The following is a 67,348-nucleotide window of genomic DNA, read 5'->3' on the forward strand; positions in this document are numbered from 1 at the left end:
CCGGCTGCCCATGCAGAGCACACCGAGGCGCAGCGTGCGGCCCTGTGACGCCTTTATTAAGGCAGCGGCCATCTCATGATGCTTCACAGGGATTCCATTCACTTCCATGACATAATCACCAGCCCGCAAACCACTACGCCCAGCAGGAGAGCAGGGGGAGCAGTCCTCCACCAGCAGGGGGCAGTCTCCCACGATTGTAAAGCCAAAACGGCCGTCAGGGCCTGGGGTAATATCCATCTGCAGAGAAAAAAGAAAGATCTTGGAGATGAACTTGTCTCTGACATTTGAGTTAGTTAGAAGAATGATTTATTAGAAAGGAAGTAAGAAATAAAGATAAAATGAAAGGTAAATAAACGTTAGAACATCCTAGCCATATAGATGAATAGAGCGTGATGTATATGATATGTCTCTAGGAGCAAGGTGAAGCATACCTAATACAGAAGCTCAGAGTGTAAAAAGTATAAAAAGTGTGAGATAGTATGATAGTATGATTGTGTAATTGAGAAAGATTGAGGTTTTCCAGGGCAGACCATGGCTTCAACTAAATGGGCGAGAAATTCCTATAATAAAAGGTGGGCAATATTTTGAGAACTTGGCTGGAAGCTCAGTCAAAAGCAAATGGGAGGAAGTGGAAGTAATAGAAAGTTTACTATGATGGCATAGCTTCAAACATGTTCCTCAGTTATTTCTCAAACCTGCTGTATTCTGGAGACCACACCAATGCTGGGTGGGATGTTCTTTTGTGCCTGTGCCAGGGCAATGACAGCCTGAGCTCCCAAATTGGACACATCCTGCCCTTCAATCTCCAGCACCTGGTCTCCGGGCTGCAAGCCAGATAGGTGAGCACTGCTACCCTCCTCCACTGTAAGTATATAGCTGGGCCCAGTGCCCCCAAGCTGGAAGCCGAACTCCTCTGGCCAGCCCTGGTTAGATGTTGGCATGGTGAGAACTGTAAGAGAGGAAGGAGACCAGCTTACCTTTCATTTTCTTGAACACATGTTTACCTGTGTGATGATGCCATTACTGGAACTGAACCAAAGTTTTAATGAACCCTAAACCTGTTCTCAAATCTCTAGCTGCTATTTTCTCTGCAGGAAGGTTGACAATTTGACAAGCAGCCATGAAAGCAGGCCAGATTGCTCTGTAAATGACAATACCCACATATTCAGCCAAAGCAGTGGAGCTGAGAATATGATGCAAGCTCACAGCCAGCAAGTCTCAGCTGACTCCTCAAACCTTCTGTCGTCATTGACCTCATTGAGAATACACAGCTGAGGAATATAAATTCACCTGTGCTTAGAGGACAGACCATTTTTACTCAGCTGCATGCCAAAACCATGTACGGCACGGTGCTTACTTTCAAATGTATGTAAGAAAAACCTTCATGCTACAAGAAAAGAATAGATTTATAAAATATATATATATATATTTTGGGAATGCATATATATAGAACTAAATCTAACACCATTTACCAGTTGTGGGCAACTAAGGAATCCCTGATTCTGCTCAGATCTGCTAAGAGGCTTTACATTTTAACAGGATTATACAGTCTTTTAGGCTTGATAATCATATTCTGCTGTATCCTCACAAGCAATTTAAAACACTAAGATAGACTTACAGAAATCTTTAGGTGGATAGCGTGGGCCAGACTTCTGGTTTTGGCGCAAGGAGTACCTCCCTCTCTTATTTTGCAGGAATCTCTTCATTTTGCCCGAGTCAACAAGTGTCGATGGTTATAGCCATAAGAAAAAAATTTATCCAGTGTGCTTCTCCCAGCTCGGTGACATCCTCAAGTCAAACATTAGCAGGCAAGGAGCAAAACCTTTCCATGCCCTCCATCATTAAAGTCAACCATGCAGAGTACTGACACACAAAAAGGTGAGAGGCACACAGTGCCGAAATCCTTCCCACCGTCACGTTGACTCTGCATCTCTGGCAAGTCTGTCTAGTCTTGCCTGCAGAGCTAACACTGTGAATCTGGGACAGTGTAGCACAGATCCTTAATAATTCTCTCTCCAAAAAGGGTAAAGTGAGGCCCCATTTTGCTATAAATATCTTCCTCCCATACTCTGACAGCTAGCACCCTCTCCAAGGGATGGAAAGTGGCCCAGTATCAGCATGGGGATGTAGCAGGATGGTGGAGGCTAATTAGAACGTCTGTGAGAGGATCACAGTCACACCAGTGCAATTAAATCCCTTGCTCTGGATTAGACAGATTAAATGATACACGCCAAGATCCCCCAACCACATGACAGAAACGCACTTGGACAGTGTATCCTGGGGAAAGACATGTGAAGGAAGATTGATTTCCTCAGAAATACGGATTGAGTGACCATATCCTGTACCCCAGGCAGAACGCAGTAATGCACATTGGTAACTCCAAAACATTACCTTATGTAAACATTACATTTTTTATTACATCTAATTAATACAGTAATACAAAGGGCTAGCTAAAAAGGCAAGTGACTCAGGGCTAACTGAATTATTTAGCGCCGGTGCCAAACAGACACTCTTCCTCAATCAATGTCTCATCTTACCAGCTCAAAGGCTCTGGAGCATAAAGCAGTGAAACAGTTTGGTATTTCAAAGAAAGCGCAAACAATTCCATGACTGTGTACTTATTTAAATCATTTTGGTCTGTACTAACTTTAAATGGTGATTAGCTCTGGTCCTGGAGGGACAGGGTGCAGTGCAGGTTGGTGATTTCCCTGAACAAGAACAATTGATTTACCTCACCAATTAATTACCAGGTTGAGTAGATGCTTTAATGGTGGAAAATTACCCGTGTTGGACGCTGATCCTTCAGGACTGGATTGAATGACCCCTGTTTTAAAGGAATCCATCCAATTTAACACGAATTGCACTGAAATACAATAACCTTCTTTCCTTAACAGGGTACTGGAAATTAAAAATACTATTGGTAAGAAGCCAATTCTTGTTACAGATCTGAGAGAAACACGAATGCAATGTTAGCCTACCCCAACAGACTGTTCTCCTTCAGTCTACGAGAAATAGCTAGAAGCCTAAAAGACACAGATAGAGATGCTTACATACCTTTTTACAACTGCTGTATCCGTGGCAAGACATTAAGTCCTTGAAGTTTTTTTTCTCTGTGCTACCAGGTCCAGAAGGCATCACCTGTGTTGTGCTGTAATCTGAGAAGTGTTTGCAGCTCCAGCCAGGTTTCAGCCACAGCAACCTGATCCTGTAGTTGTCCATCTAGAACTGCTCTGATACAGTAAAAAGCACAAAGCATCTAAATAGTGCAACAGTAATATTTGACATCTATAAAATCTGCAGAACAGAAACATCTACAACACATATGTTAGTGAATATGGATTGGATAATGAAAACACATTTCATTTTACATGTTTCATGTATATGTGTGTTGTTGATTTGAATTAAATCATTTTTGTCAAGGATGGAGAGATGCCTTTCATATAGCCTGGCAACAGATCTCCTTGCATCAGCTGAGTAGGTCTCAATAAGTTTCCAGACCATGTAAACTCCCGCAACACTCTGTCTTGATATGGTCACCTTACCATTGATCATGGCAGCGACCTGCTCAGGATCTGCTCAACAATGACCTGATTAGAGGAAGCATGTACAATGACGTGCCCAAGTACCAGGAGTTGGTGAGGCAATACAAAACCCATTTTTGGAATACCATATATATGCAGGCTGGTTCCTCCACAACAAACTCTTTCATCCATGTCTTTATGGACCTTGCTTTGTGCACTGGTGCACATTCATATTGGAACAGGAAGGGGTCATCCCCCAAACTGTTCCCACAAAGTTTGAAATTGTCCAAAAATGTCTTGGTATGCTGAAGCATTAAAGAGTTCCTTTCACTGGAACTAAGGGGCCGAGCCCAACCCCTGAAAAACAACACTTGAATTCAATGATTTGGAGGAGTGTCCCAAAACCTTTGGCAATATAGTGTATGTTATTGCTGCCACATGGTCTACTGAAGCTGAGACCCAGGCTAGGGACTGATCAGTCCTGGCCAGGTCACCGGGGCAAGGGTATCTTGTGCTGAAAGAGCCGAAACAGCTACAGACGGTGAGGATCCCAGCATGCATCCGTAGGCTGTATGTAATAATTTAATTTTTTTAAGGGACCTGAAAATGTCTGATATAGTGTCAGTGTATACAATCAATGTCAATGGTTTACCCTAGTGTAATATTAAATATAACATTTCATTACTTATATTACATTATATTTAAAAATACATTTACGGTATTTAGCAGTAATCTAATTATCCAAAGTGACTTATAGAGGAGCTTGTATTCTCGGTTAAAAACTAAATAATAGAGAGAGAGAAAAACCTGGTAGAGAGACGCTAGAAAACACTGTGAATCTTTTAACAGAAATGAATCACTTCCAAGTCATTTATTAATTAAGCAAACACTTAGTTTCCTGGGGACTTTTACATTGAAGCTCAGTTGTTTCGCCTCGCTTCACGCTGCTGGTTACCTGTGGCGAATGAAAGGAGGGAGCTATGAGGAAATAAATTGCTGGAACAAATGTGGAAGAATGTCTTGTAAATGAGGAAAGGTAGTTTTTTATTCATATTCTTTTTTTTTTTCTAGTTACTAAATAGTTTTGCCTGTGGTCAGTTCAACGAAATGAATTAGTTTCACAGTCGTTATGTATAGGTCGTTGATCTGAAATTAAAGTAAAACTAACCTCGGCTGGTTGACGCAAAGTTCGTTAAATAAGTTCAAAACTCCTGCTACCAATAATTTTAATAATAATAATAATAATAATAATAATAATATAGTGAGATATGTACTCAATGTGTGATAAATCGTGTTTGTTGTACAGCACAGAGCCCAGGGAAATGGACTTTCTGACTCTTTTCGGGATCTATGTGGCGGTGGTGCTCACCTGCATCGCCCTGGTGTGTAGATACTCAGGCCAGCAGCACACTCCCTTCAGCCGGGTCTCTAACACTCTCTCTCAGGTACACACTCTGCAGCAGAGACACAGTGGAGCTGTCCTCTCATACATTAATAAATAGAGTTTTATTTTATTTCACAGCACAGTGAAATTCTTTCTTCGCATATCCCATTTGGGCGCGAAGAAAGAGTGCAGGGTCATCAGTGATGCAGGGCGGGTTGGGGGCCTTGCTTTAGGGCCCCGACAGTGGCAGCTTGGCGGTGCTGGGGCTTGAACCTTGATCTTCTGATCAACGACCCAGTGCCTTAACCACTTGAGTTACGTCCATGCCCAACACGTCAAATAAAAAAAAAAAAAAACATAAGACAATCATTTGAACAGTATCTCAAAATAATAACCCCCACTCTTAGTAGCTTAGTGGTTAAGGAGTTGGAATACAGATCAGAAGGTTGTGAGTTTGAGTTCCATGTCCACTGAGCTGACCCTTAACCCTCAATTGTATAAAAAATGAGAGAAATTTTAAGTCACTCTGGATTAGGGCGTCTACCCAATGATGGAAATGTATCATTAAATATCAGGACAAGAATTTCTAGGACAAAACAAAGTATATCACGGTCATAAGATGAGGTCATTAACAAATGGTATCACACAGCCAGCCAAGGGTCAGAGCCAGCCCAGGGTAGAGCGTGCTGAGAGATATTCAGAATATATCAATGCCCTCTTAGGTCCCAATGGGACCTGTGCATGCTCTTAACGAGCATCAAAGACAGTCTCACTGTCCGCTGGTCCAGTGAAGTGTAGTTTGTGGACCAGACAGAGACAGAGTTGTCCACGATTCTTCCTATTATGAAGTCATGCAGTGTGTAACCTCCTGTCACTGATCCATCGTGCAATGTGTACACAGCAGCAACTGAATGCTCCCCCAGATAGTCATGCAGTGTGAAAACAATGGTGACCCCACGACTTTGAAAATCTTGCATTGTGAACTCGGCATTAGTGTAACAGTTCATCCCAAAGCTGTTCAGTAGGGTTGAGGTCAGGGCTCTATGCAGGCCACTCAAATTCTTCCACTTGCATTGGGCATTTTCATATCAGAGCAGGTTTGGACCTCGGGTTACAGTGAAAGGAAAATTGTAATGCAGTAAAAAAAAAAAAAAAAAAAGACTTTCTGTACAAATGTGTGCTTCCAACTTTGGCAAAAGTCTGGGGAAGGGCTACATTATAGGCATCATGGTCAGGTGTTCACATACTTTTTGCCCTATAGGGTATGTACTAAAGTTGTAATACAAGAACATAGTTTGCTGTACAAGAATAGACAACATGTTGACTTAAAACTTTAACACAAAGTCTCAGGATGAAATTAGAGAATACTTTTATTGAGTGTGTTATCAGGGTTGTCAGGATCCCAGTGTATTTGGAGCCTGTCCCAGGAACAGTGGGCGTGAGGCAGTGTTCTACACACACACACGTATTCACACCTTAGGACACTTTAGCATAGACAGTCTGCCGGTTTGTTATTGGGAGACAATTTGAGAAAGCCATGTGGACACCAGGAGAATGTGTGAAACTCCACACAAACTGAAACCAAGCTCAGAACTAAACTAGAACTAAAATAGCTCTTTATGCAGCATCAAGGTGAGATAGTCTGAGATGTCTATGATGATAAACACAAATTATGTGTGTATTGTATAGATTTAGTGCTTAATTTATAAATACCATTGACTGAGCAATTTATGTAAACATTTATTTACTGCCCTTACAGCTGCCCCAGATGTTTAGTATAAGTACGTTTCAAGTGAACTGGTTTTAAAATCTTTTTCTGCTTACAGGGAAACATTTCAAAATGATTGTCTGGGGCAATCACATACACTAAAGATGTGGTATATAGAATGTACTAAAAAATGATGAAGTAAGCTCAGAAAGACTTACCTGTATGGTGTAATAATGGTAGCATACTATTATTTACAAAACAAGCCTGGTGCACAGCCTAAAAGCGTCCACCATTTTAGACACCAAGTCACTTGATTTATGTATTTAAATCCCTAAATACAGACATTATCCATGTACAACATATATTATATACATTACATAATGTTAGGTCATTACACTACATTGCCCAAAGCTTTGGGACACCCAGTAAAAGGAACTCTTAATGCTTAATGCTCCCAACTTTCTAGGAACAGTTTGGGGATGGCCCCTTCCTGTTCCAACATGACTGTACACCAGAAACTTCAGAGTCCTGCCCTCAACCTGATAGAACACCTTTGGGATGAATTAGAGCAGAGGCTGCGAGCCAGAACTTCTCCTCCAACATCAGTGCTTGACCTCACAAATGTGCTTCTAGAGGAATGGTCATAAATTCCCATAAACACACTCCTAAACCTTGTGGAAAGCCTTCCCAGAAGAGATGAAACCGTTATAGCTGCAAAGGGTGGGCCAACTCCATATTAAATTCATGTGCATGTGAATGCAGACATCCCAGTTTTGGTCTGGCTCTCAGTCTCCACTCTAATTCATCCCAAAGGTGTTCTATCAGGTTGAGGTCAGGACTCGGTGCAGGCCAGTCAAGTTCCTCCACACCAAACTCACTCATCCATGTCTTTATGGACCTTGCTTTGTTCACTGGTGAGCAGTCATGTTGGAACAGGAAGGGGTCATCCCCAAACAAAGTTGGGAGCATGAAATTGTCCAAAATGTCTTGGTATGCTGAAGCATTAAGAGTTCCTTTCACTGGAACTAAGGGGCTGAGCCCAACCCCTGAAAAACAACACCTGAATTCAATGATTTGGAGGGGTGTCCCAAAACTTTTGGCAATATAGTGAATATGTTTAAAAAATAAAAACCAAAAAAAGAAGCTTAAATTACAAATAATTTTGTCATTAAACATTTTCAACTACAATGATTTGTAATGGAGGAATATTTTTCAGACTCCATGCAGCTTACACTACCCTTTTAGCCCGCTGAACACTAAATCAACAGATCCACCTCAAACCACTGAAATTTTACATTAACATTGGACAACAACCTCCTTATTGACTTACATAACATTATACACATGCTGTATCGGCATCACACAATTGTCACCCAAATGAGGATGGGTTCCCTTTTGAGTCTGGTTCCTCTCAAGGTTTCTTCCTCTTACCATCTAAGGGAGTTTTTCCTCAGTCACCTCAGGCTTGCTCACTTGGGATAACATCTAGGACTGTCTGTCTGTTTATATGTTGTTGTTTTCGTATGTCATTTCTCATGTAAAGCTGCTTTGAGACAATGCTCTTTGTTAAAAGTGCTATACAAATAAAATTGAATTAAAATGTACCTGTTTTTGTTACCCAGGTTGTTTCTCCTTGGATTCCACAATGCATTCGAAATATCTGTTACAGGAGTATGCACAGACTCTTCCACCAGAGGTGAGAATTTCAACCACATCCAACATTATCTTCATTAGTATTAATAAAATATTGAAAGTTTATACACTTAAAAAAAAAAATGCATTGAATACACAGGAACTGCACTTTAAGGAAACCTAATGTATTTTTTCAAGTTTGTATTACACAATAGGTGAGCTACAGTGTCTCTTGCAACATGCTAGATTACTGACCACTTTAAGGGAACTTGTTAAATTGTGCTTGTTGACTAACTGCTTGGTGATTAATCTTTAAATTATGGCTTTTTCTCTTCTGCAACAGAAACAGCTTCTTCATTTACTTGCATTTTATTCTCGAAGCTGCTGTGTATGGAGAGTTCTCCTATGAGATCTTCGGGTTCTGTTTAGAAATGGACACCACTTTATTCAACGTGTGTCTTCCGTATGCCTTCCTGGCAGTTAAGTCCTACGTCTTTTACCTGTGCTGTAGGAAGGATCCAGGTAAGCAACGTGCATAAGTTCTGCTAATAGGTTCTAGTAACAGCTCAGACAGTCTGGCTAAATTTGCTTTCTTTTCAGGTACACTGACAAAGGAAAACCATGCAGTTCAGCTGAAGGTGTACAAGTATGATGAGAAATTGTTTCAAAAGGGAATCATTTGCCAAACGTGTCAGCTGGTGAAACCTGCCAGGTCTAAACACTGTAGTGAGTATTAATTCATTCAGGAAAGTGTGGTTTAAGTTTAAATCTCATCATGCAAATTGTCAGTTCCATGCCAAAGATCAGCTTGTTGGCACACTGACATTGCTATCCTGGAAAATTGTTGTTAAAATCACTGTTAATTATGATTTGTGTCATATTTAGGTGTATGTAACCGATGTGTCCAGAGATTTGACCACCACTGTGTGTGGGTGAATAACTGCATTGGTGCTCAGAACACTAGATTCTTCCTGCTCTACCTACTGAGTGTATGTGCCATGGCAGGAGATATTGCAATTCTCACAGCAGACATGTTGTTTCATACTGTTGTGCGATCTGGAATCATGCATGCACATTACGCTGATGCAGAGGGTCAACAGCAGCCTGTAGGATTTCTGTTTGTTATACAGGTAGGTCATTAAAGAACAGGTCCATTAATACATGAATAATATTCTAATCATCTTCTAATAAACCATAAGGCATCATGGAAAGAAAGACGGAAAATACAGCATGAACAAGAATGTCTCCATAGTCTTTCGACAGAGCGACTTCACTGATGTTCCTCTAAGTAGCTTTAACCATTTTGCAACAAGTGCCCTAAAAACAGTATTAGGACACTTGCCTAGTTACATACATATTTATTTATGCAGACATTTTTATAATAACAGAATTAATTGTTAATTCTGTGTTTGCTGAAAAAAAAAAAAGAGTCATATTTCACAGTATTGCTAAGCTTGGCTAAAGCTGACATTTCCAAGGCTAAATGATTCAAACCTCTCTCCACAGCACCTCTTCATGACCTTCCCCAGGATAGTCTTCATGCTTGGCTTCGTGGTATTTGTATTTTTCCTTGTGGCGGGATACACCTTGTTTCACTGTTACCTGGCTTTAGTGAATCAGACATCTAATGAATGGTTCAAGCGGAAAGGCCATGGCTGCCAGCACTGCAATCCTGTCTCTGGACTTCACTGCCATACTTCCTACAACCCAGTGCGTGGTTTTTATTACAGAGGAATCCTAAAAAATCTTGGGGAAATAATTTGGCCTTTATGTCCTACACAGAAGAAAGACAATTAGACTCTGGTTAAAGGCCAAAAATGAAATGTTTATAATTTTGTGATACAGAACTACAGTGTTGGCTCAACAAGTAAATGAAGCTTAAAGCCACTGGTTTAACATTTGTTCAAAGTACATGCCTAAATCTGTGCACATTTGCATGGGGTTAATTAACCTCAAAACACTAGCTTATGCGGTTTCTGACTTTGTATACCACATTCATTTATAAAATGCTCATCACAGAGCTGAAAACAGCAGCCGCAGACAACATAAATCTAGCCACCATCTTCGTTATTTCGTTTTGTATGACAATAATAGTCATTTAAATAAAATAGATTAGATTTGATGTTTAATTGTTTTTATTTTATGAAACGGTTTACATGCATATATCTAAAATGCTAAACATGTTTTCTCAGGCAATTTGTGACACAGTTTGCGGAATGTTTTGTCTTTACGCAATCGTTGTCCAGCTCCTGTATAACAGGGAAAGAACAGATTTTCTTCTTTAGTCACTTCTACTGTCTGTAAATTTCCCTTTTGTCTGGATGTTTCCTGTTTAATGTGATGGTTTAATCCGGCTGTTTTTAATACACTGTGTTTTATATGGTTTTGTTGAGGTGAGGTTGTTGAAATAAATGTTTTTTTATCTGATGTTTGTTAGAGAAAGTGGCTGAAGATCAGCTGTGTGTCTGGTGTACATTTCAGCTACTCTAGCCAGGTCTAGGCCATTTTGGATGTTACTGTCCCTTTAAGCCGGTGCGGAAGTACTGCATGTGCGACTAATGCAATAAGGTCATGTCGGGATGCCTTAGACAAGAGAGTACATTACTTCACACCAGACTTCTGTTGCGGCAACAGTTTTTTTTTTTTTCAGCACAACTGTGTCAGTGTTTGCTTCCTACAGTCGACAGGTACAGTCTTGAAGATAAATAACCAAGCGGTTAAGGTTTCAGCAGTGTGTCCTGTAGGACGTGAATAACCGGCGAGTGACAGCGGCGGATTTCTCAATGGCTGTGTCTAAATGTACCCGACTCACTGGCCCATTGACCAGTCAGATACTGGACTCAGTGGATAGTGTGCTGTTTGATTGCGACGGAGTGATATGGAGAGGAGATCAAGCTATTCCCGGTGCCCCAGAAGTCATCAACTCGCTGAAAAAGGCCGGTAAGCGCGTGTTTTTCGTCACCAACAACAGCACAAAAACGCGCAAAATGTACGCGGAAAAGTTGACCAAGCTGGGCTTCGAGGCCAGTGAGGACGAGGTGTTCGGTACAGCTTACTGTTCTGCTGTGTATCTCAAAACCGTGTGCAACCTCGAGGGCAAAGTGTACTTGATAGGAAGCAATGCCATGAGGCAAGAGCTCGAGGCGCTGGGGATCGAGCCGGTCGGTGTGGGACCTGATCCAGTGTCAGGAGGACAGAAAGACTGGGCCAGTGTTCCTCTTGACCCGGAGGTCAAGGCCGTGCTGGTGGGTTTTGACGAACATTTCAGTTACATGAAGCTGAACAGAGCATTACAGTACCTCTGCAATGCTGAGTGTCAGTTTGTGGGCACCAATACAGACACCAGGCTTCCACTGGAGGGGGGCAAAGCAGTCCCAGGTGAGATTTAACTCCCCTATAGTGAAATAATATAACAAATAGAATGAAGTGTTTGCTGATCTGGTGTGCTTTTTTTTCCCCCCTTAGGTACTGGTTGCATTTTGAAGGCCGTGGAGACCGCAGCACAGCGCCATGCCCAAGTGGTGGGGAAGCCCAGTAGCTTTATGTTCAAATGCATGTCTAACCAGTTCGGGCTTGACCCAAGCAAATGTCTTATGGTTGGGGACAGACTGGACACCGACATCATGTTAGGTTCCACCTGTGGTCTGAAGACCCTGCTGACCCTAACTGGTGTCTCAACAATTGCAGATGCAGAGGAGCACCAAAGAAGCGGATGCCCCAAGCGTCAGGAGATGGTGCCGGATTACTATGTTGATAGCATTGCAGAAATTTTACCAGCCCTCCAAGCATAGTGGGCCAGTATTGATGAGGATGTAACATGTATCCTAAGTTATGCAGGTTCAGCAGATTTGATAGTTTTTAATATTATTTACAAAATAGGAATCGAACCAAAATGATCATTTGTCATTGTTAAAATAGTTCTTAATTTAGTCACCTGGACCTCCACCCACTTGTTCCGGGTAATCATAGGTGAATTTCTGGGTTAGGTGTCTTTGGAATAAAACACTTGAGACACTTGAATGTCTTGTGGACTGGATCGAGACCCACTGCAACAGAGGATTCTAAAATAGCTAGATATTTCAAAGTGATATTTATATTTGTGGTTTCTTATCTCCAGTCCTTATGACCCACAGCCCTGCACCAGTTTCCCCTACTTCAAGTGTTTGAGGGTAGGAAAAACTAGAATTGGATCCCCATGAGTGGATTTCACATCCAGTATCCAGCATTTCGTATTAGAAACTGATCGGAATATGCACTGCCAATTATAAAGCCACAAAATCAAAATGTTCTCTATTAATAATCTGCTCCATCAGCAGGGTCTACCTCTGCTATTTCACAGTAATGTCCATGTATATCATTGTGCTTTTCCCCCCCAAGTACGGTGTTCTATTTGTTTTATCCATTGTTCGAAGATATCTGCAGACATATAGATACATACCTATATACTATATGTACTGAATAGAGAATTAACATGTGCTTTTGTTTGTTCTGCTGTACATTTTCAACCTCAGGTACTGGTAAATTGACAGGCAAGATGGCTTATTGGTTGATAATACAACCAATGTTACGATTTGCGCAGACGAGCACCACTACACATAACTAAACACAATGTTCTTTATTGAGGTGCTTGTTGTTGGGTTTTTTTGTCATTATTGAAGTTAGACCTGCTTGAAGCATAACAGCTATTGTAACCCTCTTCAGTTTTCTGATCACTAATGTTTTCCATTCTTTTTTTGTCTTACCTTGAACAAAGTGCTCACTGCACAAAGATCAAATAAATAAGCATCCATTCAGACTGAAAGATGTGACTGGTGTATTGTGTGCAAGCTATTACATCTAATTATGTGATGTTTTCATGATCAATTACAGTAGTTAAAGTCACCTTGGCCAGTCAGCAGCTACAGTAGCTAATCCAAGGCAAGAGCAATGCATTTCTAAAATAACTGCCTCTTTGTGATGACAAGCCCTGTTCACAGAAAAAAAAAAAACTACCTCTCCCCTTTGTCTATTGTCTGGTGTGGGGTGGCAGCCAATGGGTTGGTCTATGTTTTGTGTGGAGTGTGTGTTGGGTGGGTTAAAGACTAGCAGTGAGGACCTGAGCAGGTATACAGCAAAATCTCTTGCTCAGTCTCAGTCATGAGCACAGCTTGATACAGACAAGCAAAGGCCAGGGACTGAGGAGAAGCAACTAGATGCAGAATGATGAGGTGGTGGAAATTCTCAGAAACCAGTCTGGAGGAGTCACAGTGCATGGTGAGTTTCCATGATTTTTTTTTTAATTTCCATTTATCTCCAAAATGATGATTCACATTGCCAAGTATAATCAGCATAGAACATATTAAAGTGTATTTTAATAAATTTCAAAGAATAAATCTGATTTTCTAAAACAGATTAGGATTCATTTTTGAAACTAAGGGGATAATTGTTCTGCAGAATTTTCACCTGAATCCAAACTCAAATGCAGTAGCGTTATAATAGGATGATATTTATGTATTTCTTCTTGTCACAGCATTGTGGCCCTATAGGCTCCTCCAGGTTTCCACAGCGTGTGTTATGGGGCAGCCTCACTGTCACATTGCTCATTGTTATCATTGCCCTTATTGCCCTCATCCTCACTGGGAAGTTCACACTCCAACCAGACACGCAGGTGAGAGATATGGTGTCTGCTTTAAAGTCATTTATTATCTTTACAAATCACCAACAATAGAACTAAATGTTTTTAAAATCGAAATGCTACAGAAATCTCTCCCATACAGTCTTCATTGCAGGTTGTGCGTATCATAGCTCCTGACCACCCTGCTGCTCTGATCAATCAGTCTGCAGTAGTGGACAAACACAACAGTGTAGTGACATACTCGGTCACCTCACACACAAATCACACGTCTACAGTGCTCTTTGACATTAAACATGTAAGATCTCATTTTCCTTATTGGCTATAACAACATCGAAATGTAATGGAAATCCTTTAAAGATCATTTCTCCTCTTTAGGGGTTAATATGCTACAAGCCTGACAACCAGGACAGCTGCTTTCTTCGTCAAATGGAGACATCTGATTATGAAAACATGCACATTCTCTTGAATGAGTCCAAACAACAGGTAATAATGCTTAATCAACAACAAAAAAAAAATCATCACACACAATTTGGAGTGTACCTTGACATCTTCGAAAAACTTCAGGCCCTCATAGGCAGAGCAGGATTAACTTATGTTTAAGTGCTACTATGCTACTTGGCTAGCAGATTGACTGACACTTGAACATAGCACAACCTCAGTGTTCCTGAGCTGATTAAAGAGTACTTTTGGCTGCTTTCTTCTTTCCAACTCCAGAAAAGGAGCAACAGACCGCACAGGTTCAGACGAACTCAGGCCTAGCTGGCTCTGAATTCCTTAGTACATTTGATCTGCCTCATACAGATCCCGTTACAGGATGGGACCAGTAAGTGCACAATGGCCACTCTGTTGCTTTTTTCATCTTAGAAGTCGCTACTGGGAGGAAAGAGCACTCTTCCGTTAACAGGCATGAGACTTGTGCTGGCCACACTTCTCTCAGCACTTAACAAGCCGTTCCTGTGGTGGGTTATGATCTGCACAGAATAGATGGGTTGTTCCACTTGACTTGATGTGTATCCTTGTCCAGGTAGAAAGTCTGGAGTAAGATTAGATTTTTTTTTTCTATCGTTGCACCTAATTGAGGCCATTAGACAACTCGGGGGTAATTCAATCTGCTCACCAGAAGGGAACACTTATCCTACTGAATAGGCATTTGGAGTGAATTGCTATATTTTATTATAGATATTAACTGCTTTGTATCATGTTCACTGGCATCAGATCATGGGAACATATGCCTCTCATTTCAATGGAGCAGTAATTAATTAGGGTATATGTATATTAAACCTATATATGCATTAACAAATTTAAGAACAATAAATATTTTTAAAGGAACAAGTGATGCTGTAATTTAACATGGACTAATATGTATTTAAATATGATGCATGTGGTCATTATTTCAGGTTAATCAGATCTGGCTGATGGGAAACGAGACTCAGAGACACACTGAGTTTTTAGGTGTTTTGTCAGGTCATCGTGTGGATGCTTCAGTACTACAGCAACCACTGCAGGCCCTCTGTCAGCACAAGCCTGTGTACTGGACCAGGAGAGCTAGTGGTGAGCGTTCCCCTACAAACACAACTTCCAAAAAGAAAAAAAATGAAAATAAGCAAGCTAAAAACTCTCGTTACTTTTAATACACTACCTTGTTATTCTAAAGACAAACAATGGAACATTTAGAAGGCTTATGTTGGCGAACAAGCCAAGTGCAGGGGCACATAGCGTGAAGCACTTTAAAGAGCAACGTGTGACTGAGAAACATAATCCAGCACTTCAGTCGTGACCTTTTCTAGAATTGTTGTGACTAACTGTGGCAGGACTGGGAAAGTGAGGAAATTTTGTGATTGGTGTAAGAATCTTGCTGATCAGATACTCACTGATCTCCTTTCAGGTCCCAAAGAACGACTAATTTACTTCTGCATTGACATCTGCTTCCCCAACAACATTTGCGTCTCTGTGTGTTTCTACTACCTGCCAGAATGAGCTTCTGTTCTGAGTGTGTGAGCACACGGAACGGAAACACACGTCTCCTCCGTTATGGAAGCACATTCAATGTTGCTATCAGTGAGACAAACTGGTGAAGCCACACACACAATTTGACTAAGGAAACAGATGAATCCAGTCATGTTATCTACAATGTCCCTTTTTAAAATAGTTTTCCATTCAGAGACTTGTTGCTGCTTATATTATATTTGTGTAACCTGATACAGATGAGTAACTGAAAGCACTGCTGAGCTACAATAAAGCGTCATGATTTTGAGTGGGTCGTTTTTCCTGTGTGCGTACAGATACATATTGTGGGATTGCAACAGGACGTTTGAATCGTACAGAATAACCATGGTGGTAAAGTAATAGTGCTAATCAGTGTTTAGTATAACATTACTGGCAGAGATTACAATGACCCAGTCTGTTAAATCAGTATTTCACTGGTATAGATTGTATTTACAAGCACGTAGTTATATACAGATATGGAAGCAAGAAAAAGAAAACACCAAACCCCATGCGACATGAATAATGAATAATGACAGGATTCCTTTAGAACATGAGAGCCGTTTCAATCCTTGTGGAATGCTGTTTAATAACTTATATGACAAACGTCTGAAGATAATATTAGTTCAGCATCAAATGGTATACATGTCACAAATGCATATTTGGCGGTTGAGTTGTATGTTGTTTATACACTCACAATTGCTATTTTTTAAACTCCCTTTTCCTGTTTTAATTATCTACAGCTCTTTAAAGGTGGTGCTAAACTTGCACAGTGAAGTACTTTGCTATGTATCCTGATACTGCTGTGTATTTCTAACTTAGTAATTGATTCAGTTTATTTAGCAGGATGCCTGCTGAATGAAAATCACAAACCCATACTGCAATCTCGCATGTTCTTTGATGTTGCTGCGGACTGATTAATGCTCTCATTTTTCCATAAGCGGTGTAGTTATACACAAACAATGAAACTTCAATAACAATCAAAATAACATTTCCCATTTCTGTCACTTACAGTTTAAAACTTATATGTCCTGAAGTAGTACTCTAGGGTGTAAACTGTGTTTGTGACAGTAAACAGTCCTGCTCAATGGGTTTAGACTGGTTCTGATTTAACCAAGCACACTGTCATTGAAGGCCAGACACACCACAGCCTTTTGATGCCCACTGTATTCACGCTTGATTTCCCCCGTCTCTACACACCACAGACGTGCCAAATTATCTGAAGAGGCTGAAAAGCAATGCAGAAAATCACAATGAGACTGTACAAATTTCAATTAAGCAAAAAAAAAATATTTTTTCTTTCTAATGAAATTTCTCCATTGGACCAATTTTGCAAGAGACCTTACTGTTTAATATGAAGAGAATGGTAACTACTCTGTTCTTTATATATATATATATATATATATATATGAGCAAAAAAAGCCTCCTGATCGGCTCCCATCATACAATTTGACAGATCTCTGTGGTATCATCACAATTCAAACTTGTTATAAGAGAAAGGGAAGAAAAGAAAGGACATAGGATGAAAAAATTTACAGAGGGGAACTTACTTTAGACCTTCAGAATCTCTACAACATGCTCACCTGTGACAATGTACTGCGAGTCTCCAGAGAAGGCACAGTCCCACATCCAGCCACGAGACGTCTCTCCAGGGTTGTTACTCTTAATGCTCAGCTCTGTCATCAGTGAGAAGTTTGAAGTCCTCCAGATCTTACAGGTCTGGTCTGCAGAGCAGGTAGCCAGCAATCTACATAAAATCAAACCAGGCTAAAGATAAATGAAGCCTGGCAAAAATAAATAAATAATATACAATTCTTTACATGCATTTCTTTAAATTATTCTGGATGCTCTTACGTGGAGTCAGGACTAAATTTACAGCGCAAAGAGTAACGCTTGTGAGCAGGGATTTTGGTTTTGGGAATAAGCTGTGTCACTTCATCGCTGATTCCTCCAGCTAAGTTCCACACATAGCAGTTGCCCTATCGGTCAACAATAACAAATTTTTTTTTTTAAATTGTACCATTTAATGCAGAAGCACAATGTATGAAAGAACAGGAAAATCCTGACACAGAGGAAGTAGGTTATGGATACTCACAGAGCTATTGACAGCTGCCATGTAGCTAGCATCAGGGTCAATGTGCACAGAGTTGACGGACACCTCTGGCTCTGGGATGAGCTGCTCATTATGGTCTGTTTTAAGATCCCAGACATGGATCACACCACTTTGATCTCCAACAAATAATTCAGCCTAGAAACACACACACATCAACTAAACTCTAATGCAAGAGTCTATATATCACAGTCTTCAATTTTTGTAACACAAATCTTACTTGATTGGGATGAAGGCACACACAGTTAATAGGTGCGTTGACCTGAAAGATCCTTTGACACTGTAAATTTCTTGACCTGAATGAAAACAAAACAACATAAAAAAAAACGAACATTTCAAACAGATATCTTACCCAAATCACTGGAAGCTTTTTATTACCTTAGATCCCAGATGCGTGCCATGCAGTCTTCTCCTCCAGTGTACATCCATCTGCCATCCTCGTGGAAGCCGACTGATGTGATGTTTTTGCTGACGCCGTCGTAATTAATTACAGGGTTTGGATTGTTTGAGTTGAGGTCATACATGCGTATATGCTGATAACCTGTAAACAGAGGTTAACAGTAAGAAGACCTGTTGAACAAAGTTCACTTTTAATTGTAATAAAAAAAATCTGAGGATTGTAACTCACCAGCTGCTGCAATCATGCTCCTATCAGGTGTTACTTCTAGAGAATTCACCTGCTGGTGTTGGAGTTAAGTAATCATTGGAATAATGTGATAATCCCCTTGGGGATCAATGAACTCTATCCATCTATCTATCTATCCATCCATCCATCCATCTAATGTGGTTTAAAAATAAAACAGCATGCATTCATTTTTTTTCCAGCTGGAAGGATACAGAGTCTTGGTGCTGTACTGTTCTGGTGCAGATCCCACTGTGTGCCTGCCAGAACCTCACAGTGTGGTCATACCCAGCAGTGGCCAGGATCACTGGGTCACTCCCGACTGTGCCTTGGTTTACATTCATGGTTAACTCTGTTGTTCTGACACACCGGTGCTCCACTGCAGGAAGCTAAAACATAAACAATGTATAAACAGTGGGCCTCTGTGTGACACTTAAACACTGCATGATAGTACAATGATTACTTGATTAGGAAAAGTTTTCTTAATAACTGTTAGCATACCTTATAGCAAAATAACTACCGCTAACTAACTAGCCACACGATGGAGTGTCCTCTATTGGAGGACCGACAAGTTACCAGATCACATCAAGCGGAAACATAAAGGTTTTTACCTGTTAGCAGATACACGATTACTTCCAGCAGAATAAAGAAAGAACACAAAGATATTAAGAGACTCCGTCAATTAAATATACTTTATTTACAAGAATGGTAAAAAACCAAACCGATGCCCATCCGAACACATTCCCACTGAAACACGGAATACATTTCATAGTTCCGGCTTAGAGAAAGGGGCTTAGGAAGCAAATTCAACGAATATCTTCAGGTTTATTTGAGAACATTTGTTACATAAATACGTATGAAACGTAACACAACAGAATACAAACAAACAATTCTCTACGTACGTCAAGAACATTTGTTACAGACTGAACATTAACCTTGCCTGTAATATTATTGTGACAGTAACACTATTGGATCTCATTTCCTGTGTGTATTATTAACAACTGGTGAGCCCACTCGCACTCATCTGGTCAAGACAGACATGTTTTGCTTTACTTCCACTGGATCAGCAAGGGTACAAGACAGAACGCTTGTCCTCATGCCAGTTTTGCTTTTTGCTGATGGTAACACCTGTTGAGAAAGAGAGAAAGAGAGAGAGATATTAAGATAAGTCAGCAGAGACAGTATGAAATTTGAGGCAAATCTCTAAAATAATTTGTGAGAATTACTGTAAAAATGCAAAAATGAAATTGCTGATTGTTGAGTATGAATATTAGGGTTCACACACACACACACACACACACACACACACACACACAGTGAATAGTAAGGAAAGCAGTAGTGAATGGTAGTTTTGGTATTAGTACACAGGTATGTGTTAATAGACAATAAATTGGAAGAAAGCTTGTAAAAACCTTTATATATGTTTTGCATCTTTCCAGCAGAAACCTCCACTTCATGGCTGTCCGGTCAGACTCAGAGAAACACACAAACTCCTTAGACTAAAAGAGAAGCAAATCTTGCATATGTAAATTCCCAGCAGGAATACATTTCCAAAGTACCATAAAACAAAACAAAACCCATAAGTTTCTAAAAGTAATATCAAGAACTTTTGCCATAGTTGGCCCCAAACTGTGGAACAGCCTTCCTTTATCTATTAGGATAATCCCTACAGAATCTCTGTTCAAACTTAAACTTAAACCTCATCTTTCAGAAAAAGCCTTTAACATCTGAGTCTTTCTGAGCTTGTGTTGTTTTTTTTCTTTCCTTTGTATGTACTATTTCCTGTCTTGATTGGTGTTTTGTTCATTTTGATCTTATAATTTTTGTAAAGCACAATGGTCAACGATTTTTGTTGTATTGCGCTATATAAATAAAACTAACAAACCAAACTACCAAATAACTGTACTGATAAACGTGTTCTTCATCTTTAAGCTTATATGTCAGTATCAGTGAGATTTAACTCACCTTGGATTGTTTTTTCTTCTATATTAGTTTTTTTAGTTACAGAAACTGAAACACTGAAGTTGAATTGTGGTTTAGAATGTGTACAAAAACATGCATGAAACCGCATGAGGTTTATACCAGTGCATTCATGTGCTGGATTGTACCAGAAATGTACAGTCTTTCTAAATACACTGATATAACATGTTTATCTAACTCATGCTCAGTCTGTCCATCCAGTATTTTTACTCGTTTGACTCATTAGAGGTAAGCAACATACCCTAGGTATTGCTCTTTGTCATAGAAAGTGCTTTGTCATAAAAAAGGTTTGGTTGTTTGTACTCACAGTACATCCCAGTGTTTTGTCAGCGACCGCCCCTGACAGATTGCAGCCCTGCAGAGTTCCTGTGTGATCGCTGATATCCACCAGAAGATCGAAGGCTGCGCTAACTTCACCTGCTTGTCCTTGTCTTGGACATGCTGCGTTAGTGCAGACCTCAATCTCCTCATGTACACGAAACTTGCATCTGTCACTATAAAATTAAGACTTAGTTCAGACCTGTGAAGCAAACTTATTATACTTGGTGCATTAATTTCCAAGCATTTCTGACTTACCACCTGCTGCGAATGACTTTAGTAATGCAGGAATCTAATCTTAAAGTGGTGATGAAGCCATATATCACACCATAAAAGGCTTCAGAGCTTTTTTCGGCTCTGGCTTTAACTTGACTCACTGTTAGTACATCACTAATGGTGTCCACTAAGAAATAAATGAGAAAAACAGATTCAGTACCTACCTGACATGATCCTATAAACCTTTACATATGCACATATTGCTACAAGAACATATCTTTTCTGCTTACAGGGAACATTTACATTCATTTCTATTTCTTGCTCATCTAGCTGTTCACTTTCTGATAATTCCTTGGAATAACTGAAGAGCTGGTTGGCTTCTAATGTATCTATATATAAAGAAAAACAAACGTGGATTTTTTTTACGCAAAGCATAACACTGGTTCCACTAAAATGTACACTAAATGATATTTTAATGAAAAGGGCTTAGCAATAGACACTACTACAACATACCAGGGTTTATAGTTATAATTGTTTTTGAGGTAGCTGTTGCCACCATACAGTTACGAAAAGTATCAAAGCTGATGCGAGCATCCACGATGAAGAGCACTACAAGTAAAAAATATATATATTAATCTATAGGAAATTAAATGCACGTTACAGTTGTTTATATGTCGACCTTTTGTATTTGACTATACCTGTCTCTCTTGGTGGCAGGGTTTGCACAAACCGAATTGTTTCTCGATCCCAACTATAAGTGACAATATTTTTAATAACAAATATTATAACGATGAGAATGCCAATTTGAGAATATAGAAATGTACCATATAAAAGGGAAGGATGACAAAGTTTCATCAAACAGTTTAATCTCTAGCTTCTGCCCTTTTCGCCCATCTGAAGTAGTGAAGTACTTTGGCTCTCCGATCTATGGGTCACAAATTACAATATGTCATAGAAAGAAAATCTTTTGCCAAAACAGTGTTTTCATCTTTCAATGCATGGCCATTTCAGTTTCTTACAGATCGCACAGCAGCTAGAATATTAATGAAGTTCCCGTCTAGGCTTTGTCCATTTGCAGTAATGTCTCCAAGTGAGTAGAAATCCCCTGAGTCCTTCACTGGTATGTGGAACAGAGAAAGCAGTCTGCTCTCGGTGTCTAAATCTGTACACATTCTTATAGCTGAGTGTGCTTCTGTCACCAACAATCTGTAAAAACTGAGGACAAAGAAATGTGCTTATACATCAAGACATGGGCTTTTTCAATAGTTCTGAACATCAAGATTCAATAGTTCTAGGGCACCACTAGATATCTTTCATAATCCTTTTTTTTTTTTTTAAATGTTGTTTATTTACCTTGGGGTTGAAGGGCAGAATCTGTCTTCTCTCTCTGGATCTTTAGTAACAACAAGAGGATTTTCAATGACCACTGAAAAAGAAATTATACAGTTACCTCTAGATCACACAGTGGTTTAAATATGCAGGACGGAGTAGATAGAAAATTACATTCTTACCACAGTCTCCTATTTTGACATGGCTGCAAAGCCCTTGAATGTATTCTTCAGTGCCCCATGAAGATACATTAATGAAATGGTCTGGGGAGTCTTTAATTGTAAAGCTGAAAGTGAATCGCTCTGAACCAACATCTATAATTTAATACACATTATTATTATTATTATTATTATTATTATTATTATTATTGTAGTAGTAGTATTAGTAGTGGTAGTAGTAGTAGTAGTGGGGGCGGTGGTGTTAGCAGTAGTAGTAGTAGTGGTGGTGGTGGTAGCAGTAGTAGTAGTAGTAGTGGTGGTGGTGGTGGTGGTAGTAATAGCGGTGGTAGCAGTAGTGGTGGTAATGGTGGTAGTAGTAGTAGTAGTAGTAGTGGTGGTGGTGGTGGTGGTAGTAATAGCGGTGGTAGCAGTAGTGGTGGTAATGGTGGTAGTAGTAGTGGTAGTAGTAGTGGTGGTAGCAGTAGTAGTAGAGGTAGTGGTAGTGGTGGTAGTAGTAGTAGTGGTAGTAGTGGTAGTGGTAGTAGTAGTAGCGGTAGTAGTGGTAGTGGTAGTAGCGGTAGTGGTAGTAGCGGTAGTGGTAGTAGCGGTAGTGGTAGTGGTAGTAGTGGTAGTGGTAGTAGAAGTAGTGGTAGTGGTAGTAGTAGTAGCGGTAGTAGTGGTAGTAGCGGTAGTAGTGGTAGTGGTAGTAGCGGTAGTGGTAGTGGTAGTGGTGGTAGTAGTAGTAGTGGTAGTAGTGGTAGTGGTAGTAGTAGTAGCGGTAGTAGTGGTAGTGGTAGTAGCGGTAGTAGTGGTAGTGGTAGTAGCGGTAGTGGTAGTGGTAGTGGTGGTAGTAGTAGTAGTGGTAGTAGTGGTAGTGGTAGTAGTAGTAGCGGTAGTAGTGGTAGTGGTAGTAGCGGTAGTGGTAGTAGCGGTAGTGGTAGTGGTAGTAGTGGTAGTGGTAGTAGAAGTAGTGGTAGTGGTAGTAGTGGTGGTAGTAGTAGTAGTAGCGGTAGTAGTGGTAGTGGTAGTAGTGGTGGTAGTAGTAGTAGTAGCGGTAGTAGTAGTAGTGGTAGTGGTAGTAGTGGTAGTGGTAGTAGTAGTAGCAGTAGTAGTGGTAGTGGTAGTAGCGGTAGTGGTAGTAGCGGTAGTGGTAGTAGCGGTAGTGGTAGTGGTAGTAGTGGTAGTAGAAGTAGTGGTAGTGGTAGTAGTGGTGGTAGTAGTAGTAGTAGCGGTAGTAGTGGTAGTGGTAGTAGTGGTGGTAGTAGTAGTAGTAGCGGTAGTAGTAGTAGTGGTAGTGGTAGTAGTGGTAGTGGTAGTAGTAGTAGTAGTAGCGGTAGTAGTAGTAGTGGTGGTAGTAGTAGTAGTAGCGGTAGTAGTAGTAGTGGTGGTAGTAGTAGTAGCGGTAGTAGTGGTAGTAGTAGTAGTAGTGGTAGTGGTAGTAGTGGTAGTGGTAGCGGTAGTAGTGGTAGTAGTGGTAGTGGTAGTAGTGGTAGTAGTGGTGGTAGTAGTAGTAGTAGCGGTAGTAGTGGTAGTGGTAGTAGTGGTGGTAGTGGTAGTGGTAGTAGTAGTAGTAGTAGCGGTAGTAGTAGTAGCGGTAGTAGTAGTGGTAGTGGTAGTAGTGGTGGTAGTAGTAGTAGTAGCGGTAGTGGTGGTAGTAGTAGTAGCGGTAGTAGTGGTAGTAGTAGTAGTAGTAGTAGCGGTAGCAGTAGTAGTAGTAGTGGTAGTAGTAGTAGTGGTAGTGGTAGTAGTGGTAGTAGTAGTAATAGCGGTAGTAGTGGTAGTAGTAGTAGCGGTAGTAGTAGTAGTGGTAGTGGTAGTAGTAGTAGTAGCAGTAGTAGTAGTAGTGGTAGTGGTAGTAGTAGTAGTAGTAGGGGTAGTAGTAGTAGTAGTAGTAGCAGTAGCGGTAGTAGTAGTAGTGGTAGTAGTGGTAGTAGTAGTAGTAGTAGTAGCGGTAGTGGTAGTAGTAGTAGTGGTAGTGGTAGTAGTAGTAATAGCGGTAGTAGTAGTAGTGGTAGTGGTAGTAGTAGTGGTAGTGGTGGTAGTAGTAGTAGTAGTAGTAGCAGCAGTAGTAGTAGTAGTAGTAGCGGTAGTAGTAGTAGCGGTAGTAGTAATAGTGGTGGTAGTAGTAGTAGTAGTAGCAGTAGTAGTGGTAGTGGTGGTAGTAGTAGTAGCAGTAGTAGTGGTAGTGGTAGTAGTAGTAGTGGTAGTAGTAGTAATAGCGGTAGTAGTAGTAGTGGTAGTGGTAGTAATAGTAGTAGTGGTAGTAGTAGTAGTGGTAGTGGTAGTAGTAGTAGTAGCGGTAGTAGTAGTAGTAGTAGTAATAGCGGTAGTGGTAGTAGTAGTAGTAGCGGTAGTAGTGGTAGTAGCGGTAGTAGTGGTAGTGGTGGTAGTGGTAGTAGTAGTGGTAGTGGTGGTAGTAGTGGTAGTGGTGGTAGTGGTAGTGGTGGTAGTGGTAGTAGTGGTAGTGGTGGTAGTGGAAGTAGTAGTGGTAGTGGTGGTAGTGGTAGTAGTAGTAGTAGTTGTAGTAGTGGTAGTGGTAGTAGCGGTAGTAGTGGTAGTAGTGGTAGTGGTAGTAGTGGTAGTGGTAGTAGTGTTAGTAGTGGTAGTGGTAGTAGTAGTAGTGGTAGTGGTGGTAGTGGTAGTGGTGGTAGCGGTAGTGGTAGTAGTGGTAGTGGTAGTAGTAGTGGTAGTGGTAGTAGTAGTTGTAGTAGTGGTAGTGGTAGTAGTGTTAGTAGTGGTAGTAGTGGTAGTAGTAGTGGTAGTAGTAGTAGTAGTGGTAGTGGTAGTAGTAGTTGTAGTAGTGGTAGTGGTAGTAGCGGTAGTAGTGGTAGTGGTGGTAGTGGTAGTAGTGGTAGTGGTAGTAGCGGAAGTAGTGGTAGTGGCGGTAGTGGTAGTAGTGGTAGTGGTAGTAGTAGTGGTAGTGGTAGTAGTAGTTGTAGTAGTGGTAGTGGTAGTAGTGTTAGTAGTGGTAGTAGTGGTAGTAGTAGTGGTAGTAGTAGTAGTAGTGGTAGTGGTAGTAGTAGTTGTAGTAGTGGTAGTGGTAGTAGCGGTAGTAGTGGTAGTGGTGGTAGTGGTAGTAGTGGTAGTGGTAGTAGTAGTGGTAGTAGTTGTAGTAGTGGTAGTGGTAGTAGTGTTAGTAGTGGTAGTGGTAGTAGTAGTAGTGGTAGTGGTGGTAGCGGTAGTGGTAGTAGTGGTAGTGGTAGTAGTAGTGGTAGTGGTAGTAGTAGTGGTAGTAGTAGTAGTAGTATTGAAATCAGAATAAAGATTGTGAGCAGTCTAAAACGGCTTGAATGAAAGAATAAATGAATGAAAAAGTAATTTATGTAAAAGCTAACTCTTCCTGTCAGGGAATCCTCTTGCATCAGTCTTTCCAATGACAATCCCGACCACATTCTGAAAGTAAAATATATATTCAATTTAGAGTTAAAAGCTAGCCAGTTATAAACTGTGCTAACGCATTTAGCATTCTAAACTACTGAAGTCAATTCTTCTGAACCTATTTAGTGCTAGTCAGTATTAAATAAACTAAAAACAAATAAATAAATACTTGCTCACAGGACGTGTGATATTTGAGCTCAAGTCACGTATTGAAACACTGCTGTGTGTAGAAATATACTCCATCTTTCGAGCTAAACATAAAAAATAACAGCTGTTGTTGAAAATAAGACGGAACATGTTTACTTAACCTTTAAGTTACTGATGTTAGAAATGAAAAAAAATAAGCAGACGTTCATACATTACATGCAAGGTACATTATTAATCCCATTGTTCTTACCAGAAATCAAGACAAACCTGTGACTATTAGCTAATTGCTATCAGGATGCGACTTGTGAGGGAAATGAAAGGGTTTAGTGGTGTGTGTGTGGAGAAAGCGCGCGTGCTACTGACGGGGCCTCAGAATTATACGGATAGATTTATAGATACTGGTTTGATGATAAAGTGTGCAGTCTGTGATATTACACCTGGAAATTTAATGAGAGTCTGCATTAAAAATAACCCCAAAGTGACATTTATAGCATCGCTATTTGATGCTACCTCAGGCAGAGCGCTTAATGCGTGAGACGCAACAGGAGTTTATTACGAAGTCCATTGCACACTTACAAATGACTTACTATGGTCAAGCGTTTGTGGACACCTTAACCTCACACCCATATGTGCTTTTTAGTGTGATTTAGTCCCCACCTTGCTGTTATACTTGCTGCATTACAGTTCCATCTTAAGGGTGTTAAAAGGGGCAGGTTTTTATGCTTTATGAACCTAAGACACCTGGACAAAGATTAAGCTCAAACTTTAAATATGCAAAATTATATGTATTTGGCTATGTATTGAAGCCATGAAGCCAAAGTTTTTTTCCATTGACATAATACACTATATTGCCAAACGTTTTGGGACATCTGCTTTTACATGCACATGAATGTAATATGGAGTTGGCCCACCCTTTGGAGCTATAACAACTTCAGCTCTTCCGGGAAGGCTTTCCACAAGGTTCAGGTGTGTGTTTATGGAAATGTTTGACCATTCCTCTAGAAGAGCATTTGTGAGGTCAAGCACTGATGTTGGACGAGAAGGCCTGGCTTGCAGCCTCCTGCTCTAATTCATCCCAAAGGTGTTCTGTCGGGTTGAGGTCAGGACTCTTTGCAGGCCAGTCATGTTCCTCCTCACCAAACTCACTTATCCATGTCTTTATGGACCTTGCTTTGTGCACTGGTGTGCAGTCATGTTGGAACAGGAAGGGGTCATCCCAAATCTGTTCCCACAAAGTTGGGAGCATGAAATTGTCCAAAATGTCCCAGTATATTGAAGCATTAAGAGTTCCTTTCACTGGAACTAAGGGGCCAAGTCCAATCCCTGAAAAATAACACCTGAATTCAATGATTTAGAGGGGTGTCCCAGAACTTTTGGCAATATAGTGTTATATATTAATATTATGTATTGGATATATGATTTTGTTATGGGGTCTGGGTTAAACCCATGTTTACGTGTTCTTAAACATTCTTCACCCAGAGATCCTTATTCCAGTGTAAAAGAAAACTCACTGACACTCGATTAATAGAAGAGATTTATTTTAAAAACAGTTGAATTATTCACATATTAGTAAGATACATTATACATATTTATTGAATCCTAAATGTTCCTGCAGATTCCATACAAAAGCAGATGCAATGTTGTATTTGAATTGACCGACATATTTTTCCTAGTTGCCTAAACATTGATGTGCTTTAGATTAACCCCATTTGTTTCATATAACCAGTTAATAAACTGAAGATGTAAATTAATATTAACAACATTAATAGAAGCTGATCTCTTAAAAATAGTAATAAATTACATCCATACATCACAGATCCCAGTTTGAGAATCATAGGCTGAGGATACATGCTAACCCATATAATCTGGATTAGTGAAGAATATTAAATACTATGATTCATGAGGAAGTATTTGTTTCTATAATATTGTGCATATGTAAAGTATTATTTTAACTGTTTCACAGTGAGGTACAGAGTAGGGTGACCATAATACATCTGTGAACAGGGCCTCCGGGTGGATTTTTCCCCTGTCCACTTCATTAAATGAGCATCCCCTTAATGCGCATACAACAGCAGCTACAGAACATGGTTCACTGACCACCATCCTCACTTTAGTGCTTGTCAACCTCGTCTGAAAAAATAAAAATTAGGATTTAACGTCAAAAGTGAAGCCATAGCACCTCAGATCTGTAACAGAGGAAAATTAAGATTTTAATGACTACTTCTATTATTGTCTAGATACCTTTTGGGACAAACTTCAGTGAGTGGCTAAAAATTCAAAATCTTGACATTCCTTCCTCTGGACCATCATTCAGAAACTCATGGCCTAGTCCATTGCCACACTTGCCACACAGAACCTGTACAAGAACCCAAAAATAAAACTTTTTATTTCATTTAATGGTACTGCTTAAGAGGTAATTCTACTATAAGGCCTTTTGTTTTCAACACTAAAGTGAAATAAAGTTCTAACCTTATAAGCTGTGAGTTTCTCCATCACTTTAGTTACACTGTCCTCGTGTATGGTTTCTGTGAAGGCTGGCCAAGGCGAGGAGTGTGCATATTTAGATCTACTTGAAAATAGTGGGTTTGCACACTGGGAGCAAACATATATTCCTGCAATCAAATTTAAGATTAAGGGGGGAAAAAACTATATAATCAATATTGCTGTCATTTCATTTGTGATTCAGCTCTTTTGGAAATACAAACAAAAAATACATGAAACTAACATTAGGAAAGTAGTTTTTTTATGTATTAGTAATACTATACAGTGGTATTGCTGTATAGTAAAGTGGATCAAATAATGTTTCCAAAATTGGGATAAAAGAATAGGGTGCTTACCTCGATTAAAATGGTCTTTGTACACTTCCTTCCCGAAAAAAGAACAAAACGACATTTTGTCGTTAAGGTTATAGATGGTACAGCGCACAGTATAATGAATTCCACTCGGACTTTGATATTTACATTGACTTTCTTTTATCAACACAACCTTAATGCCATGGTGCGAATCCACCACGCAGGCGCAGTTGAACAATTCCGGCCACGTGATATTTACAAAACTCAGTAGGGTGTAAACTGTCCAGTAGATGTCAGTGTATTCCTATTACCAAATTCCATTTCAGTGTATTTCCATTAGTTTCGTTTAAAAATTTTAATTTTAATTTAAAAAAAATAATAAAATAAAACAAAGTCCCTTAACTTTATAAATAGTATGGTTATACTTTTATACACCGATCAACCATAACATTATGAGCAGTGAGAGGTGAAGTGAATAACACTGATGATCTCCTCATCATGGCACCTGTTAGTGGGTGGGATATATTAGGCAGCAAGTGAACATTTTGTCCTCAAAGTTGATGTGTTAGAAGCAGGAAAAATGGGCAAGTGTAAGGATTTGAGCGAGTTTGAAAAGGGCCATATTGCGAAGGCTAGACGACTGGATCAGAGCATCTCCATAACTGCAGCTCTTGTGGGGTCTTACTGGTCTGCAGTGGTCAGTATTTATCAAAAGTGGTCCAAAAAAGGAACTTTGATGCACGTGGGAAGCAAATAGAAGGCTGAAGGCCGGCCCGTGTGGTCTGATTTAACAGCCGAGTCACTGACTGTCTTCAAACAACGGATGAAGACCTACCTCTTCCTGAAGCAGTTTTAAACGAGCTCTTATTTTCCTTGTATGTTTCATGTATTGTTGTATGTTGTATGTACAATAAAAAAATACTCAGTGTTTAGGCTAATGGTATCCTAAGTCTGTGACCTACTGAACTAGTGTTAATGTATTCATTGATAGAGCCTTCAAAGGTCTCTTGTACGTTGCTCTGAATAAGAGCGTCTGCCAAATGCCAGAAATGTAAATTTAAATGTAGATGAGCTACTGTTACTGTTACTATTACTGCTACTCAAATTGTTGGTTCTGGACAAACAAGTCCCATCCGTGGAGGCCCCACCTCGCAGCTTACATGAATTTTTGTAAATATTTTATTATATCTTTTCATGTGACAACACTGAAGAAATGACACTCTGCTACAGTGTAAAATAACTCAACACACAGCCATTAATGTCTAAACCGTTGGCAACAAAAGTGAGTACATCCCTAAGTGGAAATGTCCAAATTGGGCCCAAAGTGTCAATATTTTGTGGCCACCATTATTTTCCAGCACTGCCTTAACCCTCTTGGGCATGGAGTTCACCAGAGCTTCACAGGTTGCCACTGGAGTCCTCTTCCACTCCTCCATGATGACATTACAGAGCTGGTGGATGTTAGAGACCTTGCGCTCACCCACCTTCCATTTGAGGATGCCCCACAGATGCTCAAAAGGGTTTAGGTCTGGAGACATGCTTGGCCAGTCCATCACCTTTACCCTCAGCTTCTTTAGCAAGGCAGTGGTCGTCTTGGAGGTGTGTTCGGGGTCGTTATCATGTTGGAATACTGCCCTGCGGCCCAGTCTCTGAAGGGAGGGGATCATGCTCTGCTTCAGTATGTCACAGTACATGTTGGCATTCATGGTTCCCTCAATGAACTGTAGCTCCCCAGTGCCGGCAGCACTCATGCAGGCCCAGACCATGACACTCCCACCACCATGCTTGACTGTAGGCAAGACACATTTGTCTTTGTTCTCCTCACCTGGTTGCCGCCACACACGCTTGACACCATCTGAACCAAATAAGTTTATCTTGGTCTTATCAGATCACAGAACATGGTTCTGGCCATGTCCTTAGTCTGCTTATCTTCAGCAAATTGTATGCGGGCTTTCTTGTGCATCATCTTTAGTAGAGGCTTCCTTCTGGGACGACGGTCATGCAAACCAATTTGATGCGGTGTGCGGCGTATGGTCTGAGCACTGACAGGCTGACCCCCCCACCCCTTCAACCTGCAGCTCAGTTTCAGGGTCTTAGCAATCTTCTTATAGACTAGGCCATCTTTATGTAGAGCAACAATTCTTTTTTTCAGATCCTCAGAGAGTTCTTTGCCATGAGGTGCCATGTTGAACTTCCAATTACCAGTATGAGAGAGTGTGAGAGCGATAACACCAACACCTGAGACCTTGTAACACTAACGAGTCACATGACACCGGGGAGGGCAAATGGCTAATTGGACCCAATTTGGACATTTCCACTTAGGGGTGTACTCACTTTTGTTGCCAACGGTTTAGACATTAATGGCTGTGTGTTGAGTTATTTTACACTGTAGCAGAGTGTCATTTCTTCAGTGTTGTCACATGAAAAGATATAATAAAATATTTACAAAAATGTGAGGGATGTACTCACTTTTGTGAGATACTGTATATGGTTGGTTTGTTGGTTTGTTTTTATTAATTTGTAAAATATGTAATGTAAGGTAAGGTAAGCCATGCTTTCTACATTAAATCAATGTACTGATATTTTACTGACATGCAGCACACTTTAAAGGTCAAAAATGTCTTAGAATAGGGATACTATAGCCTCAGTTTATTCAAGATGAACATGGAAGAATTAAAGGTGGTTAAACAATAAATAATAATAATTTCTTACGTATATATAACTGTTTAACTTGTTAAACAGATGTTATAATCCAACACTGTTCAGAGTGTGTAAACTATTTTGCTGTCAGAGCATTTCCAGTTCTCCCAGGACTTTGTTACTCAAATTTACAGTAATGTTTTAGCATCTCTGGGAGCTCTAACCAGTCCAAAGCCATTCTGTGAATGATGTGCTTCTGAATAGTTTTTCGACAAAGTGTCTGCAGTGAGGGAACTAGAACAAAAAGAGGAGAGAGGAGAGTACAATTCAGCTTTAGATAATGTACACAGAGACACACATATAATGTATACACACACACACACGTGAGAGAGAGAGAGAGAGAGAGAGAGATTGTGTGATTATAATACGCTTGGGAACTCACGGCCATATTCCACTTGTATAATTCTGACACTTTTAGTAGCAGCAAATACATCCACAACAGCATAGAGAGGCTCACTGGTGGGAATTCCTTTGGCACTTGCACCCATGTCTTCACCATTGATGACAATATGCATATCAGCAAAACCTTGTCTTTTTGGCACAAACAAAACTCCTATCCGACTGCGCCTGGCAGTGGGTGGCAAAGCATTTATTTTATACAGATCATCCAGGATGTGACTAAATCGTCCAGGCCGACTACGTCCCACCAACTTGTCCTTTGGTATGCACACATTTTCTATATACAAGTAACTTTCAGTGAAAAACATTTTAACATTGCCACCCTCATTCCCATCTGCTTGCTGCCCACCTGCTTCTTGGGCTTCCTGAACTTCTTCATCAATAACTTTGTTATGATTTCTGGTTATGGCAAACACCCAGCTTCCTCCTTGGTCCACCAGGTCAGGCAGGGAATACTCAGGAACTGTCTCCAGCTTTTGAGGATCTTGTGCTGTTAGTCCAATCCTGAGGTGGCCACACCAGCCTATTTCCTTGTCCTCGATTTCCACCAAGAAAATCTCTCCAGGGTTTAAAGGATGTTTACTAAAGCAGATTCCATTAGCAAAGCTTTCAACACGAGTGGCCTTAGTCCCACAGCAGTCCAGTTTCACGTTGGCACCGTGAATTGGGTGAAACTCCATAAACTGCCCTAAAACTGTAGCCATTTTAAGAAGACATCCAATTTAATCTTAAATAAGTCTGTTTTACATAAATTACACCACGGATTACTTCAGCATATGTGCCTTCTACATATAAAATGCCCTTACTTACTTCTACATATTACAAGTCCTTGCTGAATACATGGTTTTGGGGCAGACATCTACAACACACTGTAGCCAGGAGAAGTTTCTAGTTTCAGAGTGCTTGCTATTTTTAACCCACTACATCTGTCACTGGCAGTTTAAATAGATGGCAAGGTATGCAGAGGAGATATGGGTGACTGGGTGGAGTTATAAGAATCCCTAAATAAGGATACTCTTTTCAGTGCTACCTACTAGCATGTATTGTTCCCTTTTCAATTATTTTTGCCTTTGAGTTTATTTTATCTTTATGCAAAGAGCAACCATTCTTATCTATTCATTTCTGAAATTCCTGTTCTGGACTCCACAAACCTTTATCTGGGCCAGAACAGAATTAATTTGCCCTACCTCTTTATCTAGTACAGTCTCAAAGGGTGAAGCAGGCACATAGACTCTTAAGGGAAGGAGGATGCTTGAAAAAGATGCTGCTGTGATTTTCAGTGCATGTGCCGTATTACTAAATTCTGTCTTTGTAAGGAAATAGTAGTATATTTTGTGCATGGATTTTTGTGGTGTCATAATATAGCCACATAGTATATTATTGCTAATATATTAGAAATAGTATATTATATTACTTATACTATTATATACTATATTATACGAGTATTTTATAGTATATTACTGCGTTATTGCTATAATTAATTCTGACATCCACATTATGGTGTACTGTCAGACAGTATATCCTACGAATTACTAACCCTTTTTCTTCTCATTTTTTAAATGTCCTTGGTCCCAGCTAATTCTCCCTTATAGCATGTCAGCTAGTCAGGATCTCACCTAGTCAGCATGGCAGCTAACTGGGTGAGACATGCATCCTCTAAGATTGATGTGTGGTTATACATAAACTCAGATAACGAATTCTTAGTAATAACTTGGTATCCTGCATCTCTACTGTAATCTGTATGTGGATTTTTGATGCTGATCTGACATACGGGAGGTCCCAAATGAGGAAAATGAACACTTTTTAATAAATTGCAGCTGCATTTACGCAGCATCCTTTATACAATTGTTATGTCTTTGTAAACACACAAGGGGTCATCACTACCAACCTTAGCCCTGTCTGGTCATTTTAGCTTCCAGTTTGGTGTTGTGTGTGTGGTATTCGCTGTGTTTCTTATTAAATTCTTAATCGTGTCATGAGAATAATTTCAATAACTTCTTTTGTCAGAGGCATTTTTAAAGCCTATGTGACATGTCACACTGTTACCACTTAGGTACAGTCACAACACTTTCATTTTCATCTATGGATGCTTTAGTATTCTATGCGAATTTCTAAATGCAAGCTCATATTATTGTTAATATTTTGCCATAGATATTATATCTGACTTGCAACTATTCATTATTGGATCTTAGATTACTGTATAAAACAACAATGAACAACAAAATGTAGACATTTTGAAAAAGTGAATTTTAAAAGTAGGTCCAGCAAACAGTCAAGCAGCAAATGTTGAGCAGGTATAGACATACATTTTGCTTCTTTTCACAGCTTTTCACAACATGTAAAATTCTACTACAAATCTTCACAATACACTGTATTTCGCACTAGAAATTGATATTCACATCATGGAGTTAAACTGGCCGGTTTAACTTTTTAGTGTTTTTTGGGCCAAACAACTGACGTTGTCTGATCTTCACCAAATTTGCGTTTTGTTTTATGGGGGTCGAAACTAACGTTGTGGATTCATGAATTTTCTGCTATTCAACTGAGATCTTAGCTAATATACACTATTGTAATTAATGCACTATAATCATATAATTTGCTCTGATATATCGCAGGATGTTTGGCTGATAGGAGGAAACTAATCATCCTCTCACGTTTCTCTTGTATTCCCTAATGTGCAGTGTGAATTTGGTGAAAGACTTGGATGACTTTTTCGGACAAAAACACTTAAACCGGCCCATTTAGCTTTTTTGCCAAAAAATGTACGTTGTCTGATCTTCACCAAATTTGGACTGTGTGTTAGGGGGATCAAGTCTACCATTGTCTTTTAATTAATTACCTGCTATTAACCTCTACAGCTTAGATCTACAGCTTAGTTCTAAATGCATTGTAAGCTACCACATCCATCCACTAAACTACATCATCAATAAAGATTAGTCAGAATGTTCCAGAAGCTCCCATTCAAGCCATGACACTAGCTCTACTATGCTTGCCTAATGAGCTTTATTTCTCCACACTTTGCCTTTTCCATCACTTTCTTACAGGTTATTCTTGGTTCCAGAACTTTTGTGGCTTATCTCTGTACTTCTTTGTGCATTTGCATAATGTTTTAAAGTATTTGACTCTGCACCTCGTTTCTGCCCAATGCAGTAGTTTTATTGCTGCATATTTTAAAATACAATGTCATGGGCTGTTACTGCTATAGTTTTGTCCTATGTTTAAAAAAAAGAAAGGAAGAAAATCCGTCAAGCCGTGACCGTTGCTGTTTCCATTAAGGCCAGAGAGAGAGAGAGAGAGAGAGAGAGAGAGAGAGAGAGAGAGCTGTACATTCATATTATAACAATTTCTTCTTGTGCAAGCCAATGAAACAAATACAAACTGCAAACTCAAAATAAACATTTAAATTATAATTTATTTCTAAACTCTGTTGTCTGTGTGCTAGAGAGAGATAAACATTATTATGGAGTTGCATGGCACCATAAAAACTAAGAATGTATAGAATGTGTAATGTGAGTGTGTCTAAGAGTGTATAGAATACACTCAATGACTGGGAGCACAAACCCAGTACTCTTCTTCTCTAGAAAGAAAGCTGTCATTAACTTCATCGACACTATGAAGCTCCTTCATGCACAAAAACATCTGGAACATTTAAGAAGCACTCCAGAGAAATTACACAACCAAAGCAGCTAAGTGAAATGTAAAAATTTATATCGATTACATGTAGCTGCACGGATTTGTCCATCCTCTTACTTGCTCAAGACACTTTTAAACACTATATATTCATAAGTCATAAATAATTCAAAAGAAACCATCATATATTACCTTTTATAACACTGATCTTTAAATATATGTTGAAACCCTTTCTAATACGAGATCACAAAATAAGACACTTATAAAAACAAAAATTCTAAAGCTTAATAAATTTATGCAACTGCACTTATATAGCACTTTTTTGTCCTGCTTTTTAAAAAAAAAATTTATTGATTTTTTTTATATTTATGTTTATGTTCATTTTATGTTTGGTTGTTGTTGTTGTAGTTATTCTGTCTTACTTTAAACTGTATGTCATTGCCTTATAGCTGCCTTGTACTTTTTGTCTTGTACTTACATTGATCAGCCATAACATTATGAGCAGTGAGAGTTGAAGTGAATAACTCTGATTATCTCCTCTTCATGGCACCTGTTAGTGGGTGGGATATATTAGGCAGCAAGTGAACATTTTGTCCTCAAAGTTGATGTGTTAGAAGCAGGACAAACGGGCAAGTGTAAGGATTTGAGCGAGTTTGACATGGGCCAAATTATGATGGCTAGATGACTGGATCAGAGCATCTCCAAAACTGCAGCTCTTATGGGGTGTTCCCGGTCTGCAGTGGTCTGTGTCTTTCAAAAGAAGGAACAGTGGTGAACTGGCGACAGGCTCATGGGCGGCCAAGGCTTAGTGATGCACGTAGGAAGAGAAGACAGGCCCGTGTGATCCGATCCAACAGACGAGCTACTGTTGCTCAAACTGCTGAAGAAGTTAATGCTGGTTCTGTTAGAAAGGTGTCAGAATACACAGTGTGTGACGGGTCAGGGCTGTTTTGGCAGCAAAAGGGGAAAAGGGGAACCAACACAATATTGGGGAACCCATACACAATAAGGGGAACCAATACACAATATTAAGCAGGTGGTCATAATGTAATTAATTAATAAATTAATTAATGGAGGAAGATGATCTTCCTCCATCTTACTGATTTGCTAGAAGAGGGTTGTGGATTAAAAATCAGTGGACCAATCTAGACTTTTATCCCGCCTCTAATCTGCATAAAACTCTATTTCTGATTATTGGAATCGCAAGCGAGCAACTTGAAAAGAAGTGCAAAAATACCGAAATATGCATGAAAAGGGAAATTAAATCACGAGCACAAAATAGCAGAAAGAGCAAGCATTGGATTAAAGTAAACAAGGACAATAAAACTTTGTTTTTAATTCCTAGGATTTTGTCTTGTTTTTTGTTTGTTTGATTTTGTATTCAGTTCTATAATTCACGCGTATATGGCATGAACTAGACTCCATGTCAGTGCCCCAAATTCTGCAGTGTGTGTTATAAGAGTGAGTGTGCTGGGGCTGCATTACTTAATCTGGATTAAAGTGATCAGTAACCATGCACTCCATAATCACCCTGCTGCTGCTGCTGTTCGCCAAATCACATCTGGGCAGATGCTGAAACGATGAAGAAGAGATGTTTAGCTTCACGACTGCCTCGGTATTAGACATACTATTAATTTGTGCCATCCTAAACAACGAAAAATGCAAATAATAAATAAATAAGTCTGTTTTTTTTTTTCATGTCAAGCGTACAGGGCGTACACTGCGGGCTTCTCAAACGCGTCTCCGTCGTTTATATGCGTGTTTGCCAGAATCATAGTTACTAACGACTTCAAACTATGGTTAAACCTTGGTTTTCGGAAAGCACGACGCTGTTCTCGTCTGTGTTTAAAGGCTAAAGGTGTACATTAGAGGAAGATGAGCAGAGTTCAAGACTCCAGCGCGTAAAGAAAGCTCTGAGCTGAAGTTAAAGAACAACCGCAACTGGGTAAGACTATTTCTGTTGATTTACATCAGATGCAATAAGTTTAGCTTGATTTTTAATATTTATATAGTCTTTCTGTAAAAAAAAAAAACAACCCCAAAAACATTCAAACGTCAACAGGGGTTGATCGCTTCCCTGTTCATAGTGATTATGATAAAGGAACCCACGCGATTTTCAGTTTTCTTAGATTAATCTTAATTAACAATTAATACAAGGAAAGGGAACAGGACAATACCGAGACAATAGAAGATACAGCCCTGCATTTATACATTTAAAAAAAAATCTAAAAAACATTTTAATGAAGTCGTTGATTTGCGTAAAAGTAAACCCACTCCTTCAATTCTTTCTACTTTACATTTTCTCCTAAGTAATGTCACACACTGATGTAACACAAACAGTTAATACTTAATACTCAAACAGTTAATAATTAATACTTTAGATATCAATCAATGCTTTTTAAAACTCTATCATTTTTATGATCTGTACCAGTTATATTTGTATATTATTTTGCTTATGGATATGTTTTAATACAAAGGAGTTATGGCTTTTTATGTGTGCTAATGCTTAACAAAGGATTATTTTAATGCAGCATAGAAAAACTAGTGGTAAGAAATACACTATAACACTGATCATCTCCTCATCATGGCACCTGTTAGTGGGTGGGATATATTAGACAGCAAGTGAACATTTTGAGCGAGTTTGACAAAGGCCAAATTGTGATGGCTAGACGACTGGATCAGAGCATCTCCAAAACTGCAGCTCTCGTGGGGTGTTCCCGGTCCGCAGTGGTCAGTATCTATCAAAAGTATTCCTTAAGTCCTGTAAGTCCTTTAAGTCCTGTAAATATCCTTTAAGTCCTGTAAGTTGTGATGTGGGGTCCATGGAGGCCCCAACTTGCAATTTGCATGACTTAAAGGATCTGCTGCTAACATCTTGGTGCCAGATACCACAGCACACCTTCAGGGATCTAGTGGAGTCCATGCCTTGATGGGTCAGGGATGTTTTGGCAGCAAAAGGGGGACCAACACAATATTAGGCAGGTCATAATGTTATGCCTGATCGGTGTACGACGTACGTGTGTGTCCCTGTTTGCCTTTTATTCCATATTTTGTAGGTCAAAACATTTTTTTGCATTTTTTTTTTTAATTTTATTGCATGTTTACCTTCTAGTTGGTTTTCCACCCATAAAACTGTATTAGAATGCATTATGTAACCTTTAACAAACAGCACTACAAAACACAATGGTGCTGTCATGCACCAAATAACCTGATTTGGAAGATGAAAACAGGCTCTGTGGCTTGCTTTATTTAGGATGCCATGTACGCAAGCCTTTGGGCTAAATGTATTGAGTACATTATAGTACATGCATCCATACCAAGCATAAGGCATTACTTAAGGACCTTAAGTAAATCCAACTACTCAAACATGCTCCATTTATTCAGAAGCTATTCACCTATTTATTAGACAAAATGTTGCTGGCACAATACTTTTTTCATACATCAACATGTCAGCTTTCACTAATCTGACAATTTAATAAATTCTAAGAATTGAAGGGCTCTGTCTCCATATTTAACACCAAATAATATTCTTTTATATTTGAATTCTCTTATAATAAGAGAATATTATCCTATTATATTATAGAATATTATAATATCCTCTTCTTTGTTTATGTGCAACCTTTTACATTTACATCATTTGACTTGCATTCATCTTACTTATAAAACTAAGCAGTTAACGAGGGTCTTGTTTTGAACTTACAACCTTCCTCTGGGAAGTTAACTACCCACTAAGTTGCCACTCCATATTACATCTCATTGTTACTGGCAGCAGACAGGTACTTTATAACAAAAAGAAATCCATTCAATACTTTATATTAAAAAAATAGAATGGAAAGTAATAACCTGGTATCAGGCAATCTTATACAGTGCTTTATCTAAAAAAATGCTGCTGTGTAATAAATGGAATGATATGAAATTATAATGCCATATTTGTAAGTCAAAGTAGCTGACGGTCTGTTTTGACTTTTCTGCTGACTTGAAGGTTATTTGTGTGTGCCACATAGAGATAAGAAGCATGGCAGGAAATGAGATTGAGGACCCAACTCAGTGGACTGAACAGAACAAGTCTGGTAGGAGTGGCATCGTCATCCAGCTAACAGATTCGAAGGGTGAATGGGACAGTCTCGAGGATGATGATCTCACAGTCACACTCGACAGGAATAATCAGAAGTTCCTCAAGCCCAAGTCATCCTCCAATGACATACAGACAGATAAAGACAAAGAGTGGGATCTCCACTCTCCAGTGTTTCATGTTCCCCTGTCCCCATCTTCACCAGGCTCCCTTGGGAACTGCTCATCCTCCAGTCTGGGTTTTCTCTCCCCCTCTCACCAGCCTCTGGCTAGCCTGGTGAAGTCTCTGTCCACAGAGCTGGAGTTGAAAGACACTTCATCACTCAAACCCAGACCTTTCATCAGCTTGGTAAAGTCCATCTCCACTGAGCTTTCTCGCAGTAGTCCTGAAGTGTCCCAATCCAAGTCAGACTCCAAGCTCAGCTTGCACCTGTGGACCCAACTCACGCAAACCAAAGGCCGTAATGGAGACTCTCGCACTGCCCCTCCGTCTCCTGTTGATCTTTCACCAACTGAGGCTAAAACAAGCTTTTTTAAAGTGGAGCTAGTTGACACTCGTCGGAAGCTTACTGAGGCCATGCACGAGCCTCTCAGTGTGTTCACTAAGATCATGCGTGAGGACAGCCCAGGCAAGCTTAAGCACCAAAAGAGCACAGGTTCCATTGATTCTTTCGACTCTAAAGGGTCTGGAAGATCAAGTGGTGAACTTTTAGACACAGAGACTCCTATGACAAGCTGTAAATTAGAATGTGAGGGACTGGCCATGTCTAATCAGCCCGTGAAGCCCATTAAGAAATGTATGCACTGCAGATCCTGCCATTCCCATGGTAAACTGAACAAATTGGAGGCTGAAGAGCCCAATGAGATCTGCACACATGAAGATGATACAAATTTATCAAATAAAAGTGATCTGGCAGTCAAGCATTTATCCAAGCAGCCCTGTTCCCAAGTCCCAGGGATGCATCTCTGCTGTGTTGCTGTTTTATCATACTGCTTTTTCATCTTGCCTTTGTCCTCTTATTGGTCTGGCATGTTTGTTGGCTTGGCATTTGGCTTCATGCTGGGGCTCCTCCTTATTCGATTAGAATTGACCAGACATCACTATTCTGTTCCTTCAGATAGGTTTAATGAGACCACACATGACTGGATTTATGGTGAGAGCAAAATCGACACACTTAAGGTAATCTGATTTAAACACATATTCCTTTTAATTTGGTACTAAGATTGTAATACAAGTAAAGTGTATTACAGTCTTAGAAAAATAAATAAGACCTCTGAATTGGAAGCCCAGTGTTTCAGGGTGTCCAAGGGTACAAACTGAAGTACACTTTCGGTTGTTAGATTTAACCCTTGTTTCTAACTATATACTGTAATACTGCATAACATTCAGTCCTGATCATCCCCTAACCACCAGACAGTAATTACAGATATTTTGGAGAGTCTGGAGTACAAAAACAACATTGTATATCTTCATAGGTGACAGAATGTCAAAATGCTTTTAAAGTCTTTTTCTTTAAATAGCTTTAAATTTCTTTAAATCTGCTTAACCTATTTTTATTAAACTATAATTGACAAACATATTGAGAAGTCTCTAAAACATTGTAGGGCCTGCAACATAGGTAATAGTGAGGCTTATTTTTTATGTTGAGATAAAAGAGTGATGAAAACTTGTTTTGCATTTCAGGGCTGGATTAATGAGATGTATGCATATGATCCAGAAACATACCACCCTTCTCTTATGCACTCTGTGTATGCAACCCTGGAGGGGTCATGTATTCGGTTGGACTATCCCCGCAGCAACATCCCACGGTGGGCCACCTTTAATGAGCCGTTTTATAATCAAAGCTTCACCCACTGTCGTAGGTTTCACCTGGATGGCAGCAAGGTCTGTGCTACACATTTTGTCTTCTTTTTGACCCCAGGACTACTACACCATTGTTTCCTATTGTGTCTCTTGTTTGATTTGCATATCGTTTTGACTAAGAAATACACAAAATCATGAAGAAGGTTCTTTTTGCAATAGGTGTTCCTGTTGCCTCCTACCCTGGCACGGAAGAGAGTGTGGAACAGAAAGTATCCTATATGCATCACTGCTGCAAGGGCAGAGGAAATAACAGAGGATCAACAGGACCCACATTTTAATGAGAAATCATCCATTTCACTATCTAAAACCAATCACAACACCACACTCTACCTCTTTGCCAGAACAGGAAGGGAGAAAGAGCAGTGGTTCCATCACCTTCGTGTAGCATCCTTGTACAGAAATGATGTCCAGAATGAATCTGGTAAGTGTCTGTGATGCTGCAGGGGTAGTATCATCATCCTGGCTCAGTATTCATTAGTTTTTCATCTTCTTATTCCTGTATTCTCATTATTATGCTAGTTTGAATTATACAGTAACGTTAGTGAAACTAAGAGTAAAAGCAATGTATATCTTAAGTAATTAAATCTTATTGACCGAAGTGCTAAAACAAAATAAAATCCTTATGTTAAATATACACATGTGCACTGTCATTATTAAAGTGATTAGATAGTTTGTTAAAATCCCTGATACAATCCTGTTAATTATACCAGTAATTTTTCTCCCCAAATAGATATCCCTGTATCGCAAGAGGTAAAATCCTCTATATCAATGCAAGTTGCTGGGAGCACTGAGAATATCTCATCTATGTCTAAGTATGAATACACCACGTACATGACTGATCTCATCTCTTCAGTCCAGGGAAGATCTTCACCTTGCTTCTGTCATAACAGCAAGCAAAGCAGTCCTACTGAAAAAGATCAGGTCTGCAAAAAATTATGTCTACTTTCTCTTAAAGCTGACATGCTGCATTTATATACAGTTAAGAAACTATTATGCAAATACAGCCAAAGAAATCAATAGGGAATATGTGAATTGCTAATACATGGTATTCATTGGAGTGTAATTTTGTCATGCTTATCTTTTTATTAGAGCAGCAAAAGCTGTCAAGGGGGCAATCAATGTGTCTGACCTTTCATGAACTGTAATTAAAATTTTCTCTCTCCCTCTCTCTCTCTCTCTCTCTCTCTCTCTCTCTCTCTCTCTCCCTCTCTCTCTTTTAAATTTCTCCTTCTGTTTGTTTAATTTAGAATGCTTGTCAAGGAGAAGGAATGAAGCCTCTCTGGATTAATGCCCTGATTGGTCGTATCTTCTGGGATTTTCTCTGTGAGAAGAACTGGTCTGATCAAGTAGCCCACAAGGTTCAGTGCAAGTTGAGCAAAATAAGAGTAAGCCACAAATATCACCTAAAAAAAAACACCAGATTCACATCAAAATAAATCAACATATTATGAAGCATAACAAGGAATGAATTATTGTTTTTCAAATAAGTCACTTGTTTTGTTCTGATGTGTATCACCTCCACAGTTGCCTTACTTTATGGATGAACTGACTGTAACTGAGCTTTCCATGGGTTCCTGCATGCCCCAGATCACAGGCTTGTTCAAGCCCCAGGTCGATGCCAGAGGTGTGTGAACAAGCCTCAACAGATATTCTTACAAGAATAGATGTTTTTTCACACAGTAGGTGAAGTGTCTATGCACATGTCCCTGCAATGACAACATTATTATGCTGGTGAAATCATAGTGAGCGAGTGTCGATCACACCCTAAAAGTATTCAGCTTTTAATTCAATTCATTCGTATAGCGCTTTTAACAATGGACATTGTCTCAAAGCAGCTTTACAGAAGTATAGAAACATAGAAAAAAATTAGAATTAAATTAAATTTACTTTTTTATCCCTAATGAGCAAGCCTGTGGCGATGGTGGCAAGAAAAAAAAAACTCCCTGAGATGATATGATGAAGAAACCTTGAGAGGAACCAGGCTCAGAAGGGAACCTCATCCTCACTTGGGTGACACTGGACAGTAAATGATGTAACTGTTGATAATGTCCTTTCTGCAACAGCATCCAAGAGCTCTTGAGGAACTAGTTGTCAAAAAGAAGTTGCAGTGCAGTGGCACAATCTGTTTAGTGCTCCAGATATCCATTTCTGTGTATTGATTTACTGTAAACATGGCTACACCTGATCTTTAATTAAAAACGAACCATGTAAATACTGGGGGAGAAACGCAGAGGTAGAAAGGCCAGTAATGTCAGCATGGTCTGTGACTTCTGGCTGTGCGTCTTCCCTGGTAATATTTTAAAAAATGTACTTAGTTCACATTGAAGATATAAACAAACTGATAGGCTAAGCCAAACCACTGTCACCTTCACCAGGCACTCCTCCAAATGTGGTGGTCAGGAGTTTATATACTGTGTGTGATGTAATGTGTTTATGCATAATGCAATCTCTGGTTGGAGATGTACAAACCTTTTCTCTGTGAAAGAGACTAGACTATTGTCTGTGAGAGAAAAGGGTCAGTGTGTCCATCTGTGTCTGACTTTTGCTGCTCCCTGCCTGATTATCTACAGTTGTTATGTAATGCTGTGCGTCACAGTCCTGCTGTTCTAATCACACTGCATCCCACTTACAGATTTATCGCACTCATTATCATGCCATTGGGCCTCATAATCTGCTGTAATAGTTTGTCATTTGTAATCTGTGTGATCAGAAGCCTCTAATGCTCTCCACCAAGGCCCTGATTAAGCTCTCATTTATATTTTTAATTAATTATTTTTTAAAATTAATGTAAATTATTCCATAACTACATTATAACTAACAGGACAATCATGTAGTAATGTAGCTGAGGAATGAAAGAAGGGCTTAAAGTATCATAAAAAAGGCTTTTAAAAAATGTGTGTACGTAAGAAAAATAATAATTCTCTGTATTAGGTCTGTGGCTCCAGTTGAATATTGAGTACACAGGAGCCCTTCAGATGACATTAGAGACAAAGATTAACCTGTCAAAACTGGGAAAGGAAGAAGAACCTAAAGCAATTCTGAAAGAGATGCAGACATACCATGTAAGGTTAGTTTGTGCTGAACACTACTGATGGTGCAGTTTGTTATATTATCTAGATTCTTATTATTTCTATACTGTGATTTGCAATATGGCTGTAAAATCGATTACTTTTATTTTTATTTATTTATTTATTTATTTATTTTTCTGGCCCAGAAAGTACCTTCATTAGACAAAACTGAAATACTTTCCCAATGGTGTTCTTTCAAGGCTTGTTGAATTCAATGTAATTGCAGTTTGGTTAGTAGAAAGGAGAGAGCTTCAATAACGAAAAACTGCTCTTTTAATTCTCTACCTATCATCACATAATAATAGAAAATGTTATTGTCTGGTTGTGTTTGCTTTCCTTAGAAATACCAGATCCAAACTTGCTGTTCTGGCTGACAGTGATGAGGAATCATCAAGCGCAGGATCATCTGATGAAGAGGAAATTCCATCCACTAAGCCTCAGGAAACTCAGGGAGAGAAGGACACTATTCCTGGTGCTGAGAGGTGACTGATACATTCAAAAATATTCTTAATAATACACAGAAGCCAGTTAGCTTTTTACATAGTGATGCACAGATTATATCTTTAAACTGCTTTCAAATGTAGATTTACTCTAGATCAGTGTCACAGCTGTCTTTAATCTTCTGTGCTTCATTGCCTACTCCTACATTAATGAATTTAACGCTTAACTCAGTCCAGCTGTCGAACATCTCTACCTTCTCCTCTTTACAGCGGTTTATCTGGAGGCAGAACGGGCCGTCGGATTTTGAGACTTGTCGACAAAATAGCTAAATCCAAATATTTCCAGAAGGCTACAGAAAATGAGTACATCAAAAAGAAGATTGAGGAGATGTCAAACACACCTCTGCTGCTCACGGTTGAGGTTAAAGAACTTTCTGGAGAACTTCTTGTCAATATTCCGCCTCCCCCTACGGATAGAATATGGTACGGTCCACTCTCATAAACATGTTCTGTGGTAATCTTAATAATCTGAAAATACATTAAACAAATAGTGATTATATTTACATCACACTTGATGTATCCACTAAATTGCCACCAATTAGTGTAATAACCCTCTAATTGTATTTGTTCTGACAATGCGTGCTTGATAAAATGGTTAATAGATGATCTTTTTTTGTTTGTTTGTTTTTCAGGTACAGTTTCTGTATGCCTCCAAAGCTTGACCTGCGAGTTCAGCCCAAACTTGGGGAACGGGAAGTGACTTTCTGTCATGTCACTGAATGGATTGAGAAAAAACTTGAAGATGAGTTTCAGGTTAAACATTTTCTGTATTCTGTTTTTCTCACATTTTTTTGTACCAGGATAAATATGACTATTATTAAATTGAGGATCTTATTGTATTTCCATAGAACTTTTTAACCAGTTCTTAAAATCTTGTTCAAACTTCATTGTAAATCTGTCTATTGTAAACTGTGTTACAGAAAGCGTTTGTGTTTCCAAACATGGATGACATATATTTCCCATTAATGCACTCAGCCTTCGAGAGCCAGCCAGAAGCTCAGCATTCTCCGACACAGCCATCACGCTCTTCTGCTCTGGGCTCTAGTGAGACCTGTGACCCAAACCATTCTTTCCCTTTAGAATAGTGCCTCTTTGTGGCCATTTATGAAAATACACAATTAACCACTGTGCATTTTGTAGGTTTATTCAGTAATAAAAAATAAAATACAGTATAAAAGCAGTAGTACAGGATTAAATATGTTTACATTACTGTTTAAATTATTATAAGCTCACTGCAAGCAGAACATGAGTTCACTGTTTAATGTGCTTCCTATATGGACCTACTACATACTGTGATTTTTTTTGTTTTTAATTAATGTGATCTCTCCATACCATTTCTGAAGGCTGCATTATGAAATAAATTGATTATGAAAAGTGCATTGACCTTATTATTTATGTACATTATTACGGACATCATGGTTTAGTATTTGCTCTAGCAGACTTCAAACATTTAATACATTTGAATTAACTCTACAGTTTTCTTGCCATTCGCTCATGTAAACCTGACATGCTTCAATAAATGCATAGTAGTGTAGCAGTATTGCTTAGTATATGCAACCCAGCTGTTAGAGTTCAATCATTTAGTGATAAAACCACACAGATGACATGACATGCAATTGGGTTTAAGTTTCCATCAGACATTAAACTCATTAGTACACACTTTATAAAACATCTAAAGGGCATATTTTCTAGGAGCTGCTGCTGCTGGAGCTGTTGCGTGTGATGGGGCTTTGGCCCACTCTGAAACTTCTTCCTGTGCTGGTTCCCTCACCAGGGCTTTCCTCTTCCTCCTCCTCTTCTTCCAGGTTCTCACTGAGCTCCAGGCTTTCACAGATCAGGCTGATCTGTCGAGTCATGTGGGCCATGCGGCTTTGCATGCGCTGCATCTTCCTGCGCAGTGCAGAGGCGATGTTTCGCTGCATCTGTCGCTGGGTCTTATAGTGCTCCTGCAGCTCTCTGTAGCAGTTGTGCTTGGCCTGATTAGTATGGTTCAGGAGTGTGCCACAACCCATTGGGCAAAGCTGCCTCCAGTATTCGCAGACCTGAGCATGTGCCTGGGCATCTTTTCTCAGTATTCTAGACCCACAGCCCTGTTGTGGACACAGCAGCCACTCAAATGGGCATGTAGAGGTGTGGAGGTATTGCTCTGAGAGAGGGAAGGTGGCTGTGCAACCCTGCTGCTCATTTTGGCACTGAGAATAATAACATGATATGATCAAGAAATTCTGGCTGAGATTCAGGGTCAATATTTAAAACTGATTATCAATCTAAGTATTTGCTTATATTTATACTTCCCCCAGCATTCTTACCAAGGTGTTTCTTACCTTGATTGGTAAACGGCCAATGGATTTACTGAGCTTGAACATAACAAACATAAGGCGCTGGCTGACAGGTTTCCTGCAGCATGGACATGTTTCCTGTCTAGATTGATTTAGTACAAACTGTTTAGCATATTCACACTGAAAACATGACTGAATCATCTCAATTACAAATTACATTTATATTATTCATACCTCCTCATCCAGAGCAAAATGCACTTCTTGCAAAAGACATGGTTACATGCCACACGCACAGGGCAGCGTAGAACCCCTTTGCATATGATACAGATAAGGTCATGGTCAGGGGGGTCTACAAAAAGCTCCACTTCGTAGCCACCACTCTGATATGAAACATAATAACCAACCAAACACCATTAGTTGGAGAGTGATTTAAAATCATGGATCAAGTGTTTAATCCCAGTGTTATTCAAGCTTTAAAAACTTAATCCATATAATTAATTCTAAACCTCTAATATAATTAATATAATAATATAATATAATATAATATAATATAATATAATATAATATAATATAATATAATATAATATAATATAATATAATATAATAATATAATTAATATAATTATCCATATAATTAATTCTAATTCTAAATTTTCAATTAAATTAAATTTTAACATTGGACATTGTCCCAAACCAGTTTTAGAGAAATATATAATTCTGTAATTCTGGATGTATATATATATATATATATATATATATATATATATATATATATATATATATATATATATATATATATATATATATATATATATATTAAATGTATAATTTATCCTTAATTAGCAAGCAAAACTTGATATAAATAACCCTGATTCTAAATCTAACAAAACCTTTAATAATCTTTAGATTCAAAAACAAAATAATTGCAAACAAGTCTGTTTTTTCTAGCTGGAGTGAATAAGTACATCAGAACTCACCATATTTCACTGTGTTAGAAATTCACAGCTGTTAGTGAAATGATACATCCTAAAGAGCTCTGTGCTTCAAGTCCAAGCAGATGCTGCTATCCAACAATACACAGCTTAACCATGTCCATCTGAGACCATCTGACACCTGATGGTTCAGAAATCTATTACCTATTTCCATTTTTTGTTTCTTTTACATTCTAGCACAGGGTGTTGTAAATGTCAGGTGCTAACCACACTTGTCTAGAACCAACAGAGGCCTATCCAGGTACTATCCAGGTTTTACTTAGTGGACAAAGGCAGTACTGTGGAAATCACTGAGCTTTCAATGGCTTGTGTGCTCTACTGACTACAAACCCTATTCTCTTAACACTGTTGTCTCTGAATGGCCGGTGGAACACAGTGGTGTTTTCTGTAGGTTGACTCATGTAGATATGCCATGTAACAGTAACCTCTTTCATATTTTCACTATTTAACAAAATATTGCCAAGGTCGTTCTATAACATAACATAATATCTGCATATTAGTCCTTATCAAAGCTGAAAAAGAATTATTTGATAGTGGAACATACCATATCTTCTATTTTACTGACTCAAATTTATATCTCTATTTTATCAGTCATCAGGGTTTTTGTTTGTCTAATTTTGAGGCAAGATAATGCATAAATAGTAACATCCGACTCACATTTTTAAGAAAGACAAAGGTGTTGTCTGAGGCAGGCAGGAGTGTTTGGCCTGTAGATTTTTCCAGATTGACTTAAAGCTGGGAACAGCAGATGGCGATGTAACATTGTTTTCCATTCATAATGTCATATACACTGAACCATGACTACCACCTTTTTTTGTACTTAGAAAAAATTGTGTATACATTTTGTATATAGAGAATATTTCATTTATTTTTCATTTATATTTTATATTTCTTTTTTTTTTACTTTTGAATTCATTTGTACATTTAGATTATTTCATTTGTTATTATTATTTATATTTAATTTATATTTATTTTATGTTGTGATCTGAAGCAGTGTCTGGCAAAAGAATTTCCTTTGGGATTAATAAAGTTCTATCTTATCTTATCTTATTGTTAAGAACAGAGAAGGAAACCACAATATTAAACACAAAGCAAGTGCCCCAAGAAATGGCTTTTGTTGTTTGACTTGCTTTATATTGTACGTTCTGGTCCTGTTGCTTTGTACAGAATTTGTCAGATGCGCATTATCCAAAAAAAAACAAAGGTATCATTTAAATGCTTCTTGAATAAGTCAGTCTTTTGTCATTGATTCAAGACAGCCAATGACTCACTTGTTCAGGCATCTAGGGGAAGTTCATTCCTCCACCTAGCTGCCAGAACAGAGAAGAGCCTTGGTGCATGCCTTCCTTGTAATTTGAGCGATGGTACGTCTAGCCAAGCAGTGTTAGAGGATCGGAGAAAATTTGCTCCAGTTTGGCTTTGTAGGCAACCATCAGTGTTTTAAATCTGATGCAGGCAGGTATATGAAGCCAGTGGAGGGTGTGTAGCAATGGGGTGGTGTGTGAGAACTTGAGAAGGTTGAAAACAAGTCACACAGTTGCATTCTGGAACAGATGAAGAGGTTGAATAGCAGACCTGCCAAGAACCAGGTGCAGAAATCCAGTTTTTTAATGACAAGGAACTGCCTCTGGATAGAATCCTTCTAAGGTTGTAAAAGAGAAACTCAGGTATGACCATGTGTAAATTTAGCAATGTGTTTGGAGAAGGACAACTGATTGTCCATGGTTTCCCCAGGATTGTGTGCAGTGACAGATGATTAGATCTGTTCAGGTGGGTCACAAGATCCCGATGTGGGGATACATCTCCTGGGATGAATAGCCTTTCAATTTGGCTGTTATGATTTCTTGTATCATTGGTAATACCACACTGTTCAGATGTGACATAATCAAAAAAACAAATATAATTTTAGATAGAATTTCTGTAGCTTTGTATGGTGTTATAAAAGGACTGTGTGTCACTGAAGCAAAAGCTTGTTACTGATTTCCTGTCCATGAAATTATTCACATTTAAAGTTTTGTTTTTTGGACTGTTTGGTTCTAATCAGTAGACAATTAATATTATATGCACTTGAAGACAATAACTTAATAACACATTTTAAAAATAGTATATATCAAAACATACCTGCAGTAGCAGAGAAAGCAGTATATGGACTATACACTGTATATTGTTGGAACTCCATTTTCATATGTGTGTGTGTGTATATTTTTTTGTTTCCTGTCAACAACCAACACATAAAGAATTTGCACAGTAGATGACGACTCCCTAATTTGTATTAAAAGCAAAATACTACATAACAACTATTTTGTATCCATATCATATTGTAGAAAGAATGCCATATGATAGCTGCCTTTAAACAATTAAAGGACATAAATGAGCTTCATAAAATTTTGGAAATTTATTTAATATAATTCCAACATGTACCCATGTCTATATTGTTGAACTAATGTAGAGTTCTGGACATTCTTCACCTATTTAACTGCTGCCAACCTAAATATAGGATTAAATGCTGAAAATAAATTTGTATCAAATACTACAATATCTGAAATGTAGACTGGATATATACCACAGTTATTTACTTAAAATATTCAAATATCTTTATATGTGGACTGAACCAATTATTTATTTAAACAAACATGCATATCTGTGTAGGTTCCTACAGAAGAATCATCCTGTCAGCGGTTAAGGCCATGAGACAATGTTTTGTTTTGACATATGAAATGACATGACACCAATCTTTAAATAGAAGTCATTCAGGGACTGACATACAGGGAACACAGCAAGGAAATACAGAACAATTTCCTTGCAGAGGTGACTGATTTTACAAAAAGTACTTCAGGAAATCATGCCTTGTTTATACCATTTCTTAGAAAGAACACTGATATTTGAGTTGATGGTGCAATCATGCATTCATCCAGAAATATTTATTTACTGATTCCTTTCTGCGCTAACTTTTGTTATCCTGAAACACAGAGGAAACTTGAGAAGCTTTAAGATATTAATAATAGTTAATTCCTGTGGATAACCCTTTCAATAGAACGAGTTCAGATATAGATTTAGACAGTTGAATTTGAAGGTGGTGAGGAAAATACATGAAAAAAATACTTTGAGATGAACCATGCTCAAAAAGAAAGGACCCACAGCAACCACTCTATTCTAAGTCGTACCAAATATATTGGAATGTAAACAATTACAGTATACAGTAGAACACAGGTGTGAGGCTAACCTACCATGATGTTATCCTCACATCTACGATCAGAAGAGACTGAGTAAAAGATGTCGCTAGACATTTCACATTTTACTATTACATTGTTTTAACAGGAGACAATGTGGTATGATTTGATGTTGAATACAGATGGCATTGAAAGACAGTACAGTACAGCTTACAGGAAGAATCTAAAATATTTTTTTTTATAATTAACAGCCAGCTTTCTGCCTGACACCTATTGTATGAGATGACATCTGACTGTAAAAAGAAAAGGAAAACATATTATTATTCAACCTGTCTTAAGAATAGAACCCGTCTTACCAGTGGAAGTAATTAAATGATGTTCTATGAATATGTTAGTATTTAAGGCACCATCCATTTCCGATTAGCTCTGTTAAATAGGATAATTGAGCATTAACATATAATCAGGTAGAAGAAATACAATATATTCACTTCGGTTGAGCACCTGTTATTTTAAAAATTGGTTCAGGATGTATTCAAACATACTGACTGTACCAGACAGAAATAATAGTATCATGCATCAGCATGAGAGCAGTCCAAAATCATAAAACATTTCTAAAAAAATTGCTTTTAATACATGGACTTAATCTCAGTTCTATCAAATAGACGAGCTTGAGTTTCCAGGGCTGCTTTTCGGGTGTAGGTGGTACAGCGGGTGAGGATCTCTTGGGTTTGTGGACGAGGTGGAACCTGTGGGCAAAGTTTGGAAGGACTGCTGGTTTCTGAACTGGTAGGGCTTTGACAGTCCATACTCAAAACACTGTCAGGACTATCTGATTCTGCATCTTTTTCTGACTCTCTTAGGTTCTCGTCCCCCTCAGAGCCATTCAGACTCAGGCCCAGAGAAACAGAGGAGCTGAATTCAGTGTCATCACTTAAGCTGCTTTGGTGGCTGTTGGATTCATTGCATGGGACTGGAGCACTGCAGCATGGAAGCTCTGAGATCACCTCCATAGACTGAGACTTGCGGAAGTGAGACTTGTGGGTGGGGTGAGACAGCACGGTTGATAAAATGGACAGGTTTAGGTTGGAGCTGTGCAACTTTTTTTGCATGCTAAACACAGGGTTGGTGTATGGCTGTAGGTATATAGAGGGCACATAACCTTCCTTTTTGTTATATCTGTAAAAACAAAGTAATATCATACAGTAATAAAATTACCCATATCATAATAAAGAACACAAATAAAACATATGTTCCCTTTCAAAAAGTTTTTACAACTGTATATGTAATAATATATATACAATAATAATATCTATACTACAGTAGTGTACATTCTTTAGAAAAAAGGGTACATTTAAAGGGCCTTTGTAGATCCATTAAAACTAAAAAGCTCCAAAATGATGCTAAGTTGTCATATCCACTACTATAGTATAGTGTTTCTATTCAATAATAAATTATAATTACTGCATTGATTTTATTAGACATCCTTTTAATCTATATCAAGGTTAAAAACAACCCTAACCTTAATCCTTAATCCTGTTTAGTATTTATATTTTTATGTGTTTTAGCACTTTGCTATATCATAATTCTTCTTTCTTCTCTGGTACAACATCAGCAAAAACAGATAGACTGAGTTACCTAACAAGCCACCAGCCATCGTCAGACTCCTGAATGACCTCCACTACAGCTCCTATGTTCAGCGATAGCTCATCCTTCATGGTAGAGGTGTAGTTCTTTACAGCACAGTAGAGAGCCACTGGGCAGACAAAGATAAAGAATTTTATTATTAAAAGACTTTTCAAATCAATTAATACCAAATAGCACCAAATAAATGAAACTTTATATTTTTTATTATATCATTTTTTTTTCCCACCCTGTAACTTACTTACCACCTGCACTGTCAAACTCATCATCTCCCTCTTCTTCATCCTCACACAATTGCAAATAGGGAGCAGGAAACCAGGCTAAACGCTTCTCTTCATTCTCTACCAGCCACCATCCTGATGATTTCAGATCAAAACATAAGCAAAGATAACTGCACACTCAAAAACATAATAATCCCTCTCAGTCATTGCATAGAAACAGGGCAAGACATACCAGCTTTATCTTTAATGAGTACTTCCAGAGTTTCATCCACTTTCACGCTAAATGGTCTGTTTTTAGTGTCCTTGGTCTCATAAGCAGCTACACACCGATAAAGTTTGGTGATATATGGCTGGGACACGTTTCCAACGCTGAAGCGCTTACTGCTCAGGTCTCTTGGCTGACCATTAGGGGCATCTTCTGGTTGAAAAACCATAATGCTGAAAGAGAAATAATCCAAAACAGTATACAACTGCTGTTTTACCCAGACTGCTCCTTAGGTCATTTGTTAACTGCTTTTTTATTCTTTCAGAAAGGAGATATTTTAATATCATTACAAGATAACATTTTGACAATATTTTATCAAAAGATCAAGATCAATAAACAAGGAATCTTCAGGTCTATCCACACAATCAAGCCTTAAATCATATCCTTGACCTTATGCTCATAAGAAATAGGTTTCATTGGTATGTTAAGATCTAATTCAAATGATAATAATAATAATAATAATAATAATAATAATAATAATAATGTGGTGCACTACACTATTCCTTGTACCTGGGATGGTATACTGTCAGAAAAAAGGGGTACTGCGGAGGTACAATTTTGTTCCTAGGGGAACAAAAAATATAATGGTACCTTTAAAGGTACACAATAGGTCCTTAGGGTACAATTATGTTCCCAAAACGAGTTATGAAGATACAACTAGAGGTACAAAATTGTACCCTTCAGGGAACCACCCCAGCCATGGCTCCTTTCTTTCTGAGAGTGTACCCTTTATTCATTTTTAAAATCATTTACTATATATGATTTAACTGCAAATTTTGCTGTTAAATGGTGATACAAAATGCTCAAAGATATAAGAATAGTAATATCATGTTTACAGGTACACTCCAGTTACAAGTGACAAATAAAGGTATAATTTTCTACTTTTTTCCCCGAGAGTATATTCCCAACTTCACAATACATCCCTATCCAACTTGTCTTCATTATAAGTATCCTAACTTACACCCCAAAACAGTTATTAAAGTAGAGGGGTAGAAAATAGGATACCTGTTTTGGGCAAACTCAGGCTGCAGCTCTTCTTCCTTGGGAATAAAGAAATGAATGAGATCGGAGGATTGAGAGATGCGTGGCTCACAGCGCAGCAGCTCGGTGCAGTAGCGCTCCAGAGCCTTTACCCGCTGCACACACCGAGCTGGAGTCATCCTCTGGAAGTTCAGCTTCATCAAGAAACCTGGCAAGAGAGGGTTTGGCACTTGCTTTAAAAAAAAAAAAAAATTGGATTTTGGATTTTTTTCCATCACAAAATGAGTAAAGTGCTTTGAGGGTGCAGCAGCTGCAGGTACCTCCGAATCTGGGCAGCACTCTGTCCTGTGGGCGAAACGGGTTTTCCAACTTCTTCTTTAGTTGCCTCTGTTTTGAAAAAAACAAAAACTGAATCAATAAGCTGGCTGGATTTTCTAAAATGCTTAACACCATATCCGTATCCGTATAGATACCCATAGATTATTCATGTATAAAGTCAGACTGTAGGCTACTAACCGTGATGAACAGATATTTAGAATAACTCCACACAAATTAAATATAGACAAATATAAAGCTATAGTGTTTATTGATCATTGCTGTCGAACATTAAGTAACGTGAGTCGTTTTTCCATTGTTTTTTTTTTTTTTTTAGAAAGTCTCAAAATCGGATTAATTTCTACATAGTCTGGTTCTTACGTGAAGTTGCTTGAAGTCTCGGAGGGATCTGTATACAATCACGTCGGTCTGATCCGACCACAGCACGGATGCCACGTACAACTGTAACACAAGACAGATTTTTATAATGTCAGTGTAATGTTTTGTAATCAGTATGCTAGATCTTAGTAATCAGAATAGTCTTACTTTGCTGTTGCCTTTATACAAGATGCCGATTATTCGGACGTGCAGAGGATAACGATGGTCACTCATTGTGATTTGCGCAGAATATTGGTGTTAAGTCACAAAACTGACCTGAGCCCGTTACTGAGCCTTCACACTAATGACAGCGCGCGCGCAGCTCAACAGCAGCCTCACCTGCTCCGGTATTCTTTTAGTATTTCAGCTCGCCCGGGCGCCAGCCAATCACATCACAGTGGGCGGTGCTAACGTTTTGTACATTTTGTCATCCCCTCCACGCCCAGATGCCACTTCATTAAATAAAGCTACATCAGTCACATTACTGACTGTAACAAGGGCAAACCTGCACATGGCAAAGTAAACTAAATGCAGAATTCTGTCTTGATAAGACACAATAATATTTTGTTTCTTTCTTTTTCAGAGGACAGTGAAAGCAGCACATTTAATTACCAGGAAAGCTAACACTTATCAAAGACACTTAAGACACTCATTTAGAAACATCATCTCACACCTAAATATGACTAAATATTACTCCTTATCATCTAGTGGACTTGAATCATTCTGACATAGGCTACTGGACATAAGAAAAGTGTCTTCAGCTCATTTAAGTTTAGTGAAACACAGACACAGATGAAAGGTATCTGCCTAACATATATATATATATATATATATATATATACACTACCGCTCAGAAGTTTGGGATCATTCAAAAATTTTATTGTTTTTATTGTTTTCCAATATATATATATATATATATATATATATATAAACTGATGCATGCATATATGTTGTCCAGTCACTTTATCTGTACAGTGGAGACTTTAATTACTGACAACTTTGAATTGTAATCTGTGTAGTATCTCTGCAATGGTTACAAGGCTAATTGAATAGTATAACTGACAGTGAGCACAGAAGAATTGCAATCTAAGACAATGATACTGTAACCTGTAGTTTAACAATGGTAAATCAATAGTGGCTGTGCCAATAGGTTTTATTTACAAACACGTTTGCCTCAGGGCAGTTCATTTTCATAATGAAACGCACGTCAAAATGTAAGTGAAAGTAATACAGTGAAATCTGAAATAAAAAGTCATCGGGAATACCCCTATTGAAATACTATGTGGAACGAATAAAATGTGTAATATTTTTTTGAGCATGACAAGCTATGTTTACTAACAGAGAAAAAAGGTAAATTGATATTGAAATAAAATTAAATTGAAATTTAAACATTTAAAATATATGTCCTGATTTTCTAGATTTCTGTAAAGCTGCTTTGTGACCATTGTGAAAAATGTCCATTGTTAAAATGCTTGAACTGAATCGAATACAAAGACATAATATGAAGACATGATATGAAAAGAATAAAAGACTGGGATATTTTGTTATATGAAAACTCACAATACTGTGCAAAGGTCCTGTAAAGCAAAAATTCCTTTGAAAATAATGCAGTTCAGTGTTTTTTGTATAAAATATACTATAAAGTCCTGTAAACAGTGATCAAAGATACAAAGTCAATATTTTACTTGACAACATTTTATCTTCTTTTATTGCAAAGAGTATTACCTTAGGGTAAGGTAAATCTTACCCTTAGTACACCAGTACCATTGATTTGAAATGAATCAGTCTAGATATGTTCACAGGTACAAATGTGCATAATTACAAACAGCATAATTATAAATATAAGGATTATTTTTTTTAATAATTGAGTTTCTTCCCTTGAGATGCTTTGCCAGTCTTTACTGCAGCAGCCATAAGTTCCTGCTTATTTGTGAGTCCTTATGCCTTCAGTTTTATCTTCAGTAAGTGAAAATTGGGTTGTAACTGCTCAGTTGGGTTGAGGTCAGGTGACTGACTCAACCGTTTAAGAAAATTTCCATTCAGAAGCTCTTGGGTTGCTTTTTTAGGCAGACTTGAAAGTTTCTTTTCGCACAACAGGGGGCTTCTGTTTTGCCACCCTACCCCGTAACCCAAATGCGAAGAATACGAGAAAGTTTGTTCACATGCAGGGAGTGAACAGTCCTTTGTTCAACCATAGAGCCTAAACTAGTCATTATCTTTCCTTGAATATGACTACAGACCCAACCTCTAGCAGCATGAAAACTCACAACAGTGTAACAGTGTAAATTTAGCCCAAAGAATCTTCTTCTAGTGTTCCATTATCATGTTAAAATGAAAAACATGAACAAATAAAAAAGATGAAGAACAAGTTTTCTTCAATATATGCAAGAAATATTAGGCATAGTGCATAGCTTGTGGAATGGCCACTCATAACCTACACATGGCCACTGTGAGTGTTCTCTCTTCAAAATCCCATTCGTGAGTTTAATTTATTTTTGTATATCACACCAATTGTTTGCCATGACTAATGTGGAAAACGCGTGCTTGGGTGTCTTTAGGTTGGCCATAGAAAACGCCTGCTTGGGTGTATTTAGGTTGGTTATAGATATTGCTTAATAAGGGCTCTGAGGCTGTAAACAATAGTCTGTGAAAGCTGTAACAATAAGATTAATATGCAAAGGTTTAAAATGTAAAAGCTAAAGCTAAAAAGCCCCAGAACAGTGTCAGTCTTTTGAAGGCACAAGGTATGTAAATGTATTACTGTGGATTCTGAAATGGATAGTCTTAGGGAAAACAACAGTGTTAAAAAAACAGATTATATATCTAAGATTTTTATACAGTTGTATGCATAGTAAACACAAAGTCTAGCAAATTATTTTATTAAAAAAAAATTCTTCAAATACAAATGCAGTTACTTAAAAATAAATTATATACTAATAAAAAAGTGTTTACTAATAAAAAAAGAATGCCATGTTCTTTAAAAATAAAATTAAAAATAATAAAAATAATAAAAAATAAAAATAAAATCAGTTGCCAGATGGGTGTAGTATAAGAGGAACTTTTATACTATAAAACTTTGGGACATGCTTCTATAGAAAACGTATATATATTTTAATAACACTTCATAAAATCCCACTGTTAATTATCTTAATTAAAAAGCACACCCTGTTTTCTTTTCTACATGTTTTCTCATTGAAGATGAAACAAGAAAAGGAGGGCCCACAGGTGTGTCTCTTTAAGCCAAAGGTGTTTCTGTACAGAGAGCATTCTCTGTACAAACTACGCAGCAGAAAATGTGTTTGCAATGCAAAACAGAATAAAGTGTGTGTGTGTGTGTGTGTGTGCACGTGTGTGCACGTGTGTGGCAAGAAGTCACCTGCAACTTACTGTAAGTTAAATTAGAAACCTTACTGGCACCACCCTGATATTTAATCAAAAATAAGCCAACAAAAGAAGTCAATCCAAGCTATCATCTATTTCCAATTTCTCCACATTGACATGGTGTCTTTATGGAGGAAGATCAGAGAAAAGATGGTGCAGGTGTCTCTTCAAACCAGGGGTGGTGAGAGGAAGCTGGCTATTTAGACAGGAAGGCAGCTGATCAGAGGCCACAAGCATCATTAAGGCCTGTGAAGGATTGCCAAGGTTCATTCCATAGAGGGCTGCTCAAGATCATCTGCAGTCCAATCTGTCAGGGTTACCATGTGACAACGTCATCACCTGGGATAGGAACCCCATCTGCATGTTTCTATCTTCTGTGTGCTAAAGTTCACTGTATAGCAAGAAAGAACAATGCCACAGCACAGATGAATTTTTAAATCTGATTGATCAGAAAGTGTAATGATCTCTGCAAGCTGCATGCCCTCATAAATATTGTATTATTTCTAAGTTGGCATGTGCTGTATTTCATCTTATGAACAATCAAAACAAATATAGGTACCAGATTAGAAATTGCAAGAAAACAGAATACATCTGTGATCACTGACCTTTGCTCATTGAAGCAAAATTGATTACACACTTGATTTCCAACTGCATGAACATGGTTATATAATTACCCATGAACACCAGATCTTTCTCAGCTTTGGACCTATGGCCTGTGTCTTTTTGCATGTCTGTTTTCCAGAATTGCCTGAGGAATTGCAAGAAAGAGAAATTGTGAGAAATTGTGTAATTCTTCACAAGAATTGTAAAAGGATACAGGAAGATTGGTAACCAACTAAAATTCAGTAGTTTTCAGGAGGTATTGAACAAGTTATAGTAGCAGCACAGACAGTTCGCTACTAGCTCTGAAAAACAGACAGGCAAATGCTTCAGACCTGGCACCGGGATTATCAATGGAAATTAGAGTTTCTGTGATAGAAGGGCAATACATAACAGCAACCTCTATTGACGATGTCCAAGAAAACCTTGCTTGCTCTTTGCCAAAAAACTGCAAGATTAAACTTTGCTAAAGAGCATGGAAAGAAGCCTGATGGATACTGGGAGCACAGACTTTGGTCAGATGAAATAAATTTGTTCAGCTCAGATGGGGTCAAGCATGTCTGGTGTGAACAAGGACTGCCACAGTCCTGACAGTGAAGCATGGAGCATGGAGCTGCATGTGTGCAAAAAATGTTAAGGAGATGACATTTATAGATGACATCTATAATGAATAAATGTGGATATATGAAAGTACAGGTTGACTAGATGGATCCTATTCTTCAGAAGGTTGGCAGAAGAGAAACATGATAAAGATTCAAAGCAGGCATTAAAGTATCTGTAAAGTAGTAGTTTTCTCTCTTGTGTGAGTCATCAGAAGAAATCCTTAACTGCAGCCTCTTCACGGAAGTAAATATTTGACGTAACATTGATGATAAATTTTCACTTGTGACTCAGAAAGTTCATTGCCAATTCGTTCCAATATCTTACCTGTTGTTCTAGTCATAATCTCTGATATTAAACCTAATATTAATTCAAATTAAAATTAGGAAAAGTAGACAAATGTTAATGAGTTTAGTGCCAGGCAACATGAAGTGGATATAAAAAGTTATGTTTCCTTCTTAAATTTAAAATAGCGGTCTCAGTGATAAGATTCCTTATTTGATATCATGATGCCAGTCTGGTGCTCCATTTTCTCTGCTTGCTGATGATGGCCATGGTACAACAAATGTTTCGAAAGAAAATTTGAATGTTTCTTCTTATTTATACCTTTCAATAATAATAGGGTTACATTTTGCTGTAATCTCTTTGAGGACCAAAGCTTTAGCAGTTGGATGACACGAAGATGAAACTCCAACATAAATATTTTAATTTAGGATATATCAGAATCACTTCATTGATGACTTTTGAACATGTGTGGTCTAAGGTGAATGTGTGTTTTTTACTTGAAAACATTTCTGTTTCTTTTTTTATCTGAATATTGTTAGTTTTAAGATGAAATGTGGAAAATAATCTCATATGATTTAGCTTTTCATTTTACATCACAAAAATCTGCACTTTTAACCCGTGTATATTGTGTATATTTCCACTCTTAAGCCAAAATCTGTTTAGGTGATGTCATCCAATGATTAGTCATTATTAATATAACATATAATGATCTCAGTTATTGCATTCATAGGCATTTATTTTCATTAGTTATGACTCCAGTGCACTGTAAGAAATGCAGTAAATTTAGATGCATATATATTGTTGTATAAAAAATGGGCAGATGTTTAAAGGCATAGCAAAACCGTAACAGTGCTGGGATTTAAATACACAAACTTTCGATGTCTTAACCACTGTGCCACGATTACTACACTATAACAATTCTGCAGCAAGCTTGCAATGATTCAGTTACTTCTACTACTAAATAAACACTACTATAAGACTGCATTGAAGCAATGCAAGCTAGTTGTGTTAGCTGTGGTGAATCAGTGGTTGAGGTTTTATTTCACAAAAAGACATTCATGTATTCAAATCCCAGCACCACCAAACTACCTAGTATGGTTCCTTGAGCAAGATGTACCCTGCACTGAGCAAATGCAATGTTAAGCGTCATTGTAAAACTATGTAACATAACAGTTCTTTATTAAAAATATGTTTTACAGTTGGGTTGCCAGTAAATAATTGAAAAATCTACAGTAATTTGTTTGCAGTGTACCGAACATATGAAAGAGTCTTTTGTCAGAGTCCTGCGTGCTATTCCTTGCGCAAAATTTTTTAATTTATAGTTTATTATTTTAGCGATTATCTCTGTCTATCCTATGGTTAATGTTTAATGGGTTTGGGCAGGTACTGATATTAGGTGCACCGCTGATTAAAAAGATTATATGTGCTCATGAGAAACTTTCAATAAACGGTATTTTTGGACATCTGCCATGATAGCTTGATCTTTTTATTATTTCTCTATTTGTTTTTTTAATGTACCCATCCCATGAGAATCACAGTGCTTGGCATCTTTGAGCTAATCTCATAACTATTGGTATCATTACGAGAATTGTTATTGAACTGATACAGCTTGTTATTTCATCTCACTTAGAGCACATTAAGACTGGCTTTAGTTGTTCCATGTAAAATATGCATGTTTACATTAGGGAAAGGTAAAAGGGCAGAGTCGGTTGGCTGGCTTAACAAGCTTACTGGTCAAACAAGGAAACATAACTCCTGTGCCTTACAGTAAATCTAAAGATAACATTTTCAGTTAAGGGAAACTGACCTGAAACATTGATATGTGATAATAAGCTCCATATGACCATTCTAAGCACACATGACCAGTGTCAAAAGGTCAGTTGGCTCTTTTTCAGCACTTCAGGAAAGTCCAAGCTTAAGCTTGTACAAGAACAACTTTTAGCAACAGTGTAATTTATTAGCCATCAATACAATTAATCTGCTTTGTGACATCAGTGACTCTAATTATCAGGAATTCCTAATGCTATTGTAAATAGTTACACCTTAAACACTTAACTATTAATTCCAAGAACTGTTTGTACACACACACACACACACACACACATTTATATATATATATTATATGTGTGTGTGTGTGTGTATATGGTATATATACAGTATATGTATGTATGTATGTATGTATTTAAAAACCCGGTACACCTGCATACAGTTATCTAATCTGTCAATCACGTGCCAAAATTTTGTTTGATTTGACCAACAATGGCTGGTTTAAATATTTCAGAAACTGCTGATCTGGGATTTTCACACACAACAGTACTTAGAGTTTACACAGAGAATATAGGAAAGGAAAATCCCCCATTTCTTTACCTGAAATTTGACTAAATCTGATGTAGGTAATCACACTACAGCTTATCCAACTACGATTACAAATGGTGCTACATATTGTAGCACAAGTCCTAAGATATTGTATTAGCTTGTCAACAAGATAAAAGGTAGGTCAACTTACAGCACAATGTCCTCAATTTTGGCTTTCATTTTACCTGAACTTTCCTTTAAAGGAAGATGGAATCTAGTAACTTGTGTTCAAAAATCCCACTTACTTTGTTATGTTTGTTTGATTTTTTCAGATCTGGTCAAATTTCTTCCAAACCCCTCACATTAATTGTCACTGTATAGAAAATGCGCAGAAAAATTCTTATCATACAATTTTGCAATATCTGAGAAGTACTTTCCTTTTAAAATCGAAAGGAATAAAGACACAATGAATTTTAACTTTTAAAGGAAATTAACTACTGAAAATGAATAACAATGTCAGCAGATGGATTTTTCTATTTTGGATAAGATATGGGAATGTTTGCAGGAATGTCTGCCTTAAAAATGTTCTTTGGTAACTGTACACAAAGTATATTCTTCTACCGTGTTATATCTACCTTTATATGTAATTTGATGTGGTGTGAAATTTCATTATAGGGAATCTTTTCAGATTAATGTTTATAATATAATGAGAGTAAACCTTATTTTCATTAAAATTTAATAACTGTTTTTTTCTTTTTAAAAGTTATCTTGAGCTACTTAAACATACAATAATATATGACTATATCAAGTCTACACACCCCAGGCTTTTGCAGTGTAAAAAAATGAAACCGAGATAAATCATGGTAGAATTTTCTGGTATTTGTAGCTATTCGGTTGGGGTTGTTCATGATTACCTTCACATTGATAAAAGCCCCACTTCTGGCTGAAGAAAAGCAGCCCTAAAGCATGATGCTGACACCACCATCCTGCACTGTAGGTATGGTGTTTTTCTGGTGATGTCTTTTTTATTGCTTCAAACACACCTTATAATAATTATGTAATTATTATACATTTTGTAATCAGTCTAATCATATCACAGTTTGCCACATGGTTTGGATGGTTTCTTGATGACAGTTGCATGAGTGTTACTTATTTTTCCATTAAGTGTTTTTTGTCTGTCTTTTACTTTATACAATGTCATTTCACATTGAACCTATCATTTTAACAGGAGTGTGTAGACTTTTTATATCCAGAGTAGTAGTAAATATAGAGCCTGTAGACCAAAAATTATCAGGAGAATCCAGTCTATGGTATAGAATTTGTCAAAAGGTTCAAGTACAGACGTAAATACATTGATCTACGAAACATACATACATATCTACATTACAAGTTAAGCAATTATAAAACATATACTGACACTGAGAAAGCAAAACCTGTCACGGACCTGGCTCAATGAATGTGAATAAAAACTGGTATGTACTACTTTTGGTTTTGCTTTGTGCACAAATAACAACTGGGAAATAGCGTACAGTCAGTGTTTTTGTTAGTAAAGGAAATCAAAACGATATGAAGACAATATGAAACTTTTTTTTTTTTTATGGATAGTTATTTCCTTGTGAATGTTTCTGTATTTACTAAGTTGAATGTAGCAGGAAGTAGCCTGGTTGTTTTCAAACAGATAAGACCAAGAACCAGGCAGTATATTCTATAAGGAAACATTTGCTAGCAATAATAATAAACGCAAATTCCTTAACCAAGAAGTAACAGCACACATCAGACTTCTTCCTCCATGCATCATATCATTTCCATTAGTTACTTAACTTAATTTTTTTTTTTTGTCTCTAGGCTCATAATACCTATCATTACCACTGATAGCATTAAATATAAAATAGGTAAGTGTATAAAAAATGTATACAATTTTTTAAATGTATTAAAAATAAATAATATTGCAGTACAATACACACTTTCCCAGAAATTTATTCTTATTCTAGTGAATGTGGTTATGACACATAGCCTTGCCATTTCACATTTAGATTCCCACACCTTTATTTATTAGGTCACCTGAAACCTAATCTAGTATATAGTTTTAACAATAAAGTTTAAAGTTTGATCTGCTCTTTGAACACACAGTATAGTAAATCTTACCACAAATCTGACGCAGAGATTATATAAAAGTCGGTCAGTATTCTTATAGTTCAGAGAGCCTGCTCTCCATAGAGTAAACCAAAAACAAACAACCAAAAACAAAACAAACAAAAGAAACACATGAAACCAGGAACAAACACATTCCTCTTTCCATCAGAGGAGTAAATGCAAGGCGCTCACCATCATTTACTTGTCTATTCAGGCCATCAGAATCGAAAATGCATTATGTTAGAAAGACTATACATTACAGCACTAAATCCTGGTTGTATAATTAACCCACGCATTTGTTACTAAGGTCATGTTATGTGCACGCTATCTACTCCACTGCACCAGTGTGTGTGTGTGTGTGTGTGCATTACGGTTTATGGTAATGAGGGAGTATTGAAAATGACGTTAGGTCTTTCAGCTTCATTAAACACATCCTAATGACCGATCTAACTTTGACAATGTATTAACTCTTATAAATAGTATTAATCTTATAATTAAAAGTAATAAAGTTACCAATAAATAATTACCAATAATAATTAATAGTATATTAATAAAACAAATATTAATAGTTTATATTTGTCTATTCACATATTACTCAATATATTTACATTCTGCTGCACTTTATATTCTATATTTTTCGACATGTTTACATCCTGTGACACTGTAATACCCTCTCATGATATGCAAATCCTGATGTTCAACTGTTGTGCAATAACATATTTAGATCTAAATAAAATTATTTACATACTTGTTTTCACCGAATACATCATTATAATAATCGACTTATTTATCACTATTGCAGTTTTTCCATTATTTCATTTGTAAAATGGATGCACACCCATCAGGCATAACATTATGAGCACTGACAGGTGAAGTGAATAACATTGATGATCTCCTCATCATGGCACCTGTTAGTGGGTGGGATATATTAGGCAGCAAGTGAACATTTTGTCCTTAAAGTTGATGTGTTAGAAGCAGAAAAAATGGGCAAGCGTAAGGATTTGAGTGAGTTTAACAAGGGCTAAATTGTGATTTAGACGAATGGATCAGAGCATCTCCAAAACTGCAGCTCTTGTGGGGTGTTCCCGGTCTGCAGTGGTCAGTATCTATCCAAAGTATCCTTTAAGTCCTGTAAGTCCTTTAAGCCCTATAATTATACTTTAAGTCCTGTAAATTGCAACTTACAAGTCTTAAAGGATCTGCTGCTAAGATCTTGGTACCAGATACCACAGCACACCTTCAGGGATCTAGTGGAGTCCATGCCTTGATGGGTCAGGGCTGTTTTGGCAGCAAAAGGGGGACCAACACAATATTAGGCAGGTGGTCATAATGTTATGCCTATACATCATTACAATAATCGACTTATTTATCACTATTGCCTTGACTGTAGTTTTTTCCCACCATTATGTCATTTATATAACTAAACGGATGTATAGTTTGCACCACATTATATGAGGATTGCACTGCCAGGACTGCTCTAATTTTGCTGTACTCTGTATAGTGACAATAAAAGAATCTTGAGTCTTGGAGAACCTGTCAGGACTGAGCCTATAAAGCATAATGCTTCTTGCACAGAAAAGTCATTATAGTAAATTAAAGATGATCTGTCTATTAAAGCACATAGCAATTAAAACACTCCTAAGGACTGATGGAGAAGGCTTCAGGTAATCTGTATCATGTTCATAAAGTACTTCACTTCTACTTTACAAATTTAGAGTATTGGCATTTCTGTCAATCCTTTTTTTTGCTTCTTGCTTTATGATGACCGATATTTAAGTCATGTTATTTCTATAATATTATAATCATGTCTTTTGAAAATGCACTATATGTTTGGCTGAAGGTGTATCCACATACTTTGGGCCACATAGTGTACATATGCACTGGGTAAACACTGTACAACTAAGGATCTGAAAAAGTAGGTAAGTAGGTATGAAGGTGGTGAGGATGGAAAAAAAAAGCTGTCCCAAGGCTAGCTGCTTCCGGACATTGGTGCACTCCTTTCTGCCAGACAGCAAGGACAAGGTGTAGCCTGGAGAGAAAGACATAAGTAATGCAATATCTAGCATAATGTATTACAGCTTCCCTTAAAACAATCAGGTTTAATCATTTATGTGTGCACAAATAGCAATTTGCAGATAACAGTTTTGTTTTTTAATTTTATTGGAATTTACTGGAAAGGTATCGCATACACTATATTGCCAAATGTTTTGGAACGTCTGCCTTTACATGCACATGAATTTAATATGGAGTTGACCCACTCTTTGCAGCTATAACAGCTTCAAATCTTCTGTGAAGGCTTTCGGCAAGTTTAGGAGTGTGTTTATGGGAATTTTTGACCATTCCTTTTGAAGCGCATTTGTGAGGTCAGGCACTGATGTTGTACAAGAAGGCCTGGCTCACAGCCTCCGGCTTTAATTCATCTCAAAGGTGTTCTATCAGGTTGAGGTCAGGACTCTGTGCAGGACAGTCAAGTAGGAACTTGACACCAAACTCACTTATCCATGTCTTTATGGACCTTGCTTTGTGCACTGGTGTGCAGTCATGTTGGAACAGGAAGGGGTCATCCCCAAACTGTTCCCACAAAGTAAAGAGCATGAAATTGTCCAAAATGTCTTGGTATGCTGAAGCATTAAGAGTTCCTTTCACTGGAACTAAGGTGCCAAGCCTGAATTCAATGATTTGGAGGGGT

General features: G+C 38.1%; 11 protein-coding genes across 11 annotated transcripts in view; 4 read left to right on the forward strand and 7 right to left on the reverse strand.

The window, feature by feature from the left end:
* Nucleotides 1-1,863, reverse strand: part of grid2ipb (glutamate receptor, ionotropic, delta 2 (Grid2) interacting protein, b) — a 20,277-nt gene extending 18,414 nt beyond the window's left edge. Inside the window, exons 1-3 of the mRNA XM_058407313.1 lie at nucleotides 1,619-1,863; nucleotides 696-949; nucleotides 1-237 (exon numbers count right to left, since the gene is read on the reverse strand). The exon at nucleotides 1-237 is cut by the window's left edge and continues 93 nt beyond it. Of these exons, the coding sequence (XP_058263296.1) occupies nucleotides 1-237; nucleotides 696-949; nucleotides 1,619-1,706 (579 nt within the window). The 5' untranslated portion in view covers nucleotides 1,707-1,863. The remainder of the gene's footprint in view (nucleotides 238-695; nucleotides 950-1,618) is intronic.
* Nucleotides 1,864-4,428: 2,565 nt separating this feature from the next.
* Nucleotides 4,429-10,672, forward strand: zdhhc4 (zinc finger DHHC-type palmitoyltransferase 4). The gene is made up of 7 exons (XM_058406427.1): nucleotides 4,429-4,557; nucleotides 4,828-4,966; nucleotides 8,236-8,309; nucleotides 8,589-8,767; nucleotides 8,846-8,971; nucleotides 9,131-9,375; nucleotides 9,752-10,672. The coding sequence occupies exons 2-7, from the start codon at nucleotides 4,844-4,846 to the stop codon at nucleotides 10,040-10,042; spliced, it is 1,038 nt and encodes a 345-aa protein (XP_058262410.1). The 5' UTR covers nucleotides 4,429-4,557; nucleotides 4,828-4,843; the 3' UTR covers nucleotides 10,043-10,672.
* A 139-nt stretch (nucleotides 10,673-10,811) lies between these two features.
* On the forward strand, nucleotides 10,812-12,991 carry pgp (phosphoglycolate phosphatase). The gene is made up of 2 exons (XM_058406429.1): nucleotides 10,812-11,623; nucleotides 11,711-12,991. The coding sequence occupies exons 1-2, from the start codon at nucleotides 11,029-11,031 to the stop codon at nucleotides 12,034-12,036; spliced, it is 921 nt and encodes a 306-aa protein (XP_058262412.1). The 5' UTR covers nucleotides 10,812-11,028; the 3' UTR covers nucleotides 12,037-12,991.
* Nucleotides 12,992-13,206: 215 nt separating this feature from the next.
* On the forward strand, nucleotides 13,207-16,094 carry bricd5 (BRICHOS domain containing 5). The gene is made up of 6 exons (XM_058406430.1): nucleotides 13,207-13,498; nucleotides 13,755-13,892; nucleotides 14,002-14,154; nucleotides 14,235-14,342; nucleotides 15,257-15,410; nucleotides 15,745-16,094. Exons 1-6 carry the CDS (start codon nucleotides 13,445-13,447, stop codon nucleotides 15,834-15,836), a joined length of 699 nt encoding a protein of 232 aa, XP_058262413.1. The 5' UTR covers nucleotides 13,207-13,444; the 3' UTR covers nucleotides 15,837-16,094.
* A 317-nt stretch (nucleotides 16,095-16,411) lies between these two features.
* Nucleotides 16,412-19,339, reverse strand: mlst8 (MTOR associated protein, LST8 homolog (S. cerevisiae)). Its single transcript, XM_058406428.1, has 9 exons — nucleotides 19,186-19,339; nucleotides 18,790-18,963; nucleotides 18,581-18,632; nucleotides 18,331-18,493; nucleotides 18,173-18,248; nucleotides 17,938-18,090; nucleotides 17,697-17,821; nucleotides 17,426-17,589; nucleotides 16,412-17,070 (listed from the first exon to the last, which is right to left on the reverse strand). Exons 2-9 carry the CDS (start codon nucleotides 18,916-18,918, stop codon nucleotides 16,952-16,954), a joined length of 981 nt encoding a protein of 326 aa, XP_058262411.1. The 5' UTR covers nucleotides 18,919-18,963; nucleotides 19,186-19,339; the 3' UTR covers nucleotides 16,412-16,951.
* A 149-nt stretch (nucleotides 19,340-19,488) lies between these two features.
* Nucleotides 19,489-26,248, reverse strand: meiob (meiosis specific with OB-fold). Its single transcript, XM_058406431.1, has 13 exons — nucleotides 26,131-26,248; nucleotides 25,911-25,968; nucleotides 22,600-22,731; nucleotides 22,442-22,514; nucleotides 22,108-22,303; nucleotides 21,913-22,013; nucleotides 21,787-21,839; nucleotides 21,602-21,697; nucleotides 21,379-21,477; nucleotides 21,131-21,275; nucleotides 20,862-21,048; nucleotides 19,987-20,073; nucleotides 19,489-19,702 (listed from the first exon to the last, which is right to left on the reverse strand). The coding sequence occupies exons 1-13, from the start codon at nucleotides 26,194-26,196 to the stop codon at nucleotides 19,595-19,597; spliced, it is 1,401 nt and encodes a 466-aa protein (XP_058262414.1). The 5' UTR covers nucleotides 26,197-26,248; the 3' UTR covers nucleotides 19,489-19,594.
* A 1,373-nt stretch (nucleotides 26,249-27,621) lies between these two features.
* Nucleotides 27,622-29,123, reverse strand: msrb1b (methionine sulfoxide reductase B1b). Its single transcript, XM_058405671.1, has 4 exons — nucleotides 28,938-29,123; nucleotides 28,570-28,712; nucleotides 28,342-28,456; nucleotides 27,622-28,230 (listed from the first exon to the last, which is right to left on the reverse strand). Exons 1-4 carry the CDS (start codon nucleotides 28,990-28,992, stop codon nucleotides 28,211-28,213), a joined length of 333 nt encoding a protein of 110 aa, XP_058261654.1. The 5' UTR covers nucleotides 28,993-29,123; the 3' UTR covers nucleotides 27,622-28,210.
* A 2,215-nt stretch (nucleotides 29,124-31,338) lies between these two features.
* On the reverse strand, nucleotides 31,339-32,888 carry neurl2 (neuralized E3 ubiquitin protein ligase 2). The gene is made up of 2 exons (XM_058406951.1): nucleotides 31,975-32,888; nucleotides 31,339-31,826 (listed from the first exon to the last, which is right to left on the reverse strand). Exons 1-2 carry the CDS (start codon nucleotides 32,693-32,695, stop codon nucleotides 31,711-31,713), a joined length of 837 nt encoding a protein of 278 aa, XP_058262934.1. The 5' UTR covers nucleotides 32,696-32,888; the 3' UTR covers nucleotides 31,339-31,710.
* A 4,283-nt stretch (nucleotides 32,889-37,171) lies between these two features.
* tex2l (testis expressed 2, like) lies at nucleotides 37,172-46,463 on the forward strand. Its single transcript, XM_058405763.1, has 12 exons — nucleotides 37,172-37,566; nucleotides 39,626-40,872; nucleotides 41,377-41,577; nucleotides 41,716-41,977; nucleotides 42,287-42,477; nucleotides 42,804-42,941; nucleotides 43,081-43,180; nucleotides 44,488-44,623; nucleotides 44,966-45,106; nucleotides 45,335-45,547; nucleotides 45,757-45,877; nucleotides 46,045-46,463. Exons 2-12 carry the CDS (start codon nucleotides 39,637-39,639, stop codon nucleotides 46,207-46,209), a joined length of 2,904 nt encoding a protein of 967 aa, XP_058261746.1. The 5' UTR covers nucleotides 37,172-37,566; nucleotides 39,626-39,636; the 3' UTR covers nucleotides 46,210-46,463.
* Nucleotides 46,464-46,812: 349 nt separating this feature from the next.
* Nucleotides 46,813-47,789, reverse strand: rnf151 (ring finger protein 151; the record flags this gene model as incomplete). The annotated part of the gene is made up of 3 exons (XM_058406366.1): nucleotides 46,813-47,316; nucleotides 47,449-47,545; nucleotides 47,638-47,789. Coding segments are annotated over 3 exons (753 nt in total), but the record flags the coding sequence as incomplete, so codon positions are not given.
* A 3,885-nt stretch (nucleotides 47,790-51,674) lies between these two features.
* noxo1b (NADPH oxidase organizer 1b) lies at nucleotides 51,675-55,704 on the reverse strand. Its single transcript, XM_058405437.1, has 8 exons — nucleotides 55,534-55,704; nucleotides 55,369-55,449; nucleotides 54,993-55,059; nucleotides 54,697-54,880; nucleotides 53,659-53,864; nucleotides 53,451-53,561; nucleotides 53,200-53,317; nucleotides 51,675-52,740 (listed from the first exon to the last, which is right to left on the reverse strand). Exons 1-8 carry the CDS (start codon nucleotides 55,597-55,599, stop codon nucleotides 52,191-52,193), a joined length of 1,383 nt encoding a protein of 460 aa, XP_058261420.1. The 5' UTR covers nucleotides 55,600-55,704; the 3' UTR covers nucleotides 51,675-52,190.
* Nucleotides 55,705-67,348: the final 11,644 nt, after the last annotated feature.

Source organism: Hemibagrus wyckioides, linkage group LG13, assembly GCF_019097595.1.
Source record: "Hemibagrus wyckioides isolate EC202008001 linkage group LG13, SWU_Hwy_1.0, whole genome shotgun sequence".
Taxonomy (NCBI): Eukaryota; Metazoa; Chordata; class Actinopteri; order Siluriformes; family Bagridae; genus Hemibagrus; species Hemibagrus wyckioides.

Coding starts and splice junctions, on each gene's coding strand:
- zdhhc4 (XM_058406427.1), top strand. CDS start 4,844: ATGGACTTTCTGACTCTTTTCGGGATCTATGTGGCGGTGGTGCTCACC. Junction 8,310..8,588: donor CACAGACTCTTCCACCAGAG/GTGAGAATTTCA, acceptor CTTCTGCAACAG/AAACAGCTTCTTCATTTACT. Junction 8,768..8,845: donor GTGCTGTAGGAAGGATCCAG/GTAAGCAACGTG, acceptor CTTTCTTTTCAG/GTACACTGACAAAGGAAAAC.
- pgp (XM_058406429.1), top strand. CDS start 11,029: ATGGCTGTGTCTAAATGTACCCGACTCACTGGCCCATTGACCAGTCAG. Junction 11,624..11,710: donor GGGGGGCAAAGCAGTCCCAG/GTGAGATTTAAC, acceptor TTCCCCCCTTAG/GTACTGGTTGCATTTTGAAG.
- bricd5 (XM_058406430.1), top strand. CDS start 13,445: ATGATGAGGTGGTGGAAATTCTCAGAAACCAGTCTGGAGGAGTCACAG. Junction 14,155..14,234: donor TGCTCTTTGACATTAAACAT/GTAAGATCTCAT, acceptor TCTCCTCTTTAG/GGGTTAATATGCTACAAGCC. Junction 15,411..15,744: donor CTGGACCAGGAGAGCTAGTG/GTGAGCGTTCCC, acceptor ATCTCCTTTCAG/GTCCCAAAGAACGACTAATT.
- mlst8 (XM_058406428.1), bottom strand. CDS start 18,918: ATGAATGTAAACCAAGGCACAGTCGGGAGTGACCCAGTGATCCTGGCC. Junction 18,494..18,580: donor GAGCATGATTGCAGCAGCTG/GTGAGTTACAAT, acceptor CTCTGTTTACAG/GTTATCAGCATATACGCATG. Junction 18,091..18,172: donor TGTGCCTTCATCCCAATCAA/GTAAGATTTGTG, acceptor GTGTGTTTCTAG/GCTGAATTATTTGTTGGAGA.
- meiob (XM_058406431.1), bottom strand. CDS start 26,196: ATGGAGTATATTTCTACACACAGCAGTGTTTCAATACGTGACTTGAGC. Junction 21,840..21,912: donor TCATCCTTCCCTTTTATATG/GTACATTTCTAT, acceptor TGTCACTTATAG/TTGGGATCGAGAAACAATTC. Junction 21,276..21,378: donor AATGAATGTAAATGTTCCCT/GTAAGCAGAAAA, acceptor TTTATTTCTTAG/TGGACACCATTAGTGATGTA.
- neurl2 (XM_058406951.1), bottom strand. CDS start 32,695: ATGGCTACAGTTTTAGGGCAGTTTATGGAGTTTCACCCAATTCACGGT. Junction 31,827..31,974: donor TATACAAGTGGAATATGGCC/GTGAGTTCCCAA, acceptor TTTTTGTTCTAG/TTCCCTCACTGCAGACACTT.
- tex2l (XM_058405763.1), top strand. CDS start 39,637: ATGGCAGGAAATGAGATTGAGGACCCAACTCAGTGGACTGAACAGAAC. Junction 42,478..42,803: donor GTCCTACTGAAAAAGATCAG/GTCTGCAAAAAA, acceptor TGTTTAATTTAG/AATGCTTGTCAAGGAGAAGG. Junction 45,548..45,756: donor CCCCCTACGGATAGAATATG/GTACGGTCCACT, acceptor TTTGTTTTTCAG/GTACAGTTTCTGTATGCCTC.
- noxo1b (XM_058405437.1), bottom strand. CDS start 55,599: ATGAGTGACCATCGTTATCCTCTGCACGTCCGAATAATCGGCATCTTG. Junction 55,060..55,368: donor GAGACTTCAAGCAACTTCAC/GTAAGAACCAGA, acceptor TTTTCAAAACAG/AGGCAACTAAAGAAGAAGTT. Junction 53,562..53,658: donor ACTCATTAAAGATAAAGCTG/GTATGTCTTGCC, acceptor TGAAATCATCAG/GATGGTGGCTGGTAGAGAAT.